Here is a 66977-nt window from a genome sequence, read left to right on the forward strand (position 1 = left end):
CTTTCTAGCAGAGCTTTAAATTTTATGAATAAAGCTATCTCTTTTTGACTTCATTCAAACTACTAAAGAAAAAGTGAAGAAACGTATCTGGATCGTAATGCGTGACGTCAGAAAACGAGTGCCGTGGCCCCCTAAACTATAACTCCTCCTTCTTTCGAGGCGGCCCTGATTTCATACCTGAGAATTTGTAAAGAACGTATAGGTTTATATCCATGCATATACACTTGTCTCTCTTTTGAGAACAACACTTAAAAGAAGACATATGAACAAATATGGCCTTAACATATGACCATAACGTAACGCATCACAAACTGAAATGATTTTTTTTTAACGGCAGGCACTGAACTTTCGTTCTTCTCCTAGGAAGATGCCGGAGGTGTTACCCATTTAACGTTACCCAGTGGGCACCTGTGAACCTAAGTCACGGAGGCGAGCAACATTACCCACGCCACACATGAGCGGATCGTGAATTTGTGGGGCCCTGGGCTGAAACTACTTAGGGGCCCTAATAGCCATTTTGTCAAAAAACTGTTTTCTACAGTGAACTGTTTTCTAAGTATATAAAAAAATAGGACAATAAAATAATTTTATTTATATTTTATTTATTTATTTTTATTTGAGTATACAACATTATTGCAAAAGAAATTGACAGGTGTTATGTAGTTATGTTATATAAATTGTAGTTATGTAGTTATGTTATATAAATTATAAAGCAACCTTTCTGCATGTTTGTGCTGCAAATTCCTTTATTTGCTCATCGCATTGTAAGCCCTTCGTTAAATCACAATTTATGGAAAGAACTGATAAATGATTTAGTCGATGGTTCGACATTGTTGTCCTATATATGTTCCTGGAGAAAGAGCGCTCCGCTTCACAGCTAGTGATTGGCAAAGTTAAAAAAAATCTTTAAAATAGTATAGCAATTTGGGAAAACATCAACAAGTTTCTTTTCTTAAATTAGCCGAAAAATTTCACTGCAAGAGGTGTGTAAGACTCTGGCTTAGATTGAAGTAAATAAGATTTTAACTGAATTGACTCATTCAGTAAATGCTCGTCTACGTCTACGAAGATGAGCATTTAGTGAATGAGTGCATTCAGCTAACAATTCTTCAGCAAAACATGGCAACAGCTGTTTTAGTTTGTATATAAAAACAGATAATTTTCTAGTTTTATTTGTTTCTTAAATTGCATCATTGACACAATATCTAAACAATAAAGTATGTTATCCATAAACATATATTTTGAGTTTTTGATAAAATTGTCATAACTTCATTTAAACTATTTATAATATAAAATGTTTTTTAGTAAATTTTGCAGGAGAATGTAATGAGAATTATTTTGCCAATTAAATAGTTTCAATTGATAATACGAGAAATTTAAATATTAATGCGAAGTTCTCAGTATTAGAGTAACATTAAAAAGAAAATTATTCATTATTTTATTATAAGATCTTTAATATATCTACTGCATTAAACAATAATGAAGCAATCGTAAATTACAATGTACATAAAAGATTCAACAAGGCTCATAATTTAATTTAATTAGAAATATTCTTTGAAGAAAACTAACGCTAATTAGGAGACTTATAACCTTCCTTGGTGTTGAAAGGGTATATTTAATTAGACTTTTTAATAATGGCCAAGTTTTTATTCCAAGCAATAGAAATGTGAAATCCAGTTAACTTGCATATTTTTGGATTAAAATGATACATTATTCTTTTCTTTAGATAAGTTTGTTTTTTAACTGTTTTACTCCCTTTTGCTTTTCTAATTTTCCTAAGAAAAAATAGTTGAGGAATAGCCCATTTTTCTGGAAAATTAGTAATGCCAATAGATAGTGATATACAAATTAAAAACTATCGCCTTTTTTTCATTTAGAAAACGCTTTTCTGACCTCTAATTCAGTAAATTTAAAATAAAAACCTTATTTAAGTTGCCAATATTAATAAAAATTTCAGAGATGAAATTTATTTCCAAAATCAGACACCCTCCATTACTATCATACCATTTCCAACATGCATCCCACAAGTTACCTAAATCCTTACTAAACAGGTCTTTTTTTGTCCTAATGCCATCCTAAAGCGTTCTAAAGGTATCCTGAAACTGTCCTAGTTATGACATCATTAAGATATCTGCAGGTGGGATATTCTAACACGCAGATGACATCCGTAGGACATTTAGCGGTAAATATAGGACTTCCTCTGGAAGTCACAGAATCCTAAAGATGACAACTTTAGGATGTCATAACGAAGTCAATTTGCTGTATGGGTCAGCGCGTCTCTTTTAAATTTTTCTGCGCCGTATACTGAGAATTTATCTGTAGACTTATCTGAAAATTTTGGAGCAATGCGTCTCTTGTTTACATCATTGTAATCTATTCCCACACTAATACTTAATTTTTTTAGATTTCTCTTCGTATTCCTTTAGTTCCTGATCTGATTGGTGCCTTATGTTGCCTTCACAAATATCTAAACCAGGGCTCTGTATTTTTTTGTTAACTAAATTAAATCTCCAGAAAATTTCTTCCCACAGTGTTGAGTTTCGCCATTTTATTGAATAAATTTCGTGCTTCTTTCCGGAAATCAACTTTCTCATCCTCATTTTCGCTGAAACTTTCGAAAATTTTCATAATGTCATCATAATTATTTTTCAAAGCTTTGACAGCATCATAGTGACAAGACCATCTGGTCTGGCTTAAACTTTTTAACTTAAATTTGAGTTTTGTTTCACGATTTAACAGTTCCCACCTATGTGTCGAAGTAGAAAAGAAAACGTGTATTATATGCATTACTCCAAAAAAGTTCACAATTTCGGTTGCAACCTTAACAGATTCTTCACCAACTAGGTTAAGGGAATGCGCAGTATATGGCACATAATCCGCGGATTTATTTTTTGTTTTAGTAGTGCTTGTACACCATTGTAGTGACCTGCCATATTAGCAGAGTTGTCATAAGATTGTCCCCTACAATTATCCAGTAGTAGTCCACTTGTTTCTAAAAAGTCTTGTAGAATATTAAATAAATGTAAGCCAGCATGACTACTAATTTTAATGAAGGATACACATCATTCATACACTTTTCCACGAAAAAAGTATCGTAATACAATAGCAAGTTGATCATTGTGAGATAGATCTGGAGTAGAATCCATCACAATTGAATAATACTTTGTGTCGTTGTTATTTATTTTAGTTATAATTTGCTTAATTATCTGTCGGCCTATAATCTCAATTGTTTCCTCATATACTGTTTTTGATAAGTACGATACAGAAATGCGGGAAGAAAAAAAACAAAATTACTTCGGGCGTTAAGCGGCGCGGCGGGAAGTCCCCCGTAATAGACGCGAAAAAATACACTGACACAAGTGATGGGGAATTCCCCGTTCCGTTCGATAGATACGCACATGCATGGGTTGATTGATCTCAGGGTTGCCAACCTTACAATAGTTTTTTTTTAATATTAGATATTTTTTAATTCAAAATATCACCTATTGTTTCCAGCGGGGCCCTGGGCTGCAGCCCAAAAAGCCCTTAAGTAGATCCGCCCCTGCTGCCACATACCCGCTTATAGGGTGGGCTACATTCACACAATACAGAACACACACAGAGAGAAACATCCATGCCCTGAGCGTGATTCGAACCGGCAACCTTCGGCTTCACAGTCAGGCATGCTGACCGCTCTGTCACCTGGCCGGCACAAACTGAAATTATATAATTGTCTTCTTCCTACCATATCTTACGTAACAGAAAAATGGGAGTTTTCACTCTACAGAACTTTAAAAAATTCTTTGTTGGAATATATGATTAAATTTCAGCTTGTAGAGAGAAATATATAACAAATTCTGCACACCTATGATCTGTTCAAAAATCTCATGCAATTTTGTAATGTAATTATTTTATTAGGTTGTTATATCTTAGATATTTTTTTTCTTCTTTTTTTACTGTAAATAAACAAAATGCATCACTCATTCCCTAAAGCAGCGGTTCCCAAATGGTGGTGCACGCAAAAACCCTAGGGTTCCGAGAGTTCGAACTTTATTTAAATAGTTTTTTTTTTAACATCTGTAATTGGGGTTGGGATAGGCTGGTTAGTAGGGCATTGTACCCATGTCGAAGAGATCATGGGTTCGATTCCCGCTGGCCGAAGACTCCCTGTGTAGTAAATGGTGACTGATGCACGTTAAATCTGTCCAGTCAGAAAGTCCTCCATATACCCATAACAAAACATACCTCTGGGGGTACTTGTCTACTGGATTGGTTCAAATGTACAAGGCTAGTTGAAAAACAGTAGTCGTAAACCCAAAAACTGGGTCGGCTGTTTAAAGTTGGATATAAAAAATCTGTAATCAAGTACTTGCATTTCAAGAACCTGGATACTCATACACGTGACCTATGACGTCAGCGCCAGTTGATCGGTTATAAGCTAATTGGCATGTTAAAGTTGAGCTACCTAAGTTCTGATTAAAATGTTAATTAACGTAAAGTTAGTTAAATACAGCACCGTATCGCACATCAAAATGCTAAAATATAATTTTTTCTCGTCTATGTCTTTTACTTAACTTAGATTTATTATTAGTTTATATCCTTTGATGTAACCATGATACATTTTTGTTTTGTGTACCTGTCCTGTACAAATAGCTATTCTTTAAATATTATATTGAATTTTTTTAAATAAGAGCAACCATTTCTTTTGTCTTAAATTTTAAAAATAGCAATTAAAACATTGACTCGCATTGATTGATCTCTATATTAAAAAAAGTAAGGATTCAAATTTTGTATCACTGATGAAATTATATCAATTCCTATTATTATAGTTAATAACGCAAGGATTTGTACACTTATATTATGGAATTTGCATTTCAGATTAAATGTTCCTCCAATAAAACAAAAATCTTAAAATTCCATTACCATATGATTAAAGTTCCTGAGAAAAGTGAATTAAGCTTAGAATTTTGGAGCTACATATGGCGCATAAGACATAAAAATTTGAATCTTTACAGAGATTGAATAAGGTGAAAAAAATTCCTTTAGTCACTTAAAAAAATAATAACCATATGTTGAAAAGGCTAAACAAAACAGCAAGTACACCCCATTATCATCCGCATAATAACATTCATCTGTTTATTTCGACCTTTTAGAAGGGGGAAAAAGCTTGTACCTATGTACAATATGAGGTAAAAATTTAGATAAATAAATAAATAAATCAAAAAATTTCCTCAATAACCAAATTAATTTTATAATACTGATTTATATTTGCCGTTTATTTTTCTTTTCACACATGAAACATTGTCAACAAAATTTTAATAGTTTGGCATTATTGGAATCTATAACACAATGCAGTACAAAAACATTATTAAACATTGTTGGGAAATTTTTTATTAGAGACAGTTTTTATCAAAGATTAAAATTAAAGATGAATTTCCTCATAAAATAGTTGAAAACAAGATTGTACTGCATTCAATCTGGATTTTTAAAGATATACATGGCATTTCTTCCGTTGTGCACTCGTATCAAAATCACTGACACTAGAATTACTGTTCAATGAAATCATAAAGTTTAAATTTTCCCAAACGTTTTTCATAAGTCCCTCCTCTATATCCCACTCTTCTGAAGTTGACGTGATTAGCACAGTTTATTCGATTTTGAGTTGTTTACGTTATTTATGGCATATATAACCACATCATTCAAGTCAAAAGTCTTATACTACATTTCCTTTGATCTGGCTCACAATCGGTTAAGTTCACAGTTATAAATAAAATCAGAGTTGGAATTTATGGGTTTTTTGCCAGGACAGTGGCAAATACCAAATTATCTAAATTGCTGATTAAATATTATCTATACATAATAATAAACGCGGCTGTGTGTGTGTCTGTAATCACAATATATCGCCCCAGAAGCCTCACCCAGGCACGAAACTCGGCACATAATTGTGTTTTGACATAATGAAGAAGTATTTTTTTTCTTTTTCAAAAATTTGGATTAGTTTTTAAGTTATCAGTCATTTTGTAAGAAAATCTATGCTTTTTCGTCTTCAAAGAGCCATATTCAAAAAACTATTAAAAAATGCATATACTTATAAATGTGTGCTAATGCGAACCTTACAATTGAAATATTAATTTTCGATAAATTAAACCAATAATATACGAAGGAATTAATAATTTAATTGTAAGGTTCGCATTAGTTTACATTTATCAAAGTGGAGAAAAGTTTAACTTTTGTATTGAAAATGTGGCAACATATTCGATACGTAAATAGAACGCTTCGCTTTGATATATTTGTCGCTGTTCAGCTGTTCATAATGGGTTCTTCCCAACTTCGTCTGTTTGGTCACGTGGTGTTGTAATGCCCGACCGACTACGTCCATTGCTTACAATGCAGACGCATAATTTAAACTGAATTTTACTTTGTTGTTCCTTTAAAAAAAATTTAGTTTTGCATAAACTTTTCACTTTATTTTGTAAATAGATATTTGCAAAGAAATTTTTTTTCCTATTTCGTAATAGCTAAGCTTTTATTTCTTATTATTCTATAACCGTCTTGTATCTTTCACATTTGTGTTTACTTTTATCCTTCATTAAAAACACTTTAATATCTTATTGTTGCTATGCTTTAATCTAAATCTTGTAAATAATTAATTTTCTGTATAAATTTATTTTAACGAAGCTTTTTCTGCGCGTTTTACTTTTCAGTTTTTTTTATCCTTAATTGTCGGGATTTGCTAGCAACTATAACACATTTTTTCTTTACCAATAACTAGAGGTAGGCAAATTTTTAATTATATTGTTTAATATTAATGATTATATATAGTGATATTGTGCTGTATCAATGATTATAAGGATAGATGCATCGTATAAACTTTTAAATCTGTTAAACTTGCCTTTAGTGTTTGTTGAAAACAACAGTAAACTAACCTTTGTTTTAAATGTTTTCTTAATTTCAAATGCTTAAATTGAATTTTTTAATGCTTATTATCCCCCACAAAGTCAACAAATTTTCTACGTTACTCACAAAATTTTCTAAAAACTTCTTAAAACCTTTAGTATTTTCATTCATAAACATAGTATCACTGTTGCAATTCTGTCTACTTTCGCTCTATAATTCAAAATTGTCAATGAATTAAAATTTGTAACATATTACGGTGTTTCACTAAGTTTATACATAGTGTTATTTGTACAATTAAAGAAATTAAAAATAGAAAGAACAGAAGATTATGATTATCACACTGTAGAAACACGTGTTGGTATTGGAATGTTTATTCCTACACCCCGGGAGTGTGACGTCACGTGGGAAGAGCCCATTGGGTATAATATAAAAAAAACACAACTACTTCCACTTAGTAGGAATAACTTTTACCATGACGCAATGCTAAATTCTATGCCACTATCCACATAAATCAATTATTAATCAAAAATCGAATATCAATTACTTTTCTTTACAATGCAATAAAATCTGGCAAGCAGTTATTTAAACGATCAAACACTTCGTTTGTTTATTTGTGGCTTGAAGTAAGGCTCGCAGAAAATGCCGTTCATGGGTTAAATTTAGTAGGAATAACACAACCTGTGACGTAGGCTATAGTATACCCAATTGTTATAATAAGTTTTTCTTCTTCCTTCCACGCTCTATTTTTTTTTTTTTTCCTTAAGCGAAGACGATAATTTTTATTGTTGTTGTCGTTGTTGTTAATTTACGTCGCACTAGAGCAGCACAATGGGCTATTGGCGACGGTCTGGGAAGCATCCCGGAGGATGATCCGAAGACACGCCATCACAATTTTGATCCTCTGCGGAGGGGCGATGATTTTTATAGCGATATAGAAATTGATACCATAAAAAATTAATTCGTTTTCGTGTTCTTTTCATGTATTTAGCATTTTAGTTTTTTTTTCTTAAGCGTTGTAGCTATATAATACATAAAATAGGAATTTAATTGTATTTGAAAGAACGATCACACTTACCTTGGATCTCTTTGGTTTTTCTATTCTTTATTTTAACAGTTTTTATTAAATGTAATTTGTTATTTTCAGAAAGTTTCAGTTTGTTAAAATTGCAGGACAGGAACACTTTAATTGTCCACTAATCTTCAGATTTCCTGCTATGTTTCAAAAAACTTTATTTGTGAAAACCTTTAGCAGGGGTCTGTTTAGAAGAAATTTGGGTCCGTTAACGGACCCTTCACAAAGTATTTTTTCATAAAAACGGACCCTTCACAAAATATATTTTCATAAAAACGGACCCTTCACAAAATGTTTTAACGTAAAAACGGACCCTTCACAAAATATTTTAACTTAAAAACGGACCCTTCACAAAATGACATTTCTTTTAATCGGACCCTTCACAAATTTGTTCATCTTCATTATTGTTTTGTTAATCGAATAAACCCTTCCCAGGAAGAAAGACAGATGTAAACAAACTAAATTTTTTCTTCCGCAGACGCTTCTTCCTTTATTCGTCCGAAAAGAATATTCTGCGTTCAGCAGTATAGGCTAAATACCAAATATTTATATGTTGCATCGCTAATTTAGTAGCTGCAATTGCTCTTTATTTTTTTAAATTTAATTTTTTTAATTATAATTTTACAGTGTTGAGCATAATCTTGTATGCCTTTACAATTTAAAAACTCCTTGAATTTTTTTTGTGCAATAACGGACCCTATTTGCACAAATTCACAAAAACGGACCCTGGTTGACAGAATGTGACTTAATTTTTATTTTATATTCACAAATTACGAGTAATTTTTTCACAATTTTTCAAAAACAAACCTTTCACAAAATGTCTGCACAGACCCCTGTTTTGCGTGGTGGACAGCTGGCCGCCTTAGGCGACTAGTTACAAAATAATTTAAACAAATTTAAATCAATCATAAGGAATAATAATTTTGATACATTACGTGAGAAAAGTGTTTTCAAGATAGTAATAATTATAATAAGGGTAATAATTTTTAAAAGATTGAAAGTTTTTGACCTCTTTTCATTTCAGAATCCTTAAATAAATGTTTTCTTACAAATTGTATTTTTTTTTTACTTCTTCATAATAACTTTTGGTATGTATTATTTTACATTATATCACTCTTACACTATATTTAAGGAGAGACATAAGAAAGCTAAGATGGATGTTTTTTTTTAAATAGATTTTTATAATCACCTCATTTCTCAATATTACTTACAAATGCAAACAAAACCACACAATTTAAATTCCCATCGATCCTTTTCACTCACAAACCAGTTCCCCGTGACTTCACACAAAAAAAGGTGGGTGGTATTAGTTATACTCATCTTACCCTATCCACACAAGTGTCTGGCACCAATCACAGGTAATCAATCAGGGCAGCAAGTTTTTCCTTCAATCACTGAAGAGCACAAGTGAGTTCAAGGAAATCTATTAAACAAATTTCCAGAGAATTTTGTGAATTAATGCCTCATTTACACTCATGTTCTTCTAGTAGTGCTGCCATTGAAAGAGTGTTTTCGAATTTTTCATTAGTACATTCTAAAATTCGGAATAGGTTGACTGTAAATAACGTTTCAAAACTAGTGTTCTGTTATGCTACGTTGAGATAGCACAAATTGTAATGTGATGATGAATAAAGTATTGCACAAATTTAAAAAATTGCATTGATACTTGTATATTTTAATTAACTAAACATGTTGATAGATATTTTATGCTTTAAATTATAGTTATATTAATTTAAAATATGTTCATTTCACTGGAAAAAAGAGAATAATCACTAATTTTCCAATCAATAATGTTTTAAACTACTAAAATGATATATTAATACATTATAATTTAATTATGGAATAAAAATTTTGCTTATTTTGTTTTAATTATCTTTATAGTACATATTTCAATTTGTCTTTATAGTATATATTTCAATTTTAGGAAAAATTTTGTATCAAAAATTTGTTTATGTCCACTCATCTTGGAAAATATAGGTTTTTACCACTTTGCTTGGCAAAAACTTGTTTTTGCCAGGACGGTTTTTACCATGGTTTTTTCCACCTGCGGCAAAATCTTACCAACCCTGCTTAAAATTGTAAATACATATTTTTGGACAATCTCTTCAACGCGATATTTGTCAAAGAAGTGTATAACAAGTGTGTTATAAACAGCATACCAATGTTCCATTCAATATTTTTACTGGATATCCATTACAGTATAGAACTTTTCTTCCAAGAACATGTGGGAATTCTCTGCACTTTCACAGACTCCACCATAAGAATAACACTTTCTGGTCTTAATTTAGACATTACTTTTAGAAACCATCTTCAAAAAGGTCACACTCCATTTCTTTGTAGTAATCGCCACTTTTTTCGCAACAAACACAACTGCTGCATCTAGAACAAACCTTTCTTTATTCCCAACATGTGTTATGACCAGCCTTCTTTTTGGTTCAGACAATCCCTTACCTGCCAACTCTTTCGGATTTTCCGGAAGATTTTATTCTCATATTTAAAGTGGTAGTAAATATATACTATTTTTTTCTTTTATAAACTTAATTTTTAAATGATTTTGATCACCACTATTCTTACAAAAATGAAGCACATATATTAATATGCGTTACTAACATAGTTGTCAACTTAAGCTTTTTCAACTGCAACGTATTTGTTTGCTTAAAATTGAAGTTTTAATTCCTTTTTAATACCACTCGGAAAAATGATAATGGAAGGGATTAAAAGTTAGCAGGTATGCAATCCTGTCAAATTTGATGAGGAATCTGTATAGCTGGTCTTAATTGTGCTGTATCTTGCCATGTTTTATTGGGGAAATGCCCTTAGCCATGTTTTATCAAGGTAATATATTGGCACATTTTTCTTTTTGTATTCTTCAATTCTCAGCAAATAATCTCTGAGACATAAAATTATGTCACGTCTCTCTATAAGAGAAGGTTGCCTTTTTTCTTTTCTTTTTTTTAAATTGAAGAAAAATCTGGAGCCCATAATACAAAGTTGTATGGCTATGTTTTATTTTTCTCAAATAATTCCTTGTCACCATTTATTTCTTTTAAAACTTAATCCAATGTTTGTACTTTATTTCAGCAAAAAAACATTAATTTTTCTGTAAATGTTGCACAAAATCATCTCATTTCACAAGCTTTGAGCACTTTCCTAGAGTTCAGGGTCTTTTCCCTCCCTCCCCCAAGTGTACCTAAAGGAAGGGGTGTCTTCTTATTTTTCTTTAAATGTTAAAGAGTTCTTTTTCAACAACCAGTAAATTTAGAAACTTTATCACATACTTGAGTGAGTAATACTTTCATGGGGATTTTCTTTTCTAAGTTGAGAACAAGAACTTAAAATGTTTCTGAAAGCACAATTTTTTTATTATTTTTCCACAACTTGACCGTGTGAACATCTTTAAGTGATAGTTCTCTCTCAGTATGCAAAATTAAAATTAAAAATAATAAATAGGACATTTAATGACTATTAAATTAATAATTAGCAAAACTCAAATTAAAAATTAACAGCTTACAAAAGGAAAAAACTATCAATTAGTAAGTGACAAAATACAAACTAACAATTAATAAATTAAGGAAAAAAACTACCAATTAAAGCAAGTTAACAATTAATAACTAGGAAAAAAAAATAAGTTAACAGGGAATCATAAATAAAATTTACTAATGCAGGAAAAAAATCACTTAATAACTATTAGAAAAAAAACTACTAATAAATAACTGGAAAAACAACAAATTAACAATCCATAACTAACAAAAAAGATAATAAAATTAAACGATGTGAGGGAAAGATAGTAAAATAGGAACGGCACAAGCGCAAGGGCACTTTAGCAATAGTAATGACACCCAAGAGAACTGGCTGATCAGTGAAGAAAACATAGCCAATTAGTTGATCTCGGAAACTAATTCATCGCCAAAAAAAAAAAAAAAAACCTGAATATTCTTCGTACATTCGCTTTCCTTAAAAGGTATTTCTAGGTTGAATATATTTAAATACAAAACTTAATACAAATTTCAAAGAAAAAAATTTCTTATAATAATAGAACATTTATTCAACTGTACACACATTGTTGTCTTGTCCAGTAGTGCAAGGAAAATTAAATTGGTTCAAAACTCTCTAAAACAGCTTTGCACTACTCATGAAAGAAGGTTGCCACAGTTTCCTAGGAGTGTACACACATTTAAACTGTAATTAATTTTAAAAAACCAACAAAGAACTACTATTCAAAAGTGAAGTGTTACATTTTCTACCTTTCCTTATACTCCTAACGTGAGATGAAACGAAGTATAGATAAAATTTGTCGTTTCATGTAGCATCTCAAACATTTACGTACATGGGTTTTGTTTAAGCTGTGTAGATCACTAGAGCTGCTCTGCTATATAGAGCTTATGTATTTAAACATGCAAAATCTCGTCATTATACAAAAGTTTGAGCAATAGCTACCAAAAAAATTAAAACAGTGCAATTAAATTTTCTACAAGCATTTTAAAGTGAGTAGTGGGGGATAGAGCACTCGCCTTCCAAAGAGGTGAGCCAGATACCATTCCTAGCGATGGCTGGTGGATACGAATTCCGCACCTGGCTTGCACCGACCAGAGTGCTGACGAAAAATATCCTCAGTGGTAGACGGATCACGGATTAGAGTCATTTTGCCGTCAGTCTTACCGCGGGAGGTTTTCCTCTCCATGCAATGCAAATGCGGGTTAGTTCCATCAAAGAGTCCTCCACAAAGGCAAAATTTTTCCCAATATTTGATAGAGGAGTTCCCTTATCGTCTGGATTGGGCTCGAAATGACAATGCTACGGAGTTGGTCATTAGTAGTCATAAACCCAAAATTAGGTCGGCTGGTCGACGACAGTTAAAAAATAAAATAAAACATTTCAAACTAAACTTAAGAATAATCCATTATTTTTTATAAAGCGTTTAGTTAATTTTCTTGTAATTGACCTCCCATTGCATCTGCAAACGAGACAGTGTTTAGAACTCTTTTCTGTGAAGAACAAAAATCAACCTTTATTTAAGTTTTCAAAACTAAGAACGTGTTTACTTCAATCTTTTGTTACAAACATTTTATCACAGTGATTGCACAAATAAGGCTTTTCTTGATTGTGAACCCGGTAGTGTCGATTTAATAAGAATTTTTTTATAAAACTCATACCACACACATCGCAACAATGCGGTTTCTCTCTAGGGTGAGTCATCAAAATATGTTTGGTTAAATAGCTTTTAAATGCAAATGACTTACAGCAGACATCACACGAATAAGGTTTTTCACCCGTGTGACTACGGTTGTGTCTGGTTAATGTTTCTTGATTTGAAAACGTCTTTTCACAGAGAACACACGCATAAGGCTTTTCTCCACTATGCACACGACTGTGCAAATTCAATAGGTATTTTTTTATAAATCTCTTACCGCAAACATCACAACAATGCCGTTTTTCCCCAGTATGAATCATTAAGTGCATATTTAAATCATTTTTCTGCATAAATGACTTATTGCACACATTGCAAGAATATAGTTTTTCTTTAGTATGAATACGGCAATGTCTAACTAATGTGTTTATATGTGTGAATGCTTTATGACATAAAATGCAAGAATAAGGTTTTTCCTCAGAATGTAGCTGAGAATGATGTATTAAACTTTCCTTTCGGGAAAATGTTTTGGCACAAGTATCGCAAATATATGGTTTCTCGCCAGAATGAACTAGAGTGTGTCTTTTTAAATTACCTCTGTTCGTAAAGGATTTATCGCATATATCACATGCGTAAGATCTGTCATTTGTGTGAATACGTCAGTGTTTAATGAGTCCCCACTTTCTTGTGAATGATTCATCACATATAGTACAAGAATAGGATTTTTCTCCAGTGTCAGTCAGAGAATGGAAATTGTTTTAGTACACATACTGAAAGTACAAATGATTTGAGGAGTGTTGAATTAGTTTTTCTTCTACTTATCCAGATACGCTTTTCAACAGAAAAATGCACATTTCTTACAGAAAATATGACTTTTTTTAAGCGCTAACAATTGGATGTTGAAACTAAGCTAAATCTGTCACTATGTTAGCTCAAAAAAAAAAAAAATTTTTTTGATGCTGATCATAATAATTATGAGTGAAATTTCCTTCATTATACTACCATTTTAGAAGTAGCATTATCCAAACAAAACTTCTTTTTCAGTAATAGTACAAGCATACGTAATTGCAATTGGATTATTACATATATAGCATGAAGATTTCAATGCAATATGAACAAGGGGGTAATGGAAATTAAATTGCCACATATGCTTTTGCTTTTTCTCACAAGCTTCAATTTTAATACAATACAGAAAATAGTGATCAAGTTTTCCTTCCAATTGAGCAAGAAATTTTTCAGCAACTAAGTTATTTAAACAAGTCACGAATACTTACAGACTTACTTCCTATGGACAATTTTTTTAAGGTACTAAATAAGTTTCTCAATATTGTAAACATAATTTATATCACTTCCTCTTTCTAACAACATATACAAAGATAGAATGACACGATTTCGATAGATAAACGCACACGAATTCACGTCTAATGACTGTTAAAAATTGATTACCGTTTTTCAGCCTCATTTTCAAATTTTGTTTATCGCTAGTTGACTAATTTTATACAATACATTAATATAAATAAAGAGCAATGTCAAGTAAGAATAATTCTCCAAAGTGTAAATATTGCTTATTTCTGCTACTTTAAAGTGCAGTGAATTTTCAGCCTCATTTTTCATTCGTTCGTTCACCTCGTTTTTCAGCCTAATTTTCAAATTTTGTTTATCGCTAGTTGACTAATTTCATACAATACATTAATGAGGATACAATACAATACATACAATAGCGTGAGGATGCCTGTTTAAATGTTAAAGAGTTCTTTTTCAACAACCAGTAANACCGTTTTTCAGCCTCATTTTCAAATTTTGTTTATCGCTAGTTGACTAATTTTATACAATACATTAATATAAATAAAGAGCAATGTCAAGTAAGAATAATTCTCCAAAGTGTAAATATTGCTTATTTCTGCTACTTTAAAGTGCAGTGAAACAGAGCAATGATTAAAAAAGTTACAACTTACCGATCGATTAATTGCCAATGATTGGTTTGAAATTTAAATTTTTTTTTACAGTAGAACTTTGTCCTTATACGAAGCAGAGTGAAGCAGCTGCTACACTTTTATCTTTCTCTGCGAGATAGGGGACGAAAGCGTAAATAACTGAATTGAAAAGAATAAAATGTATTATTATTTAAATTCAAGGATCGAAATTTAAATGTGATCCCTTTTCGTTAAAAACTAGAGTTTTAAATATTTATAATTAAACTAGAAATAATCAAATGATGACAAACTTTCTAAAGCTTAAGTTCATTTGTCAACAAGTTTATAACAAATCATCTTTTTTTTAAAAAAATTATTCAGGAAAGAAAAAATATTTTTATTAATATTTCTGCAATACTTTGATTTAACATTTTTTTTAATGAAACATTTTTAAACTTTATTTTTATATCCGCCAAACTTACATTTACTTTATTATTCTTGTAGAAAAACCAGTAGCGAACACTTTAACAGTGTTTGCTCTTGTGATATAAAGCAATTGCAAACACTTTTACTGTGTTTTTCTTGTTGAAAGACAATTGCTTATACTTAAACTGCATAACGCAGTTCTGAAAAAATATTTGCATGCTGACTAGTAAAATGATTGAGAGTGAAGAAAATATAACTCCATATCGCTGTGATCATCATCAAATTTATTCTTGCAGTTTGTGTGTTAACATTATTTCAGATTTAGTTCCAAACCAAGTAACTGAACACTCACCTATTCACACTGAAGATGAGGTTTATCCATGCATTATGTGCGGAAAAACATTTCAAAATAAAAAAAATTTGATTCGACACTCTTTGATTCATTCTGAGAAGAAGCATACGTGTAGTGTCTGTGCTAAAACATTTAATAGAAAACAAAATTTAAATCGACATTCCCTGATTCACACTGGTGAAAGACTTCATTCCTGTACTACATGCGACAAAGCATTCACGAACAAAGATGTATTAATTAGACACTGTCGTATTCACACCAATGAAAGACCTCATTCTTGCAATGTATGTGATAAATCATTTGCGCACAAAAGTGATTTAAATAGGCACAATCTAACTCACACTGGAGAGAAACCGCATTGTTGCGACATATGTGGCGTGGCATTTACAAAAAAATACTCATTGAATCAGCATATGCATGTGCACACTGGAGAAAAGCCTTATACGTGCGATGCATGCAATAAGATGTTTGCGAGAAAAGAAGATTTAAAGCGCCACATTCTGATACATACTGGGGAGAAACCGAATAAAGTTTATCCTTGCAATGTATGCAATAAAATATTCACCAAAAATAGCACATTAACTAAACACTCTCTTGTGCATAGTAAAAAAAAATTTCTGTCTTGTGAAGTGTGTCAGGAGACATTTACAAGTAAAAGTGATTTAGTTGCACACTATAATGTCCATCCCGAAGAGAGACCTAAAAAAGTTTATTCTTGCAGTATATGTGACAGAACCTTCTCGAAAAAAGACTCCCTGACGCGACACAGTCTCGTGCACACTAAAGAAAAACCTCACTCTTGCGGAGTGTGCAAAAAAACCTTTGCACGGAAAAGTAGTTTAGTCGTACATTGTGCTATCCACTCTCGAGAAAAACCAGAAAAAATTTATTCTTGTTCTTCATGTGATAAATCATTCACGAAAAAAGGTTCGCTCACTCGACACATTCTTATTCACTTTAAAGAAAAGCCTTACTCTTGTGATATGTGTAATGAGGCATTCCAGCGTGAATTTGATTTAATTAGGCACCGACAGATTCATACAGGAGAGAGGCCACATCGTTGCACTGTTTGTGGAAGATCGTTCAATAAAAAATACTCATTAACTCAACACTCTAGTATTCATACTGGAGAGAAGCCTTATGAATGCACTACTTGTGATAAAATGTTTGCGAGAAAAGCAGATTTAAAACGGCATTCTATGGTTCACACTGGGGAAAAACCCAAGGTTTATCCTTGCACTTTTTGTGATAGAACATTCACTAAGAAAAGTACTTTAACAAAGCATTCCCTTATTCATACTGAAGAAAAGCCTCTTTCTTGTAATGATATTGACGAGAAACCTGGTTCATCGAATGTTACTTTAGAACCTTCTTCTAGTGAACATGAATTTGAAGATCCAGATTCCTCTTAATGATCTTTCCTCAATTCATTTTCCCTCTGGTATTTAGTATATATCCTTTTTTTTCTCCATTTTATTCTTTTTGGTATTTTAATCATCGTTTAAGTATACCTATATTATCCATAATATATTTTCCTTTGACTACATTTTAACATTCATTTCTAAAATGAAGAAAATTTTTAAGCGTAAAGTGTAGTAATTTTCACAACATTATAAAATATATATAATAATTCCATATTTACTTTTTTAAAAAATAATAATAACTGCACCTGGGGGGTGTTTTTGACGAAGAAAAGTGGCAGACAAAAAATTTTTAATCGCTACTTGTTGCTTGGTGCCCTTCACCCCTTTATGCTATTTAAAGTTACTTTTAATAAATGAAGTTTTATGCAATGTTTCAGCTAGAACATTTGTATGCAAAGTGATCTAACTCATTACTTTTATGTTCACACTTAATTAAGTGATAATATTAAGTGTATTAACAAAAAGTATTTTTCCTATGAAATATTTACATTTGAAAATAATTAAATAAAATATTTGATATACTGCAGGACAGGAGAAATTATTTTTAATTAACTTTTAATCTTAATTAGTGATAGAAGTTTGTATTAATATAATATTACTTTCATTTATTTTTTTATAAAAACTAATATTTTTTTATCATTAATATGTATATTTACATAATATTAATATTGAGTTAATTAGTTTACATTTAATTTTTATTTTTTATCAAACATGTAACTAGTTTTAATTACACATTATTAACTTTTATTTTCTGAAAATTTTTATTACGTAGCAGAATTATAAATTTTTGTTAAACATCTATTTTTTATTAATATTTTTAAATTATGATATTTTTTTATAATATTTAGCATTAAAATTGATCTAAACAATTTAAACTTAGTTTTAAATGATTTATGTTGTTCTTATAATTCTTGCATAAAAAACATTTTATTGTATGACTTCTTATTAAAAATACAAGGCAAAAAGTTTTTTTAAAGTACCGTCATGTGGGGCGGCTACTTTGTGCAAATTCGAATTTGGCATTTTTCAAGTGCTGCTATTCAGTATTATGTTTTCTTCACTTTAAAAATGTGTGGAATTTGAAGATAGAAGTCTCCTCTATTTCTACAAAAAAAATTTCGAATTTTAAAACAATCTCAGAGTGTGTCTTGTTTATCCAATGGCAACAACTTTCCGAGAACTTCGGACGTCGAAAAGTGTGCGTGGAAAATTTAGCTGTGAAATGCAAAGACGTTGATAAAACAATTGTCGTAAGTGCAAAATTTTTTATTTATATATTAGTAAACAATTATATCATGTTAGCTTTAAAAAAATTTGAAAATTAATAACAAATAAACGGAAAATGAAAAAAAATGCACTGTGGGGCTACTTTGTGTAAAGTTTAATTCGTTTTGTTTTTTTTTCGACAGAAAAATTGTCAGACGTTATAAAAAATACCTAGAACGAGAAACTACTGTGATTACACTTTAGAAAAGCTGCAACAATGTTTGCAAGCAGTTGCTGGTGGTATGTCGATTGCAGAAGCTTTTTGGAAGTACGAAATCCCCAGAAATACTATCTCTAATAAAATTCACAAGAAACACGTGAAACGTGTTGGTAAACTACTATTTTTCTTCTACAAAGATTTTTCTAATGAATTAATCATAAAACGATTGAAGACATAAAAATATATTTTATAGAACATCAGGTGATTTTGACAGAAACTGAAGAGCAAGTTCTGTCATGTTCATTCAAGCATGTTATGTTCAAATTTATCAATATTATAAATGTTAATGAATATGTAATAATTATTATTTTTGAAATTTCATCCATTTCAATGTTCAAAAATGTTAATGGTTTCCTTTTGTTTAAACTCAAATGTTTTTAAATAAACATTCTTTTTTAAGAAAAAATTCTTTATAAAAAATGTTTTTTTAACGCTGAAAATTATTTTCAAACTAATATCTTTACATATCTTGATCTTTTTGTTATTAAAAATGTCAACAATTAACTTTTTTAACAATTTCATATCAATATTTTACTAAAAACATGATTATTAAACTGAATTCCTATCGCTGCACAAGGTAGCCCCTACCTGAGGGCTACTTTGTGCAAGGTATGTTTTGACTTATTATTTGTAAATATTACATACAAATAATGCCAATATTGATCAAATTCACTCGTCTGAATCCAGTTATGAATATAATATCGATAAATTTTACTGAAGTTTGAATTAACAAAGTTTTTTTACATGTCAAAGTTCAAAAACTGCGAAATCCTGCACAAAGTAGCCCCACATGACGGTATAACTGTAATATTCTTTTATTCTATGGGTTTTGCACTTAGAGATTTTATAAAGTGTTTATAAAGGTATGAAAAAAAAGTTATAACGTTGACACAAAGATCATAAATTTTATGAAAATAGAAGCTCTGCTTCTATTTTCATTCAGTTAATTTATAACCATTGGATGGAATGGATTCTTCTCTTTATAGGGCAGAATTAGAAAATTTTTACTCTAATTTCCTATTTCCTGTGGCCAGTAGTAGCATATTTAATAGTGCAGGGTGTCTACCAGCCGCGGAAATCATGAAAATCAAGAATTTGTAATAAAAAGGTCACGAAAATCTAAAAAATAACACAATATTTTAAATGAATTCATAAAATTTTATTTTATTTTAAAGAGAAAACACACATTACAGATAAAATCCAATCACAGTGGTGTATAGAATGAAAAAGAATGTTATTTTAACTATAAAATATTTATAAAAAAAAAATTCATATCAAAAATATCGAAGTCTTTAGCATGTTTGTTAAAATTCTGTACAAAGAAAAGTGTTTTATGCAATTAAATTTACAAAATGTGCTTACAAATAATTTTTTTGTGTGTGGTTGTGACGATTTAACTAAATTATATTTAAAATATCAAAACAATCTGTTGTATTATTAAGAATTTTGCTGCGTTTGACAAAATCTGGAGGCAGAAACTATTTTATATTAACAGTAGAGCGGGCATTTTAGGTAACTCACTCATTAAAATTACTTTCTGAGAAGAAGAAACTCCAGGCTTAAAGTAAATGGCACTTTCTAGTTAAAGTATATATCAAAAAATGCAGAACTGAGATTTTCACAACACATCTCACAAATCTCAAATAAAGCCCTAAAAAGGCTAAATATTTTGAAAAGATTGTGTGGTGCATCTTGGGCCTCAAGCCCTAAAACTCTTCTCAGTACATATGTCTCCCCTGTTAGGCAAATTCTAGAATATGCTGCTCCCATTTAGCCACCAGCTTCTTTGCAAAAGATAGGACAGATAATATCCAGTACGTCCAAAAAAATATTGGAGCTGTTTCATCGACAAAGAACATTAAAGTAGAAACTGAGTCTGGCCTAACCCCCTTAGATCACAGAAGAAAATTAGCCATCATAAGCTTCATAAACAAGATTTGATGCCTAACCGACAGTCACATCTCCAGCAACACTTTCAAGGCACGGAGAGGTACATCTAGACTGAAATAGTCCTCCACTCTACCTTGAAATAAGGCAGCACAAAAATATAGATATCATTACGGAACCTCTTCTCGCTGTCTATCTTTCTTCACAAGTAATAATCAATCTAAGCCTTTTACAACCTTTTAATACAAAGGAGTCAAGTGCACTGCTCAAGCAGCACACATCCCATAATATTCCTACAAGAAAAATTTTATCAAACTAAACAGAGCTTTGGATATCTACTACAGGGCAATTGAGAGTTCCTGTGGCATTCTACTGTTCATAGACTCTGCTCTTCAGGCGATCCTAAGGGGCTACTTCCAGCTAAACCAAAAAAATTATTGCTCTTGTTAGTTAAAGTCAAAAGAGCAAGCACTTAGTAATGGATATCGGCCCACGTAGGCAATGAGCAGGCTGATAACTTAGCCAAAGATGCTTGAAATTTCCCTCCAATAGTTTAACCCTTATTGATGCAACAGCTGAACGTTAACTTACCTCCCAAAAACCTAGGAAGAATTTTATCCCAGAATTTAATTGCAACTGGGTAATTTCATCTACTATAACCAGACTACGTACAGGACGTTTTAAAGGAATGAAAATATCCCCTGATGGCCAAAGAAGTTATAATACCTGTCCTCACTGTCTTAAAATCCAACTCTCTCCAAGTAAATTTTTTATTATCCTTCTACAACTTAGATCCAAACCACACAAACTATCAATTGCTCTATTCTCCAAAAATCCTTGGCTGTTTTGACCACATTCGGTGCTATTTGGTTCCTCTACAGCAGTGTTCCCCAACCTTTTTATCACCGTGGACCCAGAGCCGGATTATACCTTTCGTAGGGCCCCATGGCAGCCGTTTTGGAGCCCTCCCCTCCTTCCCCCACTCCTCCCCTCTTTTCAAAATATATGCTAAAATTTTCTTGCATATTTTTTTTTTTTTTTACATTTTTATTAATATGGATTTTAATTTGAATACGACATTTTGCGTAGTTTGGAATTCGACAGCATAATACAAGATTTCGTTGAATCCAAAAATCGCAAAAATGTAATATATTAGATTATAAGATTCTGCAAAATAATTTATTACCGAAGAATATTATATTTTTATTTGTATCTTCATAATTTTGTGCAAAATACACTTGTTGTTTTTAAAGCTAAATTACTTTTGTCAACAAATTTTTTTCTCCCAATTTTTTCGTAGGCTCTAGGCACGTGCCTAGTGTGCCTTTAGGTTAATCCGGCCCTGCCAACGTTTAATAATTTTACCGCGGCCCGCTGGGGGGGGGGCGTTGATTGTTTACATTTTAGATTATTTTAATTTAATTGTATTTAAACATGCCATCAAAATAAAATACAGTTGCACCAAAATATTAAGTCAGTTAACATTTTAACTTACTAAAACCTTAAATCAATGAGAACCCTGAGCTTGTTTCTTTGCAATGAGACGGTTCCATCTGGGGGTAATCGGAGACAATGATACATTACAAATATTTATGGGCCACTTTTTTTAAATAAATAAAATTTTAATGGAACACAGATATTTTTAATTTGGGGTTTAAACCTAAGAATTTAAATTGCGTTTCAATGGAATGGGCGGCCCGGTACCAGTTGATCAACGGACCGGTCCGCGGGTTGGGAAACACTGCTCTACAGTACTTGGACAGGACAACTACGTTAAGAATTTTATAAAAAAGTAACAAAGACAAATTTCTACGACATTCTAATGAAGGGACATCAAAAATATTTTGCAATGCAGAAACAGGACAATCATAAGGATTTTGCTTAGCTGTTTTATAAATAGAAAATGTAAAAATTTATTTTGAACTCTTTTATTATTATAGTAGGTTGCCCAAATAATACTGCAGTATTCCAAAATGAAACAAACAAAAGTAAAATAAATAATTTTTCAGGTTTATTTGTTTGTGGACTCATAGTTTCAGGGCTAAAGAGAATAGAAGGGCTAGTTCACTCCGCTCTTAGAGCTGAAGCTACGATTTCCCTCCTCATGACGTCACTGTGTCCACAGATCTCGGAGAGCGCAAGCAAAGATATTATGATAACTTTGCATTTTTCTCTTTGTAAAAATAAGTTAGACTTTTTCTGGTTATAAGCTTTCAAACTTTACGTAATTAACACATTATTTCCGTTCATAAACATAGTTCAAAAAAAACTTTCTTGGTTATTATATTAAAAAAATACCATTTTAAACTTATAAAAATGTTTTGCTAGTTGGTGAAAATGACACGATAAATACTTTATTTTAAAAAGTTCAGTTTTAACTTTAACTATTAAGAAAAATGAAGGCATATATCGACACTTTTTTTATCTACATATTCTTTTATAAAGATAAGTTAAGTTAAATTTAGAATCCCTGATTTTAAAATATGTCGTTAATAGCAATTTGTTCATACTTAATCATTAGGAAACATCAACCTTAAACGCTAATTACTGAAACAAAATAATAATTTAGGTTCATAATGACATTAGAAATTTTACAATTGTTTATAGACATTTAAATTTACGATGATATAATTTATAGATATTTAAATTGAAGAGAATATAATTTTTAAAAAAAATCATAAATATTTAGAATAACTACATTAAAAAATATGTTATGAAATTAGGAGAATTTCAACTATATACTATATATTTTATTTATACTTTTTACTTACATTTTAATTTTCTTTGACTTTATCTATTTTTTAATTCTTTTCACCTGCCTTTCTTTATGAAGTAACGAGGCGGTTTCTATTTAGATAATGAATTTTTATAAAAGTTCTTTACGACAGAATAAACGTATTGCTGTTTTATATTAACTGTGTCATTTCGGAATCCATTCTTTACATAGTTGTTCATTTACTTTAGGGAACACGCGAAAAATTATACTTTTTCCTTTTGTTTTTATATCAGAATTTTTGCAAGTTGCAATCGCGCAAACTGGCATTTCGATAATAGTTTTAAATTCTTGTAAATTCACTGCAAAAACTGAGGAAAGTCATTATAGAAAATAACAAATGTCTTAGAATATCTCGCAAAAAGAAATGATCCAATATTAGTTAGAGCTAGTAAGGCCGAACGCTCCGTTCTTGAAGTAAAAGTGAGTGCTTTGGAGCGGCGAGAGCTTCTTCAAAGGAGTGAACCAGCCCTTCTATTCTCTTTAGCCCTGCTTTAGTTTGACGTTTTATAAAACTAAGTTACATAAGCTTCGGAAAATAAATGATTTATCTGATTAAAAAAAATAAATTAGGATAAGGTTGGAAAGTAACACCAAGATCTTTAAACTCTAAATTGGTTAAAGTAACGTTATTGATTTTAAAAGAATATGAAAAGTGAAGATTTATGGTAACATTTTTCAATATTAAGACCGAAGCGATGAGTATTACGCCAATTATATAAGCTGACAAATTGCATCCGAATTGGTACTTATAAATTTAAAAACTTTCAAATCATCTGCGAAAAAATAAAAATTCAGAATTTTTACAGAGTTTGTTTATAAATAAAATGAAAAGCAGAGGTCCAAAATTTGTGGTGATCCAGAACAGTTCGTAAACTTACTAGAAATAACTTTTCTAAAATGCACACATAAAGATCTATTACATAAATAAGAAAATAACCATTCAACGAGGTTTTCATGAAAAAAAAATTTATTTAAGAAAATCAATTGAGTCGAAAGCTTCAGAAAAATCCGTGTAAAAGCTAGGGTTTATTTTTAAAAGCAGATTTTTTTCTACTTATACAAAGTAAACTATGTAAAGATATGTTTAAAATGACTGAATTTTTTTTTTAAAAATAATACTTTCAAATATTCTTGGAAAATGGTTTAAAATCGCCATTCGTGATAGCAACGCTCGAAGACCACACCATCAGAAGAGAAGACGAGTTCCCTGTCTTAGCCCTCCACCCTTCTCAGTTGTATAGGAATGTACTACGATATTTTCATCTTTCTTAATACTTTTCGTATTTAATTGTCTATAAAAAAAAAAAATTTAAAATTTCCACCACGCTTTTTTTAGAACTGTGTTCAATGTAGTTTCCTAACTTAAAAAATTTTAATCTATTTAAAATCACGACAGAACTTAACGTATTTCCTTCTCCTATGACTCTCCACACGCTAATGGTGAAAGCACGCGTCGCGAAGTGTTGCAATAGGTAGAGAGTTCGCCTTTAGCCACCTGTAGCCCATCTCGATCGCTAATAGGTCTGTTGTTGTTGTTGCAATCATTTAAATGATTTTAGTTTGTTCCTAGCATCAGAAAGCAATTTGTTTTTAGAGCTATTAAGTTCGTGCAGCTTTTTATAATAAAAATATTTGATAATATCATTGAAACGATAATCAGAACCATTATTTGAACAAGCAATCCTATCATATGTAGAACTGTATTTTTAAAATCGGTACTGCCAAAAACATTAGAAATATCATTTACATATTCTTGATCATTGCAGATTTATTGATGTATTTCCTTCTTAAAGTATGACCAAGATTTGGAAATTTAACTAACTTCAGTATTTTACACATAATTCAGATAGTCATTTCTGATATTTAGTGTAACAGTTGATTTTATCGATTCAACCGACAAATTAGACAGCCTTTGGGCCACACAGATACGTAATATGGCGTACATATTAACACAAATGCCTTATAAAAAATCGTGTCAAAAACATCAATATATGAAAAACTATGCGGAAATGGACAATAATAATTGTTGTGAACTTATGATAACTCAAATTTGAAATTCGCGTTTCATATTTAAAATATCAATTTTCTTTTTAAAAGAAAAAAAAACGTGGAAATGGTTTTAAAACAATATATAATCAGCAAATGACAGAATCATCGCGAAGCAAGTGCGTCAAAGAGCCGATAAGACAAAACTTATTGTGAAACATTAAGACACGTTGAGTCGATGACTGAAGGGCAAAAAAATAATAAGTCGCTTATGCCTATTTTTCAGAAGAGCATTTTTATGAATAGAATGCGATATTTTCATAGTGTGTTGTTTCACGAAAGTATCAATCATGTAAAACAATTATTTGGAAACAAAACAAGGTTGGATATAAAAATGCAAATTTTGAGTAAGTTGCGTCCTATGAAACATTCGAGGGGTTAATAATAAAAATTAAAAAAAAGTTAATTTTGTAGAAATTTTTTTTTTCAATGAAGAAAGGACGTGGAAAAGGGTAGGTAGGTACTTTATTTACGTCGCCCAACAGCTGGAGAATGAGCTATTGGCGACGGTCTGGGAAACATCCCTGAGAATGATCCTCTGCAGAGGGGATGGCTCCCTTGCTTTTGTAGCCCGACGACCAACGCGCGAAGTCGAGCACTTTATGGTAGAACAGCGCACCCTCCTCGGTATCTACGCAGGCTGATCAAAGAGGTCATCCACCCACTTACTGACTGCAGCCAGTGATGCTTGATTTCTGTGTCTTTACGATCAGTCCCCTGCGGTAAGACAAAGAAATGAAAGAATGGCGCTAAATTAAAATAATGCCGTTTAGAAACTTAAATCTAACTAATTTGATAAAATGAATATTTGGTTGGGAAAAAAGGGATCTTGTTTCTTGGTGCGAGATCTCAATCCTTTTCTACATAAAAAATGAACTTGAATCAGTTAAATATCTTCGATTCTATTCGATGGCCTTTTGCTGTCTTTTCTGATAACTTCATAAGCTCATAGAACTTCGGGTCATTTAACAGCAAAAAAATTTACTTCAGAATTTGCAATTTCAGGTCATAGTTTTTACTTAAATTTTTACCATTAAAAAAGTTTTAAATATATAGGGGAGAGTCGGGTAGCCCCGCCCACTTAAGGAGTATTGCTGATATTTCTGAATAATATTGAGTAATAATCAATATTTTTGTATGTTTCTATTGTTTTATCATCTAATTAAATAATGCAAACAGAATAAACCAAAAAAAGAATAGTTTAACTTAGAAAAATAGAAATTAAAAAAAAACATGTTTTTCAGCTCTTTTCAAAATGTGTCGAGTAGCTCCGCCCAGTTACAAAAATTATGTTTTTTGACTGTTTTTTCAGGTGTAAATTAAAATGACCAATGTATTGACAATAGATAAACCTCGTTTATCCTTTTTATCACAAAATTATTTTATTTATTACATATTTATATACTTTTAGTGAATTCTATCATTTAATAACAACATTTGTTGTTAAAAATGCATATAACATTCAAATTACTACTGTATTCAACATATTTTCAAAACTATTGTTTACCATGTTAACAGCTGCATAAATGTCCGATGGCCTATTGACTTGAAAAAATATTCTATACATATGAAATTGACAGTGGGCGGGGCTACCCGACTCTCCCCTACATCGAAAAGTTTTAAGTAGGTGGGGAATGCTCCAATAATTTCGTATGTGTCGCTAAAGGTGTGCAAGGCCTCGCGTTGAGTGTGGGGGAACACGACCTGATCATCGGAGATAATCATTTATTTCGAAGTTTACAAAAATTCTTAAATGGTTAAAAATTTTCTAAAATCACTTTCGGTTTTTTTGATAAGGAGCAGTAGTTCTATGAGCGTGGGATCATGACCCTTAGGAAAATTTGACAAATGATATGCCTATGGGACTTTGCATATGGTAAAATTTTACCATACACTTATGCCAAACACTCGCCATATAATATCATACTATTTTTCTATCGTTACCATAGGGAAGGTGTCTTGTCATATGAATGCCATACAAATTTCTATGGTTATCATAGGTTTTCCGAAAGAAGTTAACGAGCCGTGGCAATTCAGAGGATAGAGCGCTCGTCTCCCAATGAGGTGACCTTGGTTCGATCCCAGCGATAGATGGTAGATACGAACTCCGCACCCAGGTTGCACCGACCACAGTGCCTATGAAAAATATGCTCAGTGGTAGACGGATCATGAGTTGGAGTCCGCTTGCAGTCAGGCTGACCGTGGAAGGGTTTCGTGCTTTCCCTCACCATGTAACGAAATTGGGGGTTAATTCCATCAAAGTCTTCCACGAAAACAAATTTTCCCCGATACTTGATCCAGGAGTTCCTTTGTCTTCATTGGGTTCAAAATTACAAGGCTACGAAGTTGAATATTGGTAGTCGTAAATCCAAAATTGGATCGGCTGTTTGACGACTGTTATAAAATGAAATATAAAAAGGAGAAGCTATAAAAAAAGATGGCAAAAGGTCATCGAACAGAATTGATGATATTTAACTGATTAAAGTTCATTTTTTGAATAGAAAAATTGAATTATTTCTTATTCAGAAACCAAAATTACTTTCTTTCTAGTAAATATAAAATAAACATTAACATAAAATTAAAACAATGTATACTGGAATCAATAAAATAATGCTAATTTCACCCTTTAGGAAGAAAAAAAATTCCCCAGGGATGGTGACAATGGATAATGAAGTAATGCACACACAAAATAAATAAGTCTAATGCAAATGAACTCGTTTATAAATGTTTGAAATAAAAACGACCACAAGGATAACAACTAAAATAAGGAAATATTACACATTATTTCGGCAAAAACCATTGACAATGAAAAATTCCAAATTGGAAGAAAATGTAAAGCATTTATGGAATCTCAATTGTTGAGAAATTGAACTGAAATAAAAAAAAATCTTAAAGTAATATCAAAAGTAAAAAAAATAAAGTAGTTGTTAAGTAAAATAAACTACTTCAGGCATGTTTCACATACGAGGCACTGATACTTTATAGAAAAAATAATCAAAAGTAACAGCGAATAAAACAACGCTATAATGAGCAACAAAAAATTTTTTTTGTTTTTTTTTTATACACCTTTTGGAATAAGCTCAGAATCAATACAATTTTGTTTCACTGACATTGGAAAATAACAGCAAATTAAAATAATGCAGAATAATAACATCATTTGATCATCAAAATATTGGATTGGAAACAGTAATTTCAATTTATTTAGCTTGAAAATACTTAATATTTTCTACATGAAATTGGAACTTTAAACATGAAATAGGAACTTTAATCAGATAAATATATCTTCAATCCTGATCGATGACCTTTTCCCATCTTCTGGTAACTTCATGATTCCACGATTATAGAACTTCACGGTCCACATCAGCAAAAAACTCAAAGGAAAATCATTATTAATATTGGAATTTCCACAATTTGTAAAGTTAACTTCGAAATAAATTATAATCGTAAGGTGCAAAGATTGGGAGTAAAAAGAGGAACACAAATCTCAAAGGAATAGTGTTCCATTTTTAGAAACACATACCATATTATTGGAAATGGTGCCGACCTTGTACCATCCGGTTTTTATATTTTTCGGAATGCTGGAAATTTCAGTAATAACAATGACCTTCATTTCTGATAATGACTAGAACTTCGGGATCATAAAGCCCCCAGAATAAATGGCTAAAAGCCTTCGAACAGATTGTAAGACGTTGGACTGATTTCATTTGTATAAAAATATGAGTTTTATTTCAGGCTAAAAACACCGAAATGACTTCAACCCAATAGACAATAATAAATAACTAAAGATATTAACTTAAAAATAAAACGAATGATTTAAACAAAATAATGAGCATTTGCCACGGTAGTATAACTTCCACAAATATAAAATGGAAAATGTTGTAAGCAAAATGAATTTCACAATAAATGCTTCAATTGAAATAAATGAAAATAACAAGAGTAACATACTAAAATAATACAATGATACAAAATTATTTGACAAAAAGAAATATTGCTGAGAAAGATACCAAAATCAACATCGAATGTATACAGATATATATATAAAGAATCTCAAAAAAATGTTAAGAAATTAAACTAAAACAAAGCTTTATAGCAAAGTTGTAAGTGAAATAAACTATATCTCAGAAAAAAATTTTGAGATATTAAACTAAAACAAACTTATAAGAATAGCACCAAAGTTGTAAGTAAAAACAACTATCTCATATATGTTTCAAATATGAGACATTAAAATATAAAATAACATAAAATGTTATAAGCAGCCTTCATAAAATCTATTAAAACTTATGGATGAAGAAGACTTTTACGGAGATGTTAGAAGAAACAGGTGAGTAAACAAATGAATTTACTTAATCATACAAAAACGTTACATAAAATTAAAATAATGTATACAACCCTTAATTGATTAAGTTATAAATCATTCAAGGGGAGAAAAAACATACACAGAGTAAGAAAGTTAAATAAATGAACTTTTCTATAAATATAGATCATAGAAAAATTATCTTTTCCCTCTCTCTTTTGAAATTAATCTTCACAATCCTAAGTATTTATCATATGTTATACTTGACAAGATTATAGAGTTATATTTAAGTTGTTACAAAAATGAATTCGAAAATTTAAAAAAAAAAGTTTTTTCTTTTGAAAATAATATATTTAGCAAAAAAATCATGCTGAACTAAGAAAAATAACTTATATTTTCTAATTTAAAATGTGGATAAGCTGTTCTATAACTTTTTCAATTTGGCCTAGTTTTGTGTCGCATGTTTGGGTAGAATAAAAAAAACTCAAAAAGTTACTTAATTTTGCTATCAAAAAAACTTCAGTGTTATTTACTTACTAATTTTAATTAATTAAGTAAATTCGTCATTTAAAAAATAACAAAATTAAAAATAACGTATTAGTAACAGAATTAAAATAGTAATGAAAAATCAAACCAAAGCATTTGCGAGAAGTTTGGTAACTTTTTATTTTGCAACTCGAAATTCGAACAATTTTGAAGTTGCAGATACATTAGTTTTAACTTAAAAAATTCTACTATTATAAGTAAATAAAAAAAATTATAAAATGGATTCTTCAGTAAATATTTCAATTTATTAAATAAAAAGTCTTTGAACTGAAAGGAGGAATAAAGCGACATTTAATAAAAAAGATTTAAAAATAATTAACTTCTTCTATATTAATCATCACCAAGGGATTTTGAATCTAAAATAAATATGTCATTCTTGCATATATCAGTAGTTAAAACAGTACTCAGCACTTCTTTAGATAATCCTGGTATATAATTAATATTTTTATTTAAAATCAGAGAAATGAAAATATACATTCATGTATAGTTTCAAATCGCCTGTATAACATTTCCCCTGTAAATATATATATTTTCAATTCAATAGAAAATTATTAGCTAAAACGATTATTTGAAAGTGGCACATGGTTTTGGCATGTCACGCTCAATCCGACATTCCTAATGAGAACCTAACTTGCCCTCAAGAAAAATAAAATGTAAGTTTTCTGTATATAATGCTCTAAATTAGACAGAACAGATGGTTTTCAAAAATTTTGATTAAAAAAAGGTGATTTTTTTTTTATTTATACACCATAGCGCCATCTGCTGAAAAATTTTTAAACTAAAACCAGAACTCTGGAAGGATAGATTTAAGCTTTGTCACATGAATGTGCATTAAGAATTGTCCAACCTTTTCTTGTTATAATTTTTTTCAATTTGTACTTACAAGGTAAAGATCCTTTTAAAGGAAGGTAAAGATCTCATAACCTTTATATGTTTAAGAAATCAATATGTGTCACATATTTTTAAAATGGTTTGATTATAAACTCGATTAAAGTCTTCGTTACATCTTTCTCCCCTAAGGATGCTACAGAAACGTAAACACCACGAATTTTCGCATTTTTCAGCAAAGAATTCCAGTGTTTGACATTTTTAAGACTCGAGATATGTCCGTAAATTATCAAAGTCTTGCGCGATCGAGTCAGAGACGTGCAGAGGCTGTCTTCGTTCGTCACGAAATCGTCCAGATGAGAATTGTTTGTCACCGACACGATTATTACATCCTTTTCTCGACCTTGAAAGCCCTGCACCGAGTCTACTTCGACATCGTCATAACGAGATAAAGCTTCCCTGTGAATGGCCACATCAGTTTCTCGCGTTATCACTCCGATGGTTGCACCCGGAGCAGTTTCAGTGAGGAAACGAGCCATCTCAAAGAGCACCTTTTTTTTCACGTCGCCGTTCGGTGTAATGTCCATCACCACGTACGGTTTCAGAGGAAATAAACGGAGCTTTTCATCCACTTCTGAGTGAGATTTAAGTTTGTTTTTGTAGAAATAATAAGAAGGAAAACGGCATATTTCCGAATGCATTCGATGCTGTTCTTTCAGGATAAGCATAGGAGAATGAGGAAGTTCCGTGTAGACGGCATAGAGTCTGTCGAACAGGGACTGATGGCTGCGAGAAGTCAGCGACGTGCGACTCACTCCCGTCACATACTGCTTGGAGTCGCCGACTAATACCAAATTGCCGACACCGCAAGTAAGGCAGTGCAGAAGTTCAGGCTCGCTACACTGGCAAGCATCATCTACAATGCAGCATGCAGTGGTCTGAAAAAATGGATTGGATGGGATATTGGTATTGTACTCTCGAAAATCAATGACCGTCGAAATGATCACATCAGACTCCTCCAGGACTTTAAGCTTCCAATTTTTTGCGAATTCTGTCATTTGCCTTAACTGTGTCTTTGTTTCTGTTAATTGATCTGTTAAATCCTTGAGTTTCCCTCCACAGTTTCTTACCAACTCTATTTCTATACAATGCTCTAAGTTCTTAATTCGCTCATCGAGAGCAAGTTCTTTGCGCTTACGACTGCGAGAACTTTTTTCAGCTAGTACGTCAAGGTGATAATGTTGCATTTTTGGATTAATTTTACTCGCGGTACCCAGTCTCACTAATTTCACAGGTTTCCCTCGCCAAGTGCTTCGCTCAACCAAATCAACAAGTTTCAAACCGATTTCATCTGCAGCAGAATGAGATGGAGTGCAAACAAACACTTTCGACAAACTGTTATACAACAGCTTCTCAATTAACTCCAATACGACACATGTTTTGCCTGTTGCTACTGTTCCTTGCACGAGGAAAATTTTTGGCTCATTGTTTTCTGTTATTTCGGTACACATAGTTTGAATGAAACTTTCTTTGGTTCTCCTTAGTGGTGTAAAATCTGATTTCAAGTAGAGTTTCTTTGGTTGCAAGAAAGATTTAACTAGTGGTGCGAACTGGAACTTAAAAAGATATTCCATCGCGTGCAATTTCAGCTGTATGTTACAAACGCCGTTGGCAAGTAGCAAGGAAGGCGAACAAAGTGTCTTCCGTTTTTTAATATAAGCGGTAAAAATATGAAATTTAGCGCTGTCTAGCCAAGTCTGAGGAATCGCATGCCATTCAGATGCACTCGAAACTTCTTTTAAAGTGACAGGTTTATGGAAAGTAATGAATCCGAACAAAAAATGTTCAATTGTACGTTCTTCATTCTCAGTGTTTAATAGAATAACATCGCCGTTGGATGGAAAATAGGACACATTTCCCCCGACAGCAGCTTCGCACTTTATCTCCACCATACCATGTTTTTCAACTTGAGATTTAATGATGCAATGAAAGCTCTTCCAGCTCATGTCTGGGAACAGATGCTTGGAATTTTCATACAACGAATCCCAGGCATTTAAAATAATCAGCGACTGCATCTGAGAGAAGTAGGTATCATAATTTTCGAAACAAAGAGAAGCATTGGATATGTCAGGCACAAGAGGAGGGGGCTTAGTTCTTTCTTTTTGTTCCTTCAACCATTTCGGGTTCCATTTTATCAACATTTTAACAATGGGGAAACATTGACTGAGATGTATTTGGCATTCGTCCATTTCCTTCCGGGCTACAAAGGGTTCAATGACTGCAACATTTCTCCTCTTCAAACTGATGGAAGGCCTCACTCGAGGCGTGCTTCTCTCGAAATAAGTCTTTTCAGTATCGCTAAAACGAACTTTCTTCACAGTCGAATGTCTTAAGGTTTCAGAAGGACCACACTTTTCAGCCGCTTTACCACCACTGCAAATGGTTGACAAAATTTCAAGACCACGCTTAGCTCTATGCTCATGTGTTTGCTTCTTCTCCCTCGAGTTCGATTTCTCCACTTCTTCTACGGGATGTTTGTTCACAACATTGCTCCTCGATACGGGCTTCACCTTCAAAACATCTGTTAAAAATCCCATTCTCGAACTGCACTTTTCGGACCTGCGGGGAACTTTAGTCGTTTTTTTCTGTTTGACGGAAGACTGGGCTTCTTTGGAATCATCCTTACTACGTTTTGGAATCCTGAATCCTATAAGTGATCTTTCGGCAATCATTCTTGACGCGCAATTCGAGTTTTTACTTTTTATCAGCGAGGAAGGAGGATTTACATGTTTTTTTGGTGGTTTTGGCGTTTCTTCAACAGGAGTCGAAGACACCAATGGCGATTCACTTATTCTCTCTTCGAACCATTCTTCGCGCCCCCTCGCATATTTTGGTCTTTTCTCCATGGGTTTAGGTTCAGTCAACAACGCCTTTCGGATTTTTTTCTTTCCTTCTACATTTTCTTCCGTTTCAATACAAGTCTTTAATCGTTTTAGAGCGGTTGTCTGTATCTGTAAATTACTCGTTTTTTGTCTCGGAATTTGATCTTTATTCATTGATTTCACATTCAGATGTTGCTTTATACAGGGAAAGTATTGATTTTTATTAGAATCGCTCTCTTCAGTTATGTGGAAGCCGATATTAGGTTTATCGCTTGCCATTTCAGATATCTTCACAACACCGTTAGTTTCCCTAAGTTGATGAGAGGAAAAATTTATGCTCGATTTTGACACCTTATCATCTTCGAATGTTGAAGGACTTGGTTCATAAGTATTTTCGTGAAGTTCAGCCGTTTTTTTTATTTTTTGTTGTGATTTGATGTGACTAGGATACAGAAGTTCGCTGCAGTTTTCTTCATTTTCATCAGATGAATACTTTTCCCCACTCTCACTGCTAAGAGGATCAGTAGAATAAAATGTTTCACTATCACTTATTATTTTAATCGATTCGAATTTCTTCTTCTTTAAAGATTTTTGATCTACATCTGAACTGCTAAGTTTATTCCTAATTGGTTTTAATGTGTGAGACCTAAAACGCGGAGCTCCATTGGTGTTCTGCTTTTGGCTAGTCTCTCTCCTCTTCTTCAAAAGCTTTATGTCTATTACTTTGTTAGTCCATCTCACATCGGGGGGTAAACAAAAGTGTTCACTGTCACAGCGTTCCAAGAGTACGCGACAATCTTCAAGGATATCTACATCACAAATGGATTCTACAACGAGTCTAGTTAAATTCCCAGAAGATATATTTTCATAAGTTTCTTCAAATGGAAAACGATAATTGTCTGGTAAATCAGGGATGATAGAAAAAGGTTTTTCTGCATCAGTGTGACCGTTGTTTAATTCTAAAGGAAGCTGTCGACTTCCTGAATCTCTTGGGAAATTAAGATGAGCAGTTTCTAAAAATCTGTGCATGTTGTTTGATTCGAAAGAACACTCGGTTAGCTTTGAGAAATAAGAAACAGGACGCGGCTTATCTAAACAGCTGGTAGAGTTCTTTGTCTCTAAAAGACTATCAGGTAGCGTTGAAAAAACAGGAATACGAGACATTCTTAAACTGTTGAGTCGATTGTTTGATTCAAAAGAGGTGTGGCGATCATTAGGTGGGCATGAGGTATCACTGACAGCATCAGAAAAGCGGTTCTCAGATTTTGATTCTGATGAAAAACATCTATTTCTAGGGCAAGGAATGTCAAAATTATGTTTTTCTGAAGAGCAGTCGTTGTAAATGTATTCTGGAAGATAACATTGTTTATTTTCTAGTGATTGAGACGCACTTCCAGAATTAGGTTCTTCTGAAAAACTGTGCTTCCTTTCTAAAGAGTAAGCGGTCCGAGAATAATCAGAATAACACTTTTCTTTCATGTCACAAGATGGGCGGGATGAGAATCGGTTTTCGGGTACATTTGGCAAGCAAGAGTCAGCAGAAAAGTTTGCCTGCTCAGTCAAGCTACATTCTAGATTTCTTGATTCATTTTTCATTCTAAACAACTCGTTTTTATTTTCTTTAACAAACTCTTTTTTAGACAGATTCGAAGCGACATTATCGACCACTTTCATTATTATATCATTAAATGGCTTTATCAATCGACTTTGACTTGAATTGCCGAAGAGATTATTTTCAAAACATTCAGTTAAAAAACTTTGTGCAGTTAAGCCCGATTTATTTTGTATTCTAGACAATTGGCTTTGGTTATCTAAGCTGCAGAAACTGGGTTCCTTTATAAACTCTCTTTTTGAGCTGTTCGAAATTCTCTCATTAATCGATTTCTTTATTACATTACTAATAGGGTTCATCAATCGACTTTGATTTACATTGCTGATGAGATTATTGCCACAATGTCCAATTGCAAAACTTTCCGCAAAAGTAGACAATCGCTCTAGATTAGACAATGAAATGTTGCTTGCCAAACTTCTGCTGTAATTCAAGCCAGCTAATGTAAAAGTTTCTTTAGAATGCAAGTCATCCTCTATGCGGCTGTTTTTGTTTATCTTTTCCCGTTCTATTTTCCCCTCACTACCATTTGGCACACTTATTTGATCTCTTAGTTTAAAATAGTTCTGTTCCACAAAATTAATCTGATGAGGTTTTGAACTACAAGGGACAGGTGAATTACTTGTTAATGTTTCCTTCTGAATTCCTAGCGTTGTTTTCAAAAAGTTCGATCTAGGAGAGAGAAACCCATTCTCCAGGCTATTTAATAAAGTTGGAATTTTCTCTTCATCCCTCAGCTCAGTTTTGATATCTTTTGCAATTGTAAACAGTTTAGGAGGATCGGTTTTCCCAGAGAAAACTTGAATATTGCTGCCTGTTACGCTGTTAGAATATTGAACGCTAATACTCGAAGCAGAAAGTGAGTTCTCTACGGATCCAGTTATGTTTATTGGGCCAATTTCTTGGTTGTTTTCTTTCACTTTGACCTTGTCATTTGCTTTCTCTTCAACTGCAACTTTGTCACCTCCTTTCCTCTCTTCCAGAATGACACAATCTTGGCTGTTTTCCTTTTGGTTTCTTAATTTTACCTTTTCTCCGTTTCTTTCTCTTAATTCATCTACGATTCGGCTGTTTCTTTCAGACATTTCGCAAACTTCCATCCCATTTAATGTGTCAGTCGCCACCTCGCTTCGATTTTGAAAGGAAAGTATTCTCTTTTGTTCAACCGATTCAAAATGCTCGACTGGGGTGGACGACTCGATAGTGAAACTTTCTTTTTCTTTCACTAATGGTTTACCACTTGTTTTACAATCGCCAAGGCTTTGACTAGAATTTTCATTTACACGACTAGGCTCCAAACTGGCAGAAATTATTTCTAGGCTTTGATTAGAATTTTCGCCAACCGAATAAACTTCAGCAATGACAGGTTCGCTGGAAGGAACTGGGGGAACAGTTTCCATAATCTCTTCTTTTACATTTTCTATAATCATTACATCATCGTCATCAGATTCCGGTTCTTTTTTTACACGCATACGCATACAGAACATGCATAAAAAACCACCACTTCCATTCTGAGGAGATGGCGTCCCGAAGGCAATAAGATCTCCCACTTCTAATCGGCGCATGTCTTTACCAACACTGGTTCTGTTGACATAGAGGTTGTTATAAGTACTGAGATCTCGAATATAATATATTCCTTGAATTCTGTGGATGGCCGCGTGCTGTCTCGATACTTGTTGATAGTTTCTCAAGTCGGCATTCTTCCGTCTTCCAATAATCACTTCATTTTGGTGAAGCGGAATTATTATGGGGTTATCATTGCCTGGTTCGATTTGCTTCAACATATACTCCATTATGTTACACGCTACTATTTTTTTTTCCTAAAAGAAAGAAATAAGATTCAATGGATGAGCTCACTTTCAAGGGAATGAAACCATTACAATTATATAAAAAAGAGATGATAAAAATTTTAAAAAAAATTCTGCTTCAAAAAATATCTGATGCAACTTTCATCTTAAGAGATAAAACAATCACTCTTACATTCAAGTTAAGAATTTTTTTAGTTTATAAAACGAAATTCACAATTTAAAGAATTTTAAAGATTTAGAATTATTCTACAATTTCATTTATATGAGAACTGTTTCGTTCTTTAAAGAATTTTGGTAATACGTCATTTATAGAATTATTAGGTCAGAGAAATTGAAGCGGTCAAGGTTAAAGGGGGTATGTTACAAATTAGCACTTTCGAGAAAAGCCACACGTAAAAAAAAACTGTGTCAATCCTAATGGTTTCTGGGGTGACTTCAAACATGCTAATTAATTAGCACTAACTATTAATTAAGTTGCGATATCAAACACAAAAACGCACTTTCTCTGAATAAAAAAAAAAATTTTTTTTTTAAATATTTGGATTGTTGACCCTCAAAATTGGGAGGGTTGACAAAATTTTGAAAAAAATTGCTTCAAAATTTAGGGCGCTAGGAAGTTTTAAATACTTGGCGTCATTCCCAAAAGAAGCCAAGAATTATCACCATACCAGGATTAGAAATTTAATCTAACCATATCCTAACCAAGTAATCGACAAGAGAGAAATACTTCGTTGCTAAGCAACGAACTATAGAAGGCGTTGTTGTGTGAGACGAATACCTGCGATTTCTATATGAACAGTCACTCAGTTACTCTAGAGCAGTGTTTCCCAAACTTATGACTTTTGCGTACCCTTTCTAAATTTTTCGTGACGCTGTGTATCACTAATAAAAAAATGAATGCATTTTTTACTATAAAAAAATTGCACAGAAGTTAAAAATCACAACTGGCTGTTGACACCACTAATTATTAACTGTTAACTCTGCAAAAAATAGCCAATAGAAAAATAACGTAATCGTTAATTTTCATGGCTAGCTTTGTTTTTAAATTCGATTTTTTGAAGTTTTCGTTTGTTGCAAGATATTTCGTAAAAGAAAGCGTACCCCTGGGGGTACGCGTACCACACTTTGGGAAACACTGCTCTAGAGACGTCTTTAATATAGCGTGTAGCACTGCAACTTTTCTTCTTTATTGTGGCTTATTAAATTTAAAAAATAAATATGTTTGATATTCTTTCTTATGCAAACAAAATGGTATTTCTTCTTTTTAGAGAAGGAACATCCAAAACACATCGGAAAAATATTTGTACATAAACAGAAAAAAATATGTATACTCTTATAACAGTTGCCCGAGAAATAGTTTTACTAAATTTAATGATGTAACATGAATGGCCTATTTAAACTTCACATTCCATAGTTTTAAGAATCATAAACTGCTGTTTGTAGAAAATGCAACACCATGAAGGAATCATCAGAATCAAATGAAATATTATTTTAATAATGGATATAGGATATTATGCAAATTAATAAAGTTTCAGAGCCATCGCGCGTGCGTGGCGCGCGCAGCGCCCTCTGAATTGATGCTGAAAGCGTATAAATAAAGTGCTGTAGCGGGACGTTGAAAATAGTCTATGATTATTTGTTAGTGGCAAACGTTTAGTGAGACCTGAGTATGCCTCCACGACGGAAGAATAAGAAATTCAAGCAACTTACGGAGTTTGAACGAGGGAGGATAATCGGCCTTCGAGAAGGAGGATTTTCCTATCGCGCAATAGCAGCTCGTATGCAGCGGAACAGTTCCACAGTGATGCGAGTTTGGAAGCAGTGGACCGACGAGCACCGAACAACTCGAAAAACAGGCACTGGACGACAGAAGGTGACGTCAGAGCGCGATGATCGACACCTGCTCCGCATGGCGGTGAATGATCGCACAGCTTCCTCCAGGCAGCTGGCAGCACATTGGTCTACTGCTACAGGTGTACAATTGTCGGCTTCGTCAATTCGTCGTCGTCTGCTGCGCCGTGGATTGCGTGCAAGGGTGCCATTATACAGGATTCCCCTCACGGCGGATCATCGACGGCTGCGTCGGCAGTGGGCTCTTGAGCACAGAGACTGGCGAGCTGATTGGCACCAAGTTGTCTTTTCAGATGAATCACGCTTCAATTTGTGGACCCATGATGGCCGTGTTCGTGTTAGACGTTATGCCGGTCAACGCTGCCTTCCTGAGTGTATTATTGAACGACATAGTGGTCGAACACCCGGAGTTATGGTCTGGGGTGCGATTTCGTATCATGGACGATCCAATTTGATACGAATTGAGGGTAATCTCAATAGCAACAGATACGTCCGTGAAGTGCTACAGCCCGAAGTCGTTCCTTTCCTTCAAGGCATCCCTGGAGCTATCTTTCAGCAGGATAATGCACGCCCACATGTTGCGCGGACTGTTAGAGACTTCTGTTCAGCACAACGCATGCAACTTCTTCCTTGGCCTGCTTATTCGCCGGATATGTCGCCTATTGAGCACGTGTGGGATATGGTTGGTCGGCGTCTCACTCGTGATCCGCGTCCTGCAGTTTCCAAAGACGAACTTTGGTTGCGCATACAAGCGATATGGAATTCTCTTCCTCAAGCAGATATTCAACATCTGTTTGACTCCATGCCACGTCGTATAGCAGCACTTATTGCAGCGCGTGGTGGCTGCACCAAATACTGATTTCGGACGCTTAATTTGTTTCTTTTGTTTTGAAAATTTCATCATTTATTTGTATCAGTACAAGTCGTTTCTGCATTAAATTTCATTTGATTCTGATGATTCTTTCATGGTGTTGCATTTTCTACAAACAACAGTTTATTACTTTAAAAATTAAAACGAGCAAAAAGTTTACATAAAAATTTAATTTTGTAAAAAAAAAATTTAGACAACAATTTTTATAAAAAAATTGTTTTCCGAAAACGGGAAGTTAAATTCCTATTAAAACGGGAGCTCCACTCCCGTTTTAACAGGCTTTGTGATCCTGTGGCCCCTCCAGTTCATCATTGGTAACAGTGCAACCGCCCAGGTGGCAGCCTGACCCTTCAGTGCAGCAGGAGGGATCAGACGGTTATATCAAGATTTCGAAGCGGTCACCTAAGAACTATGTTGTTCAGTAATGGTTCAAGAGTTTTCCCTGTTTGCACTAAGTGTAACGACCAACAAGCTACTCCTGAACATATACTTCAATGCCTAAATATCTCTAAAGTGGACCTCTTTTCAGATCCACTTTTTGTTACAGACTTGCTCAGAGTCTCTGGAGTCATGGACTTGGTTTAGCTCCGCTAACCGTGAGGGCCAGCAACAACAACAACAACATAAAAAAATTTCAAGTTTCAATAAAAATCATTATTTAGAGACTAAAAAACGTAAAATAAAGAATGCTTACGAAACAAAACAAAAAAAATTCTTTTTTGACGCCATTTTTTAGTGCTACAACAATTCGTCTTTGGGATTTGCCAAAAACAAAACAGATGCAATTTTATTTTTTCAGGAGAGAAATATTTTAGCAAAAAAACGAAAATTTACCTATTCCCATGACATGAAACTTTATCTTGGTAAACATCCGTTTTGGAAATGTTATTTCATTTGGAATTTTATTTATTAGAGTTAATATGGCGACAGCGTCAGGTGAAAGAAAATAGAGATTGTTTTGAATCTATGTTAAACTCTATTTCGGCCCATTTTTAACCGAAATCCGATTGACTACTTTGATTTTAAATAAAGTATTTCATTTTATGATTTGTCCCAAAAATTTTAGGTGTAGAATGGCGGCACTTAAAAAACCGCCAAATCTGTAGCTGCGGTGGCGTTAATACATAAGTATCGAATTTTTATTCCATACTTTTCTGAATCATATTACTTCAAACATTAGAATATGCAAGAAGTATACAAAAACACATAATGTTATACCATTTAATTTTTCAAAAAAAGCATTTTGACAACAATTTTTATCTAAAAATCATAAACTAAAAAATGCAAAACAAAAAATTCTTGGGATAAAAAAACGATTTTAAAAATTCATCATTTTGAAATAAAAAACTGTCATTTTGTTTCTTTTTTTATATTCTTATAGTTCTTAATCAGGCGTAAAAACCATTCTGTTGAGAACTATCATCAAGTAAAAAAAAAAATTATTTACAAGCAAATTTTTTATTATAAAAATCATATTATAAAAATCACCTTCTTTAAGAATTCGGAGAATTCCAAATGAAATGTTCTTCGTTTGAAAATTTTAGTTTCAAATAATATATACAAAGATTATCCCTTCATTACTTTTAGATAACATACCACACATCAAAATTTTATAATTGTAAGATCTCGATATGAATTTAAATATGTAGCTCAAAAACAGAATAGCTGAATTCTAGTTGAAATTATTCCTTCAATACTAAAAAATACTTACCAAGAAAACGATCAAAATTTATAAATAATCAGCACAATTTCAAGTAATTGGGATGATTTTTTATTGATTTATTTCATTGGAATGAAGAAAGCAATGTTGACTTCACTTTGATTTGTAATGAATTGAAGACAGAAAAAAATGTATTTAAACGTAATACACACATCTGTAACAGTATGAGATTGCGAAATCGGAAGTTATCAGTTGCAAGTTTGTTGATAATATAGAAGTTAAATTATTGAGGAATTTTTCTTCAAATGTTTGGCGGGTTCTGAAAGATTTACCAAAATTCAGGAGAGTTTTTTCAAGTTCTTCGGCCTTTTCCTTAAGGAAATTTTGCTTCTTATTTGCTGCTAAAAAATGGCGTCTGATTCTATCAATGATTTTGATGGAACTAAATGAAAAGTTACTCGAGTGTTGCGATCGCGAATTCTTCGTTTTTGCGTTAGCTCCAGTCAGATTTTTTTTAAATAGTTAATAGAAAAATATCTTAAAGTTTTCAGTTGATTACTGCTCAAGAAGCAAAAGAGGTGCTTTTGTTTTCATCTTTTTTAAAATTAAAATTTGAATAGATTTATAAATAATTTATAATTTTCCAAGATTTTAGTATTTGAACACATGAACTTTTTACATGCATTATTTGCATTTAAGTTGTTTTTAACTTCTTTAAAGAGGAAGATTTTATACTAAAACCAAATTTGGATTATTTTAATTACATACAAAGTTGTAGGACAAATCACGAAAAAAATCCCTTAAAAATTGTAACTGGAAAAAATTGGAGCACATTCACAAGGTTTTATAGATATTTATTTTCTTCAAATTTTTTTTCATTTTTTTACGACGATATATATTTTTTAATAATTGAAGAAATTGATGAATATTACGTGACATTTTAAAAAGACAGTTTCATTCTACTAAATATGTGAGTTAAGTGGCTTTCTGTAGATAAAGATAATTTCAAAAATTAACACCCTTATGTTTTTATACATTCTGAAACGGATTTTCGTAAAATCACCCTAAAATGTTGTTCAACATGTTCAACAGTTACGATCACCAATATTGCTACTAAAATTTCCTTTTATTAAAAATTTATTTTACGATTCTTATCATCATTATATACATATATCTGATACGAAAGTCTCCTTTCATACAGAATTCGTAAGGTCCTTAAGAAACTGTAATAGTGGCAGCAAAACTAAGATAAATGTTTTTTTTTTTTTAAATTACATTTATATTCACCATAGCATTAAATAATCGATTTCAAAATTTAACGTAAATTATCTGGTTCCAAAACCTTAAGTTTTGAAATCTTAAGTTAAAGAAATCTTCTTTATTTGAATATATGTGCCACGAGTTTTGTTTTTTAAAAGTTTCAAGGACCGCATGTACTCTGCTGAAATAATAATTTAGAGATGTTTGCAGAGATGATGAAGAAAATAAACGCCTATTTTTACGAATCGCATGACGTGAATGAAGGGGAAAAAATTAATATAAAACAGAAATTTGAAGTTGCAACGAGAAAACACAAATAAAATGGAAATTAAAAATGGAAAAATCGCAGTTCCCCAAGCGTGAAATAGAAGATAAATAATTAAATAAAAACAAAGCTAGAAAAACCGCAATAGCCAGGAAAGGCAAATCAGGACAAAATGCATTTCCACGTTTCATGGAGAGATGTTGGGAAACTAATATCGTTACGAAGAAAATTGGCATTCATATGAACAAAACAAGATTCCCGGGTATCGAGATGAGCTAAGGTGGCATGGGTGATTAATTTTTTTCTCCAAGATGCGAAGAATGTGCAGCAATAGTTTTAGCATAATCTTGAAAAAGGAGTTATATACCGTGTTCCTATATTCTAAATGAGTCCGTCAGTCTTTTGAGAGCTCTAAACAATTGCTTCAAACGTTGCCATTCTCAGGGTTCGCTAGACGTTAATGACTCGTGACGTGATGTGCTCAAAACATGTTGACCCTTATTTACATTTTTCTACTTTTTGAAGATAATGCAATTTTTATCTTCCTGCTTTACTTTATGGGGATTATTCATTTAACGACACAATACATTAATTTAAAATCTTTAATACGACGCTAAAATTAATTTTACGTAAGATAATGGTTACGGCACTTAGATTGAAAAAACATAATATATAATTCATCAAACATTCGAAAAAATCAGAGCGGTGCATTTTTAATTATTATTATTAATCGTTTTTCTCTTCATTTTCTGCTTTCAAAAAAATTTTTTTTAGGATGTTAAACAATTCCGTCATCAAGTGAAATTTCAAAAATAGAATGAAACAATGGAATGACCCCTGACCCATGGATTCAAAGTTAAGTAGTTACAAGTCAATTATTTCGAGCAAGTTAACGTCACCACCCTATTCGGAAGTTTTAGAAAATATATATTTTATTCATTGATCCAAAATCTTTTCTAAATATGCTTCAGTGTATACTTAAGGACATATTTCAATAGAATTTATATTTGACCCTTTATTTTATTTATTTAGTTTTTGTTTAATCATATAACTCAAGTTATATGATTAAATGAAGTATGACTGGTAAACAGGGCTTTACAATACTTTTCCTCTCTCACTCTCAACAAAATAAAAGAATAAGTTTCATTGTTTCTACCTGTTTCAAGTAATTAAATGTTACGTCTTAACAGATTTCAATTCTGGGGTTAATTAAATCTTTGTAACGTTTCAATTCAGCGAAAAAGAAACATTGATATTCTTGTTTTTCTACGAGGACATAAAATAACAATTTATATCTATAACTTCTAAAAAAAAGTATATTAAAACTATTTGCAACACATATTTACCACATCTATAAAATAACTTGTTATGCAAAAATCTCTTAATAAAACTTATTTTAGCATTAAGGAAATTCTTAAGTTAGAACAAGAACAATTTTTGAGATGATGATTCTAAAAATAGCACGGTTTTGGAATCGTATTACAATTTTCTATATTCAGTATTTGCTGTATGACGAGCATTATTGCGTTTGAAATAAATCCAATAATGTAACAGCAATAAAAATATTTATTAGTTAACATTCAAAACAATAAACTAAACAATTATTAAATTATAAGGGCCCTCAGCGGCCAAAATACAGAAACATAAAAATGTACCATAATCTAATGGAGGAAAGACACTCTCTTAATTCTTTAATTAGGTTTGTGATTAACTCGCCCTCTAGCGGTGAGCCAATCACTACACCCCCCAACCAAGATTGAAATAATACTTTTATTTTCAATCTGATATATAAGAATAAAATAAGCACTGAATATTTCTATAAAATATGTAGCTTATAAAATATATAAAAGTAAGCTTGCAATTAACCACATGAAAATAATAATTATCCACTATTAAAACAACAATTATATATTTACACAAAAAATTACAAATATTAAAACAAGCTTACCAAATATTAATATAAAATTAGTATATATACTATACTTATATACTATGTTACTTTATATGCTATATATTTTAATCATGAACCAAAATTAATATATTTAAAAGAGTAAAGATAATGTTTACGAATAACTTAATGAGAAAACAAAAAAACAAATGAATGTTTTTTAAGCACTAAAATTGTTTCTTATGCTAGCTAAAAAAATTAATTATGTAAAAACAATAAAATAGACGTGTTAGAACATCTGCACGTATTTTAGCTCCAGGGCAATGTCTGGAAGTAATGTCATATCTTTGTAAAGCGAATGCCTATTTTTGGAGTCGTTCAGATTGCGGTGCACTTTTGGTTAGAAATGGTAGAGGGTTGTGATCCGTATAGAACTCTTTTTTTGAACCCAAAATTTTCAAACTCCACACTATGGCATATGCTTCTCTCTCAATAGTAGACCATGACTACTGACTAGCACTTAATTTCTGGCTGGTATATGCCATAGGGTGTATTACTTTTCGTGACAAACACGCAGCAACCGCAATCTGGGATGCATCGGCATGAATAATGAAAGGTAAGTTACAAATCGGAGTGAATAAAGAAGGAGCTTCAACCAAAGTTCTTTCCAGATGAAGAAAAGCCGCATCATGTTCTTGTGTCCAAGCAGAGATGGGCATTTGTCATTCAGAATAATTAATAAAGAATGATGAATAATTATTCAAAATCTGAATAATGAATGATGAATAAAGATTTATTCATTAGTCAGAAATATTTTGAATAAAGAATAAATCATTCATTATTCGTTATTCAGTATCCTTTATTCATTAGCCAAGAATAACTGAATAATTTCACTCGTCAACAAAAATGGGCACGGAATTCTCTAATTGACTACGATTATGACAACTACAAATAAAACGTTAATCCTTTTCAAGTATATTTATATTATGTTTGAGAAAATTTACTTTTGTCTAACATAATGCATACTTTTGAGAAATGGTTACATGGCAAAGAAGGGTTTAATTTTTTAAATTAAAATTTTATTTAAAAATTTAAAATAATATTATCGTTTGCATTCAAAAACTATAAAAAATTGCGTTCTATAGATTTTAGAACAAAATTTCAAAATGAACTTAAGTAACTAAACTGTTATAAACCTACTTTTTAACACAACTAAGTATGTTAAGCTGGAGTAAGTTAAAATAACATAAAAATAAATAGTCATACTTGTCTTAGTTTTATAGTTAAATTCCTAAAATAAGACGTTTAAGAGCAAACGATGTTTTGCATCTCGTTATAGACAATGACATATCGATTGCATTTTTTGCTGGTTATTCAAATTTTATTCAGAAAAATTAGTCATGACTAATGAGTTTATTCATCAATCATTATTCAAAATTTTTTATACATTTGCATAATGAATGATGAATAATGACTAAATTTTCATATGAATAATCATTCAGAATAAATTTATTCTGAATAAATTTAGTCATGAATAAAATTTTCGTGAATGATGCCCATCACTGTGTCCAAGGAGTATTATCTGCAACTTTCTTCTTTGTAAGTTCAGTTAATGGAAACACAAGCGCTGAATATGTTGTCACGATAATAGTTGCACAAACCAAGAGCACTGTGTAGATCTTTTTTGGTTTTTAGATGTGGCAAGTTCTCAATCACACTGATTTTCTCTGGATCAGGCTGATGTCGGTCTGAACATATTATGTGACTCAAATATTTAATCTGAGTCTTCGCGAAAGAGCACTTTTTCAAGTTCACCTTGAAGTTGAGTTCTCGTAACTTAGACAAAATGATTCTCAGATGAATCATGTGCTCGTTCCAAATTCCCGAAAATATGGCAATTTCGTCAATGTAGGGGCGTGAAAAAGCTTGGTGCTGATTTAAGACTCTATTCACTTCTCTCTGAAAGGTTGCTGATGCATTTTTAAGACCAAAACTCGTGACCTTAAACTGATAATGATGCCTATGAGTTTTAAAAGAAGTAAGTTCTTTGCACTTTGGGTCGATGGACACTGCTTAATAAGCCTTCAGCAAGTCTAGAGTCATGGGTCTGTCCAGACATTTTGTGAAAGGTCCGGTTTTTGTAAAATTGTAAAAAAATTACTCGTAATTTGTGAATATAAAATACGCGTTAAGTCACATTCTTTCAACCAGGGTCCTGTTTTGTGAATTTGCGCAAATAGGGTCCCGTTATGGCAAAAAATCTTTTCAAGGAGTTTTTAAATTGTAAATGGATACAAGATCATGCTCAACATTATAAAATTATAATGAAAAAAAAAATTAAATTTTCAAAAATAAACAGCTATGGCTGCTACTAAATTAGAGATGCAACATACAAATATTTGGTATTTAGCCTATACTGAACAACACAAAATATTCATTTCGGACGAATAATGGATACAAAATCACTCACATATTAAATAATATCAATTGACATATTTTAAATAACACAACTCAGTTATGTATCACTTCTAATGTGAGTATAAACTTTAACATCAAGTAAACTTTAACAATTCTTAAATTTATAATTTTTTTTTTTAAATTGACATAAGTCCTCTTCAAAAATAACTCCCACAAACAGAGATTGAGGATGATACTTCCGAATTTTATTCACGTGAACATGTTTCACACTTGCATCAGATAGTTTCTCTTTGCATGAATGGGGATGATGTTGCTGAACTATCACCCTCGGACCAGTCCATCTTGCATACATTTTGTTATTGAAATCCGGAATTAATAGCACGATTTGATCTCTCTCCTTTGGAAAATTTTCTAACTGAAGATCTTTCATTGAAATAGTCACCGTAAGATTTTTGCTTATCAGCTGCTACTAATGAGGCATTTTCAGCTGCTAGTTCTAGTTTTATTTTCATTTCTTGCAAGTAATCTACAGCTGATTAGGTGACCTCTGTGGGTGGAAAAATCTCCCCTGCACAAGAGGATTTAAGAATGGCAAGTGGTCCTCTTGCTTCTCTGCCATACAGTAATTTGTTGTTGTTGTTGTTAATTTACGTCGCACTAGAGCTGCACAATGGGCTATTGGCGACGGTCTGGGAAACATCCCGGAGGATGATCCGAAGACATGCCATCACAATTTTGATCCTCTGCGGAAGGGATGGCACCCCCGCTTCGGTAGCCCGACGACCTGCGCGCGAAGTCGAGCACACAGTAATTTGACACACCAACCGCTGTGTTTGGGACTTCACGGTAAGCAGAAAGTAAAAATGGGTGCTGTCGATTCCAATTTCGAGGATCTTCTGTAAAGATATGATGCGACATGTCTTTTAAAACTTCATTCCAGCGTTCTACCAAACCGTTGCTGGCAGAATATCCAGGATAAGAAAATATAGGATTTGATCCAATTCTTTTTATAAACTAATAAATATATTTAAAAGCGCATCACAAGTCACTTTTGCGGAAAGTGACCGAAAGGGTCAACGGGACAACGAGACATTTGGTCCATTAAACACAATATATACTTATGCCCACGACCAGATGGAGATTTAATTGGGCCTATCAAATCTACGTTCACAACTTCAAATGGAACTTCTGGTAGAAGAACAAGCATAATTGGATCACTCATTTTTTCTTTTCTCCTCGATTAACAACCCCCACATGTTAATATGAATTTCGAAATATCGCTTCTCATATTAGGCCAATAGAAACTATATTCGTTCTTTAGTTTTCTCAACTCCGAAATAACCTCCGAAAACAGATTTGTTAGCGAGTTTCATCACTTTTTCCATTCTTTTACGTAGTAATACTAATTGAGTTACAGGCTCGTTAAGAATTTTTATCCTTACGATAAATTAAATTCTCAAATAAAATAAAATTTCCTTTATTTAATTTTAAAACTTGCCGAACATTTTCTTAAGAAGAACACTATTTGTTCTTGCAGAGGCAATAAAACATTCTTCGGTAGAAATGGAATCATTCTCTCCCGCAGATAACGTTGTTTCGTCTACGGGCCTCCTTCTCTTCTGAAAAAGCTCGCTTTTACTTATTTTCATTATTATACGATAGATATTTCGCATGATGACTCATAGAGAGACATAATTTATCGGTGATTTAATGAGGTATCAACTATTCCTAATGAGATCGAAGTTATAATCGATTTCTCCATAGGCAGATGTTAACCTACTCAGTTATTGAAAATATTCTAATTAATTACAAATAATTGACAAGCAGAATCAATTAGGCGATCTCTGCTCGTTTATTATCCTTCTTTTTAATGGGTGAAGACTTATTTTTTATTGAGCTTTCTTTTATTACACTTTAGGGTCATGTGGTTTTCATCACAAATATAACTTCTTATTTTTCTCTTAATTTCAATTCTTATTTACGTTTTTGAGGGTAAATATATATCTTTTCCTATCAGGAGTTATATTCGTTTGTGATAAATCTAGATTTAGGTGAGTGCACTTCAAAAAAGATTTATTTTTTTATGCAAAATATAAATCACACTCTATACCCAAAACCAAAGGCTTAAAAAAATTTCTTTCCTGTTTTATGTGCGTCGCGGTTTCCTGATTGAGTGATTGATATAATTTGTCACTAACTATTAGTTCTTTTAATGTTTCAAAATCAGAAACGTTTCGCAATTTACCATATTGCTCAAAACCGTGAAGCAAATTAAACATGAGTTTCATTCGGTAAACGCTTTGCTCCTTGAAAATTTAGCAAACGCGCTAACGGTGTTGGTTCAAACTCTATAAGAATAGTTTCTTTTATTTTTTGATAATCCTTTATATCCTCATCCTTAATGTAAATTAAAATATTTGCAGATTTCTGCCCCATTAAATTTTAAAAATTTCTCCCTTTAGTACTTTTTTTTGTATTGAAGCTCTATTCAAGCAAAACTGCGCTTTTTGTCTTTATCAGCTCAAAAAATAACTAGAGAAATTAGAGATGAAATAGTATTAGTCTTATTGTTATAAAACGTATAATTTTTGTTAATTGCAAATTTAACTGCCATTAAGAGCGCTTCTAAATTTCCTTCATAAAATAGAAAAAAATATAGATATTTCCGAAAAAATAAAATAAACCCTTCTTTAAGTCATATTTCGTTGCATTAATAGGAAAACAAGTGAAATAAATACTAGCAAAAACATGATTTGAAGCGAAAAATAGATTTGAAAACACAGTTTGTTGCATATTATAGGGAAACTCTATGGACTTATATAGTTTCGAAAAGAAGGAAACTTTATTTTTTTACTTTTTCTGTAGGGCATTTTGAAACGAAAGTATTTATTTAAAAATAAATATAAAAAAGAAGACAATCATTTACTCTAATTTTTAGACAATTATGACAACTGATATTTACGTGCATAAGTATCAAATTATTCAAAAAATTGTTAAATACTTTAACACAAGGCACAAAATGTGTGTATAAATAATGTAACTATAATTTTTTTTAAAATTAAAAATAAGCATTACTACAGAAAAAAAATTAAACTTTGCTTAATAAATTCTTATTTAGATAATTAAATTCAATAATACTTAAGTTTTATGAAATGTAATCCATTTTGTTATCTGAAGTTATACTTCTTATGCGACTTCCAACAAGGTTGCGTTAAACGTTTAACGCTACATTTTTATTGGCCGGGAAATCACGTGGTAGGATCCAGTTTTCCCTCATTCATTTCCATATTGTTTTGGTTCTCACTAGCATAAAAATAATAAAAGTATTGTTTTTCTATAAATATTTTTTTAGTTTGTTTTGATACACATATAATTTAATAGGGTAGTATTTTTTATTTTCAAATTTAGTGGATAACAATTGTAAAAAATGAGTGAAAACAATCCCACGGACAATGCGACGGATTTAAGGTTATGTCAAGGTACGTCTCTCGTGAATATCAATTGATTGTTAGGTTTTCTCTTCTGAAATTACATTATGACGCATTCACATACATTATTAATACAAATACATTTTCCAGGGCAACCACAAGCACTTCCACTGGTTCAAGAGGTCCACGAGGGAAAAATGCACAATATTACTGTGATTACAGAGCACGGAAGCGAGCGGAGCAGGAAAAAGAGTCGTTGAACAGAACTAGTGATCCTTGTACGACTGCTGATTCTTCTACTATTAACGTCGCAGGTTTGCGAAGTTTAACTTCTTCCGTGCGGAGGGATTCCACGCACTATTTTTTTTTTTATTTCCTTCGGTGCCTTTGATTCGCCCCTTTCAGGAATTTCTTTAAAATTTGAGGTTAATCTATATTTTACGATATTGGTGAATATTTACATGCTTGGACGGGTATATAAGGGTAAAAAATGAAAGTCATTGCCACGTTGGACAATTTAATTATAGAATCGTGCTCAAAATAGTATTTCCGTAACACAATTTTAAATGAACGATTTAATATTTAAGGTGTGCACTACATGAATAAATATAAACTTTATAAGACGGAAAATAAACAGCCAAAGGAAAAAAAATGTCGAATCAACAAAACCATAATCACAAAAAAAAGTGAAATAGCAATTACGAGGAACACTTAAGTGTTTTTCACTTTATTTTATTTCAAACAAGTGGTCACACAGATTAGTGACAGTTTAAAATTAAATTATAAATATTCATAGTTTATTATACGTTTTTATTGCTCTCGATTGTATGGTAATGAGTTTCTCTCATAGAAACTTTAACTTTCAAATACGTAGTTAATATAAATAAATTATTTATTAGGGTGATATTTATTATATTGAAAGAGAAGTATTTTATTTCATCAGAAGAGGTTATTCGATTATTATCAATATTTATGTACTCTTTTGTTTTGATTCAACTTCTGAATTCAAAGCATCTATTAACTAATGTTTCATCCAGACGTAAAAAACGACTAGTTAAAAAAAGTAAGGATAAATTTGTAACATAAAATTATGTTTCATTACTAGACATTAATGTAGTTAATACAATTTAAATAAACATTTTTTCTGCATCTTAAAAAAAAAAAAGTATTTCACTTACCTTAATGCAACCTTTTAAAAAATGAAAAAAAAATTTCAAATTTTAAAAAGGACTTATTTCTTTTGCGAGTGCCAAAAATCAAATTTTTAATTATACAAACTTAAATTTTGTTCAGCTGTTAAAAAAAAAAATTTTTTTTTTCATAATATGCAATCAACTACCGAAAAATTTACATTTAGGCAAAATATTGGGGTATGGCTCATTGTAAATCTCGCCAAAACTACAGGTGTGTTAGTGGGTTTCCCATCTCCCCTAGACTTAGTACTTGGAGGAAAGAACACCTCGTTATGTTAGTCAGAGGGTTTTATCGAATTTTTTCGATACTCCAAGACACCCTTAATATTTTTTTTTTGACGTGATATAGCTGTTTTCCAGGGTTCCCACTCTTTTAACAAAGCAAAAATTAAGAAATTTTTTTTGAAAAAATTAAGGACTTTTTTGAAAAATTAAGGACCTTAAAAATAGTATGATTGTTTATCATCGAATATACATATGCAATCAGTGACAATTTCAATTATTTACCGTTCTCAAAAAAATATTTAAAAAGTTATAAAAAATTATATTTATATTCAATAAAAATTATAAAAAACAGATTCAAATTTTTTTTTTTTTTTTGTATATGAAAAAAAAAAGAAATTTGGAAAAAGAATTGAAAAAATTATTAGAACAAGTTTTTATATTTTACTGCATCACAATTTCAGTTGTGGGCAATTTTGCTTAATATTCCGTTATGCCAAAAAAATTATTTATTTTCTATTAATAGAATGTTACATGGGTATAAATTAAAAGATTTAATACTAAAAAGTTCAATTAGAGTTAAGCATGAAAGTAGTTTTCTTAACTATGCCATGTATAATTAAGTCCTATTTCAAATAAATACAGGCCCTACTAATATCTAAGCACCTTAAATCATTCCAATATTTTTCCATTAGGCTTTTAAATTCATTGTAATCAATATTTTATAAAAAAAATTTATAGAATAAAAATACAATTATGCTTGGGAAGATTTATAATTTTTAAACCTATATGCTTTTTATATTAGTTTTCGGTGGAATATATAAATAAAAAGGTCAAAATGATTTTTCAAAGTCATCAACACATTCCTATGGCCAGAAAATTGGTAAGGTTTCTTAATTACCAAATACTGATAAATTATTTATTTTTTCATCATTTGCAGATATATTTATTTGTAATATTTCTTTATCATCGTCTATCATTCTTAATATTATTCTCTATTATTATTATGATTTGTTATTTTATTTTTATCCTAAATTAACAGTTTAAAACTGAAAGTGGTATTCTTTTATTATAAAGTAATCCGGTAATATCACCTTATCAGGTAATGTTTATAAAAACAATATTGAAAAGTTTGGACAAACATATTGAAAACAGTATAAACTTAACCATTTTAAAATTATTACTAAACAGCAAATGTTTTATATTTACTTTTATTATGAGCTTTACATAAAAAAATTTCGAGCCAAAGCTGTTTGTAAGAAATTAAGAACTTTACATAATATTACTAAACAACCTAGCAAGAAACATGGACTAATTTTAAAGCAACCAAAAATTGGAAGAATTGAAAAAAAAAAGTATATTAAGTTGCAATGTTAATTGAACAAAATGATTAAAAAAATCTAAATTTCAATTTTAATTTAATAGACATTAATAACAAAAAGTTTGGAATCTTTTAATTGAGTAGATTTAAATTTTTATGTAACAATCTGATTAGTTTTCGTTATGGATTCTAGTTCAAACATTTTTTCTGATACTTCTTATCTTAGGGCTTTATGTTGTTCTTATAAGCACGCGCGCTATCAGTAAAACCGAATTTCTTGAATTCTGTTGATTTTAAAGGTTAATGTGGGTTCCACTTAGTTAGCTGTTGTTCTACTTAGAACTAACAACCCCCCCCCCCCACAGAAGATGGCATGATTCCATGTGCAGTATCCCCCTTGTCCACACACTATTATTTTGGAATGCTCCACTCTCCTCATAGAGTGGTTCCCAAACTTTTTTGACCCATGGACCCCTTTGTATTGTCAAAACTAGCCCACGGACCCCCAAGTGAAAAACTGCATATATGTACGGTATAAAAATTTAAAAAAAAAAAAAAAAAAAAAAAAAAAAAAAAAAACATTTTGTTGAAGAACTATTTATTGAAATTATATCTTTTGTTTAAAATAAAATAAAAAAATTAATGACTTGGATGTACGTGATGAGATTTAAAGAGTGTATTTAAGTCCGGTCCAATGCTTGCGAGCACTAATTTCTAATTTTTTTTTTTTTTTTTTTTTTTTTGTGATGAGGTTTATTACGGCACAGAAACTGAGAGAACAATATATCCTCTTCCCAAATTTTGTTTATACAGAAAAAGTTTTGCAACAAACGCAGTTTTACGATTTTAGTTTTGATTAAATTTAATTGTTCATCTCGTAGTTTCAAATTAGTTTCGTTAAGTTTGGCAAATGCACTGAAAATACATTCGCTGCAGCTTGTTTTAAATTAGCCAGAAAACCTCGGTATCTTCCTACCATTGCCGGAGCACCGTCAGTAGCTACAGAAATGATATTAATCAAGGGTATAGCTTTTAATTCAGTCAATAGCGTTTCACCTTTCGCATCGCTTTCCAAACATTTAGCAAATAACAATCCTTGTAAAAACTTTATTTTTTACAAATCTTACATAAGCTAAAAGTAAAAGCTTCGTTTCCTGGATAAGTGTACTCGTCAAGCTGTATAGAAAATTTAGATATTTTTAAGTACTCACATAAAGAATTTTCTACGCACTGAGATATTTTGTCAATCATTCTTTGTACATTATTATTACTCCGTGGAATTCTTTTTACAATGTTAAAAGCTGGTTTATGCAACCCGGTGAGTATTATCTCACTTACAGCTAGTAAAATAAGTTCTTCAATAGTATGAGGCTTTCCGGGCTTTGCAATCATGTTATATACAGAAACATTCAATCCAACGCCACCTCGGTTCGATGTTGTCCCGGCCGGGATAGCCAGGTCGGTAGGGCGCTGGGCCCATGTCCGCGAGTTCAAACCCCGCCGGCCAAAGACTCCCTGTGTAATAAAATGGTGACTGATGCACGTTAAATATGTCGAGTCGCAAAGTCCTCGATGTTCCCATAACAAATCAATACCTCTGGGGGTACTGGATTGGAGATCGATCGTTCTCTGATTCAGGTCAAAATTACGATCTGAGGATGAATGAATGGATGTGTGAATGGGTCCGATCTATAAAACGGGCTGTGACGTGTGTGTGGCTGAAGTCGAATTCTTGGCCATTGGATGGCGCCACTGAAAAACAAGAAGCACACACTCTGCCTTAAATTTGCTCGGTTTCAGCGAACAGGCTTGTCCGTGTGGCAAGTGGCATTAGAAACAACAACAACAAATGTTGTCTCTATAAGTTATTGCAGTGACGGTGTTTTCAGATATTTTTCCTTGATTGTTTGAAAAATAGTTAAATCTTTATCCTTTTTATCACTATGGATTTTTATCAATTGAATGTTTCATTGAATCACTTGTTACAGTTTTATTACATCGAAGACACATAGGTAAAGTACAATTTCCTGGTGAAGAAATAAAGACATACTTCAAATAATCAACACTGTATTTTCGGCATTTTTTCTTCGACTCATTCATACTGTTATCTCTTAAAAAGGGAACAAAAGATATATGAAAATTTGTAAATCAACTGTTTAATTTGTAACAAACCACTGTTAATAATTATAAGCACCAACCTTGATTCATAGTTTACTTAGGACGTAAAAATCACTACTATTTTATTTATCTTAATTTCCATAATAATAAAAGCCAATCACAATTTTATTATTTTACATTAAACCTCACGCGGACCCCCTGACGTTGTTCAGGGACCCCTAAATCAGTTTTTATTTTTCACGGACCCCCTGAATGGTACCACGGAACCCTGGGAGTCCATATGGACCACTTTGGGAAGCACTGTCATGGAGTATCATTCTAGGCAAAAAGGAATAATATATATTAATATATAATAATATATTAATGAAAGGACATATTTTCTTGCTTGTAGCACCCTCACACACTTTCCTTCTAGTCTCTCTAAAATGCTCTACTCTCGATGCATGGTCAAATTCTAGGTGATAAAAGAACAACTTTTAGTTTTAAATATTTTTGTAAGACCGAAAAATTGCTCCTGTCAACTACAGTGACGCTGAAAAATTTAGCACTTTTAAAAGCCCTTACCAAAATTACGTACTTCTAAGGGCCCTTATTTTCCAAAATAAAAATTAAGCAGTTTTTAAGGACCATGGGAACCCTGTTTTCTCTTCATATAGCTAAGCTATGCCATTAACCCATATCTTCCAAAAGATAGCTATTGCACTTCTCGAAACAGACAGGCCCCCAAAGAATACATCTGTTATTAAATGATGGTCAGTTGCAGAGAGGGAGGAAGAACTCCAAAAAAGTAACATCATGGACAGCTGACTTCATTTCCCTCTGGTGTCTCCTAGAAAATTCTGAGAAATCCAAACACGTGTTGAAGGGGAGAAATACCGACAGAAGAGGTCAGAGCAGTCCTGGAGAGACGAAAGATGATGAGCGCAGTGTTGCCAGATTGGGCTACAAGTAGCGGATTGGGCTACTTTTAAATGTCCCCGCTACTGAAAATCGAATTTGGGCTACTCGTTATTTTTCGAATGCTACAAATCTTAAAAACTCTCTTTGTTTTTATTAATCTAGTGTTCGGTAAAAAGCGAATATAATCTGTGTAGAACTGTGTAAATATTTGTAACTAAGCCTTGTACATATAATTTTAATCTGAAAAATTATATTAAAAAGATTTGTTTTTAATAAGAGTGATTTAGTTAATCTTGAACAAAGTAACCAAATCATTACAAGGGATTACACAATGAGATTTGCATTGCTGTATTTTAGTGTACTTTAGAATCCTGCTAAAATTCTTGAAATCTATTAGAAATTCGCCAATTCTCTCAAAAGAAGTCGTTATACTTACACATTAAAGATATTTTAATGAAACTAGGTATAATTCATGTTATTTCTAAAATTAACTTTTTATGCACTTCGTTTTAAAAGAATCTATTTCAGTAATCAAGTTCTTTTTTTTTTTTTTTTTTTTTTTTTTTTTTTTTTTTTTTTTTTTTTTTTTTNTTTTTTTTTTTTTTTTTTGTTCTGACAGTATTTATACAGAAAAAGTCACTAAAACTGAATTGAGATGGAAGAAGTTACGACCGTTTTTTTTTTCCTTTTTCTGGGAGGCAGCATACACATGCATATTTTTGAGAGAATTAAACTTTTATTAATCTGAATTTTTGAAACTCAATATTTTTAGAAGATTTTTTTTTCTTTTCGAAAATAATTCTCTTGATTTTAAAGTACTTTGCATGTAATTAGTAAAAGTTAAATAATGTAAAATTTAAAAGTTAAAAAAATAATGAAAATTTAAAAAATTTAATATTAGTTACTAAAAAAGGAAATAAAAAAAATAATTAGAAAAACAATTTTAATAATTCAACTTTTAAAAACTTCCACGTAGTTAGATGAGCAGAGAAAAAAAAATTAAAAAGACGAAAAATACTTTTTAAAAAAATGAGTATGTTGTTTAAAGAATATTTACCTAAAAAATTTATAAAAGATTTCAAAGTAGCAATTCTAATTTTTCTAGACAATATTTTTTGCAGATATTTCTTTTCAATACTAAAATTAGTATTAAAAAAAGCAAAATATAATAAAAATTCATAAGAATATTAAGTTCAAAAAGTAGAGAAAACCTTGAAAAAATTACAAAATAATGGAAAAAAAATTAATTCTTCTCTCCTCAGAAAAAGATGTTTTAGATTAGCGGTTCCCAAGTGGTGTTCCAGGTAACCCAAGAGTAAAAAGGGTTGATTAAATTTATATTTAATTAATTATCCATAATTAATTTATTATCCCCGCTTTTTATGAAATTATTTAATTGATATGCTTGTGAAAGTAAAATTAAAACTTTTTTTTTCTTATAACAATATATTGAATGAATAATGAAAAGCATTTATGAGAAATTGCATCATCTTTGTATTTTGCATCAAATGAAAATAACAATTAAGAAGTATGTTTCTAAGAATTAAGAAGTATAATAACCATTCTCTGCATTTTTTTTCCAACTTCAGTTTTTTGAACACACTAAATCAAATTATGAACTACATTAGATCCAGACCTGTAAACTCAAATCTCAGCCATAAAAAAATTAAATTAAAACTAGCATTTATAAAATGATATGATAAAAAAATTTCATACTTCATACATTCATTAAATATTTTCAAAATAATGAAATTGAAATCATTAAATATTTTTAAAATAATTAGTAGTACTTCTTTGATTAATATGCTGATAATTGCTAATGAAATATATATTTGATTAGAGCCTAAAAAAATCGATCCATTAGGGTTTCATATCCGGAAAAAAAATTTGGAACCACTGTTGTAGACGATTTGAATGTAAACGACTTCACCAAGAATTAGACTGCTTTATAAAGGAAGCAAATAAAAATTCATCAATAAATTAATTTGAATAAAAGGTATAAAAAACAGCATTTCCACTCATTTAACTTTAATTCTTCAAATCATTGATTTATTGAAAATACAAAGTATTTTTTTTACCAAAGATACGATTTATTTAAGATCATTTGCTGTTAATTGCATTATTTTTATACAAAAATGTTCGAAGTTTTTTAGTGATTACAAGGGTTTCAAATCAGATATTTTTTAATTATCAACATCGTTTAAAATGAGTTAAGAAAAAATACTTATTATATATAAATTATGAAAAAAATAAAAAGATCAGAGTTTTTAAAATTGACCTATAGTTAGTTTTAAAGCGAATTAGAGTTGGCTAATTTTGCAATTTGCCTCCCCCCCCCCACAAAATCTATTGTTCCCTACGTCTTTCACCAACAATATAAAGACACACACAAATTCCCTTCTTTTTTAATTATAAGTATTATCTGATTTTCTGGTTTAGTTTTATATTTAAAATAATCTAATCGAATACTTTAAGAATGAATTTATTTCATTTTTTTTATTAAGTATTATAGTGTGAGTTTTAAATTAGATTTTAAAAGTATAAATTTTTGTTTATAATTTTTATCTATCCTATTTTTATAAGTGCAAATTTCACTATATGTACGATTGGGTAAGCCAACATATTCTGAAAAAGTTTTAGATTGTTGCGTTTTAGAGTCATTTATTGTATAAATCTTGTAGTACTTGCATATTTTTCTTGTATTTTATGCTTATCTACTATTTGCATATTCTAATTTTACTAAAAACTTGGTAAGTTTACTATTTACAACTAGACAATGTTACAATCGCAAATAAATTTTACTTTATGAAAATTGTGCTGCATATGGCTCGGAAAATTTTATTTAATTACTTAAAGTATTGTTAGCAATATGTTTTTATTACTTAAAAAAAGTTTTGGTGTACTTCACTTTTTTACAAAAGAAAAATTAACGAAAAAAAAATCTCTCAAATTATTGCATTCTTTTTCTCAGGTTAAAATGTGAAATTTTGACTAAAATATGGCTCTTCGTGGTATTTTTGGAATAACGAATTGATCTAAAAATAGTCATAGTTCTAAAATAAATTTGGAACATAATTTTACGTTACATGTCTGGAATACACTTTTATAATGAACAAACAGTCAGATTCTAGTTCTAGACAATTTTATCATATTTAATTCTGATAGAATGTTAAGTTTACCTGCATTTTAATATTAGGCAATAAACATCAATCAATACAAATAGCACATAATTGTTAACTTTAATTAACCAACAATGTTTACATTATTTAGTATCTTAAAAGCTAAGAACGCGAAACAAGTAACGAAATAACATTATTCAGAATAATAAATTTGAGTGACGTTAGTAAGTTAGATTATTGTAGTCAAACATTTTAAAAACAATAATGTAATGAACGAAAAAAGAAATTCGTTTCTGTTCTGTTAAATTAAAGTTTAAAACTAACGCTATCGATAAAAAATTATAGTTCTAACTTGAACAAATGTATTGAAGTGAAAATAAATCAAAAAGAAAGCATTTAAAAAAAGAAGAAAAATTATTTACTGAAATACATAAATTGAAGCATTGAGGAGACAGTAACACAAGCTAAACCGTCATGTTAAGAATTGCACCAACAAGCAAATCAAAATACAAAAAAAAAGAATTTATACACTCAGGAAAATCAGGGCTACAGTCCGTCTTGTTCTAAAAATAAAGAACTTATGTACTTACTGAACTGCTAAGACATCATTTTTTTTTTTACTTTGTCATTTATTTAACTGAAACTCAACTACTCGTTTAATCATCCAGCTATCAACAACTCTATTCGGCTAATCAAATAAATTTTAATTCTCGCTTTTGTTCTGATGCCGCGCGAGAATTGACTTGGCGAAATATCGCCAACGTTTGGTGGTATACATTTTTTGCGTGCCGTAATCGAACTTGGATTGGAAAAAAAAAAAGAAAACCATTTTTCTCTTTACAGAATTGCTAGTTTGAGAAATTTTTTTTTTGGTACTTCAACGGTTAACAAAACGGAAATGATTTAAAAATTTTTCATTCATTTATTTATCATTAATTTTTTTATTTTTATGGAAAGAACATGTATTTCGTTTTGTTCCTGAAATGAACAGATCGTGAAAACACGATTATCTGTAGAAAACCAGAGTAAAGGCATTACTTGCTGCGGCAACTGACAGTGAACCGCTATGAGTAGCCTGGGTAGGAACCGAGGGTGCTCGGTATCGGTCCTCATTAAACAGTTTTGTCGTAAAGTGATCGACTACATGCGCTGACCGTCGGGCTACCAAAGCAGGGGAGCCTTCTCTTTAGCAGACGATCAAAATTGCGTCTTCGAATCATCCTCAGGGATATTTCCCGGACCGCTCAAAAATGCCCATTGTGATCCGGGATAGCCTGGTTGGTAGGGCACTGGGCCCATGTCCAGGAGGTCGTGGTTTCGATCCCACCGGTCGAAGATTCCCCGTGTAGTAAATGGTGACTGACGCAAATTAAATCTGTCGAGTCACAAAGTCCTCCATGTTCCTATAACAAATCATACCTCTGGGGGTATTGATCCAGGACTTTCCTTGTCTTCTGGATTGGTTCAAAATTACGAGGCTACGGAGTTGAACAGTAATAGTCGTAAACCAAAACTTGGGTCTGTTGTTCAACGACGGTATTAAAATATATATATTAAATAGCCCATTGTGCAGATTTAGTGCGACGTAAATAAAATACTACTACTACTACCGTTTTACTTCATGTTAAAAATAAATAAATAAGAATTTATAATTTACTCGCGCATGGCTGCAAGATTACAAATTAATAAGCAAATAGAGCTACTCCTTCAATTCCAGGTTACCTACCTTCGGTAAACGAATTGTTGCCCTTTTTGGTAGGTTTTGAAAGGTAGGAAATACCACGTATTCTCATCATTGACGTTTTTTTTTTTTCAGGTGAAGTTCTTAATAAACACTTTCCCGGCCTCTCGAACAGTGTAAGGGTCATTGCCCGGTATTTCCTACAATGTCATTTTTTTTAACCGAAATTGTGTGAAATACGTTGCCACTCCCGGGGAAAAAATTTATCCAAACAACTGAAGAAAAATGAATTAAGCATATAATAAAAATTAATACTAACTTGGGCGAACTCGAAGCCTCGAAATTCTTTTAAATGCATTTTGATAATGATTCAGATTCTGAAATTGAAACCGTTTCTGGAAAAAAGCTGACATTCAATCCCCAACATTCTCCACCTTTCAAAAGGTGTGGAACTCCTATAGGAAGACATCTATCGCTAACCGAAAAGTATCTCCCCCCCCCCCACCTTAATACTTCCAAGTACCGAAAGTAGGTAGTTTAGTTGTGATAAAGAGTGACTATTTAAGGTATCCGACTACCTTAAAAACGAGGATTTTCGCAAAAAATCACTTTTTTATTTTATTGCTTTATAATAATGTTCAATTTTTCTAGTTTTCAAAACTGTTTTGTTTTTGAATGCACGTCAAGCAGAACTTTAGTTATAGCTATTTTAGTAACAGACGACAGCTGTCTAACTTACCGGAAATTACAAAAATGAAACCGGTAGTAGGTAATAGTTTCGGTTCTATTTCTATTTGTGTGTTTATTTTTCTGAGATATTTAATTTTTAAAAGCTCTTAAACTCTCGGCTAATAATCTGAATTATATTTTAATTAGATTTTACGTTTCGTGTTTACTGTTTGTGGGTAGCATGAAAAGTTAGCATATTTTCTGATAGTTTGTTTACATTTGAAGCGTACTTTCTATATCTTGATTTTGATTTGTTTTGAAGAAATTTATTGATTTCTTTCAAAAAAATTTGTTATTTATTTTGATAAATTTATTGAGTTGGGTAAAGGACGTACTTTTCGATCTAAGAAGCGTAAATATACGGTAAAATTACGGTAATCAACATGCCAACAAAAGGGATGATTTGAGTAAAGATTTGATACCATTTCTTCAAAATTGTGTAAAGCAGATGAATCTATTACTTCAAGATCTTCAAAATTATCGATTTCTATGGATGTCAATAAAGAACTGATCCTTTTGGATAAAAACAATCTGTGTAGCAATCGAATAATTGATATTGAGATCCTGATGATGATATTAGCTTCATTATGTTGTCCGGTTTGCTATGATAACAAATTGCATTTTGAAGAAAATTCTAGATTTGGGCTATTATAAATATTATAAAAATATTTTTTACTTCTAATTATTAATAAAAACTATATTTAGACATATATATTAAAGTGTGAAAATACAGTAAGATGGTTGTTTAATAAAAAATTGTTCCTTTGTTAAATGCTTTATAAGTAGTAGACTTTTGATGTTATTCACTAAATACTTTAAAATATCGCTAAATAATACGTTAAAATATCGCTTCGTTAAATATCGCTAAATACGTTAAATAAAACTATGAAAATGTGTGAAGGAATGTACCCCCTATAAAATATAATAACTTCCTACTGACAAACATTCATAGTTTTTAGAAAAAATGTAATTATAAACTTTAATTGTGTTTATCTCAAAATGAAAATTTTGCTGTTTTTCGTCTACCGAAAACAAGATAACTCAACTAATTATTATAAATTTGTCTTCAAACTTTCAGAGATTGTTTCTTGTATTGGTGGTTATATAACAGACCTCCAGAATTCAGATAACTGTATTAATTTTTGTTTTATAAGATATTTTGCAGTAGATAATGTGAAGAAAATGTGAAAAAAATGGAAAAATATGCTTAACACTCCATAAATTTTTTTAATTTCATGCTATCATTTAAGTTGAGGTTCATAACACTTCAGAGGGTTATACGAAACGGCTCAAAAAGTTTGATAGCTGCATGTACAATAGTTTTTTGTGTAGAGTGTTTTCCGTTAATAAGTTATTTTCATTAAAATTATCTAAAAAATACTCTTTAAAAAAAATTCCCTATATATTTAAATTTTCTCTATTAAATATGTTTATTTAAATTAATATACAATATAAATTGCAATAATGTTGTGGAAAATATTTATTTTTCAAAAATTTTGTCCTGAAGGTAGTCGGATACCTTAAATAGCATTGCTGTCAACTTGTACGGTTATTCAGGAAAAAATCCTCCGCGTGGAAATTACAAAGATATTTGAATGTATTTATTGGTTTTCAAATTTCGATATAAAAAAAATCTGATGTCAAATCAATAATTCAAACACATAAGGTCTATGCGTTAGTGAGCTGCTCCATTTTCAAAAAATTCTTTCTACTTTAGATTTTAAAATATTTTCTAATAGACTCACATTCAATCAAATAAGGAAGGCAAGAGGAATTTTATTTGCTTTTTATTGTTTTGCACTTCACACAGAGCCGGATTATACCTTTCGTAGGCCCTAGGCATAGCCGTTTTTGGGCCCTCCCCTCCTTCCCCCACTCCTCCCCTCTTTTCAAAATGTATGCTAAAATTTTCTTGCCTATTTTTTTTTACATTTTTATTAATATGGATTTTAATTTACAAATTTGTTTATCGAACTTTATCTGCAATACCGACACACTGCCGATATTGCAGTTGATATCGATTTGGAATTCGACAGCATTGTTCGCGCATGTGCGACTGCCGCGCCACCCCTTTGTGAGAGACCTTTTATATACCTTGAGAACTTCATGAATGGCGGACGTAGTCCGTGAGCTTTTAAAAATAAAGTGTCCTACAGTCCAAACCAGTGTTGTTATTTACCAAAAATACATATTTGAGCTATCGATTAGAGCAGTGTTTCCCAAGGTGTGGTACGCGTACCCCCAGGGGTACGGGAACAGTTTAAAGGGGGTACGCGTTCTTATGAGAAATATCTTGCAACCAACGAAAGTTTTAAAAACTTTTATTCAAAAACAAAGCTAGCCATGAAAATTTACGATTACGTATATTTCTATTGGCTATTTTTTGCAGAGTTAACAGTTAATATTTAGTGATGTCAACAGCTAGTTGTGACTTTTAACTTTTGTGCAATTTCTTATAGTTAAAAATACAGTCATTTTTTTATGAGTGGTACACAGTGTTACGAAAAATTTAGAAGGGGTACACAGAAGTCATAAGTTTGGGAAACACTGGATTAGAGTGATCACAAAAACAAGCATAATACATAATTTCGTTGAATCCAAAAATCGCAAAAAAGTAATATATTAGATCATAAGATTCTGCAAAATAATTTATTACCGAAAAATATTTTTTTATTTGTATCTTTATAATTTTGCGCAAAATACACTTGTTGTTTTTAAAGCTAAATTATTTTTGTCAACAAATTTTTTTCTCCCAAGTTTTTCGTGGGCCCCTGAATTTCGTAGGCCCTAGGCACGTGCCTAGTGTGCCTATAGGTTAATCCGGCCCTGACTTCACATGTTTATAAAATATCATGACTAAGACCCAGATTTTAATGACACCTTTTGACTCTTGTAATAATCATAATAGAATCAAAAATATATTTGTTTCTAGAAATATATACATATAAAGAGTAAGTATAGTGCAAAACAATAAAATGTATAGTGCAAAGCAATGTAGTATGTTATAATTCTTATCTATCCTATTTTCACAAGTGCAAATTTCACAATATGTATGGTTGGGTAAACCAATATTTTCCTATAATATTCTGAAAATTTTTTGATCGAGTGTTTTGTTTTAGAGACTTCCATTGCATAAATCTTGTAGTACTTGCATATTTTCTATTCTATTTAGTTATTCACATGGTTTTATTCCATTTTTTTAGAGGAATTAATGAATTAGAGAAAATAACGTAAAACGGTTGCGTCAATATGTTTAATACAATAGAATTGATCTTAACATAGCTAATTCAAATTAGTTTTTTGTATGCTTGCATGATTTTTATTTCAAATTAGACAGTGGTAAATATAATAAAGCAAAGAATTATTTTAGTACCACCTTCTAATAAATTGGTAATAAAATAATTCGGATTCCTCTTCTTTTTTCGTTCTTAAAATGTCATTTACCTGGTTCCTCCACTAAATTTTTCAATTGATCATACACACCATCCACAACCAACGAGAGGACTTTCAGCCACGGCAGATTTAACGTATACGCGCTTGTTATTTTGTCGACTGCCAGGATCAAACTTACTTTTATACATATAGAGTAGCTGAATACCAGTTCGTCGCACGGGGAGAATAAAAAAGAAATCAATTAATCAGTACTGATCAATCATGCTCAGAACTGAAAAGCAAAATTAAAGAATTTGGCGGAAGAACCAGGTGAATGACATTTTTAGGGGAATTAATGAATTAAAGAAAACAAAAAGTGGTTGCATCAATATGGGTATGTTTAATGTAACATAGCTGTTTTTGCTTCAACTTTTATCTTAACATAACTAATCCATATTACTTTTAAATATGCTTGCATTATTGTATTTTCAAATTAGGCACTGGTAAGTAAAATAAAGTAAAGATTTATTAGTTCCACCTTCAATAAATTGGTAATAAAATAATTCGCATTCATTTTCTTTTTTCGTTTTGAAAATGTCACTTACCTGGTTCTTCCACTAAGTTTTTCAATCTATATAGGTAAAATAATTTCATTTCTTTTTTCATTTAACAATATACGTTGTAATCTTCGGTGCCTTTACGTTATTGATGTAAACAAAGCTCGTTGTTTGTAATTCATACCATTGGAACAGAGATAAAATGTATTTAGCATCACTTGGCTACTCCTCACGGCCAGTTCAAGACAGTTAAAATTTACTACTATTTTCGAGGGTACATATTCTTTTCGAGAGGCCGTAAAGAACTTAATTCCAAAGTATCGATAGTAAAATTGCTTAGTATTGGTGCAGTTTTAATAATCACCAAATGTATCAATGTAATATTTTATACCAATATTAGTATATTTGGTACTTATTACATATCCCTTCATTAAAAAATTGTAGAACTTCATAAGGATTTTGGAGCATGACCCTTTGTCTATCTGACCTATAATTTACTGTTACAATATTTATAAGTAGTGGTGAAAAAAAAGTTAATTCTAATTCATTAAAATATTATTACACTATATTAGCTACCACTGGAAAAAATATTTTCTGAAACTCTGGTAAAACCCGTTGTAGAATTTTTTCAAACGACCAATTCACCAAATTACCATAGTACCAGATGTACAGTCCGCAAAAAAAAAAAGATCACCCTGAATAACTTTCGTTCTAATGATCGGATTTTCACGAACTAAGTGTCAATCTTTATATATAAAAGGACGAAATATA

At 31.4% G+C, this 66977-nt stretch overlaps 2 protein-coding genes across 2 annotated transcripts; one reads left to right on the forward strand and one right to left on the reverse strand.

The window, feature by feature from the left end:
• Window positions 1–10758: 10758 nt before the first annotated feature.
• On the forward strand, window positions 10759–22578 carry LOC107438898 (zinc finger protein 271-like). The gene is made up of 3 exons (XM_071181581.1): window positions 10759–10783; window positions 11733–11829; window positions 15625–22578. Exons 1-3 carry the CDS (start codon window positions 10759–10761, stop codon window positions 17177–17179), a joined length of 1677 nt encoding a protein of 558 aa, XP_071037682.1. The 3' UTR covers window positions 17180–22578.
• Window positions 22579–28089: 5511 nt separating this feature from the next.
• On the reverse strand, window positions 28090–60635 carry LOC107438899 (uncharacterized). Its single transcript, XM_016051311.3, has 2 exons — window positions 60458–60635; window positions 28090–37365 (listed from the first exon to the last, which is right to left on the reverse strand). Exon 2 carries the CDS (start codon window positions 37336–37338, stop codon window positions 31189–31191), a length of 6150 nt encoding a protein of 2049 aa, XP_015906797.1. The 5' UTR covers window positions 37339–37365; window positions 60458–60635; the 3' UTR covers window positions 28090–31188.
• Window positions 60636–66977: the final 6342 nt, after the last annotated feature.

Source organism: Parasteatoda tepidariorum, chromosome 6 (assembly GCF_043381705.1).
Source record: "Parasteatoda tepidariorum isolate YZ-2023 chromosome 6, CAS_Ptep_4.0, whole genome shotgun sequence".
Lineage (NCBI taxonomy): Eukaryota > Metazoa > Arthropoda > Arachnida > Araneae > Theridiidae > Parasteatoda > Parasteatoda tepidariorum.

Excerpts from the sequence above, each read along its gene's own strand:
- LOC107438899 (XM_016051311.3), bottom strand. The coding sequence starts at position 37,338 with ATGGAGTATATGTTGAAGCAAATCGAACCAGGCAATGATAACCCCATA.
- LOC107438898 (XM_071181581.1), top strand. The coding sequence starts at position 10,759 with ATGCCCTTAGCCATGTTTTATCAAG. Across the intron at positions 10,784-11,732 it reads CTTAGCCATGTTTTATCAAG|ATAGTAAAATAGGAACGGCA; the intron begins GTAATATATTGG and ends TGTGAGGGAAAG. Across the intron at positions 11,830-15,624 it reads GAAGAAAACATAGCCAATTA|TATTTGCATGCTGACTAGTA; the intron begins GTTGATCTCGGA and ends GTTCTGAAAAAA.